Source organism: Hibiscus syriacus, unplaced genomic scaffold (genome assembly GCF_006381635.1).
Source record: "Hibiscus syriacus cultivar Baekdansim isolate YM2019G1 unplaced genomic scaffold, ASM638163v2 tig00005154_pilon, whole genome shotgun sequence".
NCBI classification, from domain to species: domain Eukaryota; kingdom Viridiplantae; phylum Streptophyta; class Magnoliopsida; order Malvales; family Malvaceae; genus Hibiscus; species Hibiscus syriacus.
Window position 1 is genome coordinate 136399 of NW_024062045.1, and position 71665 is coordinate 208063.

The following is a 71665-nucleotide window of genomic DNA, read 5'->3' on the forward strand; positions in this document are numbered from 1 at the left end:
CAGCAGGGGACCAATGTTTGAAATGATAATCCGCCCCCATTGGATTTGAAGGTCGAGTGGCGTTTTATAGCTTTTGTTGATGGAATTGAAAGAGAGAAAAGAGCCGATAATCGTGGAGAGGTGGGTGGTGAGATTATGGATGTTGTGGGAGTAATGGAATAGTGGAGATAGCAGAGGTTTTATCATTTTTGGGTAGTGGGTAGTTTGATGGAAATGGGGGCCTACAAAAATAAAAAATAAAAAATATTAATAATAATTATAAGTAATTAATATAATATTTTTTTAAGTCCGGTCAAAAATTAGTGTCTACAATTTCAAAACATAAACATATCAAAAGTTAAAAAAATATAGTATGAAAATGTAAATTTAAAAGTAATTAAATATATATTGTTTTTTAAAGGTTAGAATCTATCTATATTAGTATAAATGTTCTTTTTATATTTTTAGGTTAGATAAGTAAATATAGATTGTTAAAACTATATATTTATTTATTTTTCTATGAATACTCTTCATCTGAATAATTTTTTATCTCGAAAACTCAACTGTTATCGAAATTTCTGAAGAAAAATAAAATAAAATGCTATTTGTTTCAGATCATTTGAATTTTGGGCTAGTCTTAATCAAAGCTTTCTCAACAACTTCGTAGAAGTAATAGTACGTGAAAAATAAAAATAATGCAATATTTTTTGAGAAACTTGTGTGTATTTTTTGACCTTAATAACTTGTGTACAACCTAGGGGTTTGGCTAAAATATCTTAATTTTTTTAAAAATTAAATTAAAAATTAATTATTTTTATTCACATGTTACATCATTAATGTAATATAAGTTAATGATTCAATGACTAAATTATAATAAATACTAATATAAATGATAAAATATTAATTTTCAAAATTCACTGATCAAATATAAAAGAAAGAGTTTCGTTGTAGTTTGCTCTAGTTAAATCCTCAAAATCCAAAAGAAGGGGTTAATAAAAGAAGCTAGCTGGCGGCGGATCCAGGGTGGGGGTGGACCACAAAACAGCATCACGTGCATAGTTCATCACTTCATGCACAGATCAACGGTTAATATTCAACTAACGCCTCAATCATCCAAAGGGTAATCAAGGCCTACGTTTCATGCTCCTCGTCACTTGGCTCAAATCCTCTGCTTAGAATTAGACCCTAGCCGCCATGCCGTATTCTTTCTTTTCTATTTTTTCTCTTCCCCTGAAAATACTCAGATTCAGCCTTAAAAGAGAAAATTTTATTTCCGAAAAGAAAAAAAATCAGATTCAATTCTAATAAACATTCAGAGCTTTTATTATAAATTTTTAAAGAAAATAAGAAATTGTGATAATAGGAATAATAATATAAGGATGCAGCAGAACAGTGGTTCGGATTCGCAACCTCAAGCGCAACCGTCGCAGGAATACAACCAACGGACTCAACAACCACCGCCGCAACCTCAGCCTCAGTGGGTGGCGATGCAGTATCCCGCTGCTGGTATGGAAATGCAGTATCCAATGATGCAACCGCAGCACTTCGTGGCGCCGTCACCTCCACCTCAGCATTATATGCATTATCAACCTCACCAGTACCAGCACCACCACGGTCACGGGCAGCAGCAGCAAGGATCCAGCGGTAGGGGCGAGAACAAAACCGTCTGGATTGGTGATTTGCATCATTGGATGGACGAGAGCTATCTTCATAGCTGCTTTGCTTCCACTGGCGAGGTTGAACAAATTCTCATAATTACATTTAATTTACAATTTAGATGCTTATTTTTAATTTAATGATTATCTATGAATAAGCTCATGTTTTATTAATTATTATTTGTGATCAGTGACTACAGTCATGTTGTCTATGTCGTGGAATCTGCAGTTATGACACTTTCTGTTACATTTTGTATGGATGATTGATTAGTATGCTTGTGTCTATGTAAAATGCATGTGGGAGTGATATAAGAACATTTATTTAGGACTATTTCTGGAAATTGTTCAAATTAAATGCTTCGCTATTGACTACTATTTATGAAAATAGTAACCTTACAAGTACTGTTAGGGTATTCGGTTGCAAAAGATATGTGTTCGTGTATTAATGTCTGTATTATTGGTCTATGGAAAGTATTTGGATTGTGATTAATATATCTAGTGCCTATTTACTGGCTGGCATGTAGCTCTCATGGTTGTTTACTTAAGTACTAATCAAATGCTATGAATAGGATGGGTGTCAACTAGTAAACTGGGTGAAGTCAATTCTGGATTTCGCTGTTTGAGGCATTTTTTAGAAAATGATGTACAAAGAAAATTTTAATTAACTAGAGCCCGAAACAACTTTGGAATCTAACTTTTCTGGCTGAAGATATAGTTTGAATGTCAAAAAGCTGTTTAGAACTTATTATTCTAATATTATATGAATGTTGAGGTTAAATTACATGTTAAATTTAAAATATCTTGACTTTTGGCTCTTGTTGATCCATACAAGAAATTTGTCGAATTTGACTTTAAGGTAAGGTTCACACATTGTGATAGTGATTGCATAGCTTCAAACCAATTATGATTTATTTGAGAAGGCAGAGGTATACTTGCAATGAAAAATAGCTCAAAGAAACATAGAAATCTGATTTAAGGGTTTTGTTTGCTTGCCTAATTTTAATTTATATTTGAAATTTATTTGAGCAGATTGTGTCCATTAAGGTCATTCGCAATAAGCAAACTGGTTTATCAGAAGGATATGGATTTGTGGAATTTTTTTCGCATGCAACAGCTGAGAAAGTTCTTCAAAATTATAGTGGCATTTTGATGCCTAATATGGAACAACCTTTCCGCCTGAATTGGGCAACTTTTAGCACAGGAGAGAAGCGCTCAGAAAATGGTCCTGATTTTTCTATTTTTGTAGGAGATTTAGCTGCAGATGTTACTGATAGCCTATTATATGAAACTTTTTCCAGTAAATATCCTTCTGTTAAAGCAGCAAAAGTTGTGATTGATGTTAACACTGGTCTATCAAAGGGTTATGGTTTTGTGAGGTTTGGGAATGATACTGAAAGGTCACAAGCCATGACTGAAATGAATGGTGCATATTGTTCAAACAGGCCCATGCGTATTGGTGCTGCAACTCCCAGGAAGTCGTCAGGGTATCAACAACAATATTCTTCACAAGGTATTTGATTATCTAATTTGTTTTTCCTTTATTCATTTGGTTTAAGCTTCAAAACATTGGTACATCTTAAAATTTTATTTAACGATTTACGTTTAATGCTAAAGTGCCTATTTTTACCTCTTTAGTCACTTGTTTTAATTTCTTTTCTTTGAGGATGCTTTGCAGTTTTAGATCTAAAAAGTTAACTTGAACATCGCTCCTCTGAAACATTGCTAAACAAATTTGTTTTTGCTTCTCTTTGACTTAAATTTTCACATTGAGCAGATTAGGGGTTCCTACTGAGACGCTATATAATTGTCTATGCTGCCTCTCTTTTGTTGGTGGACTGCCTTTCTTTTAGTTATTAGATTGCGTTGGAATCAAATAGTAGCTTTGTTAGGCAACAAAATGCTAGATTTCTGTTTTTGTGTTACAAAGTTCTTTCATATCAAGCTTTCCTTTTTCTGTCGGACAATTAGATTTAGCCTCTTTTGATGGAGGGTTATGTCTTTTAATTTTGCTATATTCGAGTACCTTCCTTTTATCATGCAATATAAAAATTAACATCTTAACTGGCCATATATGAATTTAAAGAGGGACAATCCCTGTTTTCTTTTATGAGCAATAAAAGAGCATGGGAATTGTAAAAAGTTGCTGAGCTACACTTGATTTTTTAGATTGAATCCACAATGGAATCATGTTTATTAGAGAAGTTAATTGGGATCTCAATTATATGTGATTGGCAATTTGTATAATTTTTTTTTCATGAATATAACATCCTTTTAGTTTACTTAGCCGAAGACACCCTTTTGAATTTTGTCAAATAATGAATCTTTAACTTCTTACTTATTTTTTTTAATAAAACCTAAATTTGGCTTTTGAGGCAATTTAATGACTGGAATTCTAAATAAATGAATTCAATGCTCAGATTGTTTCCAAGTCTGAATGCTTATTCACCTGGTTTTACAACTGCAACCTTGCAAAGAGTTACCTTTTGCTGATGTTGTTCATTCTTGTTCCATCTATTTTTTTTACCCCTAGAAACAAATTTCATTGATACAGTTTAAAGCCTTCAGATTTTGCTTGATACATTTGTCTTCTTTTGTTTTTGGAAGGAGGCTATGCATCAAATGGTTCTTCAACCCAGTCTGATGGAGACTCTTCAAACACAACAGTAAGTTTTTAGGCTCTTTTTGGCTTTAATTCTTACGAGCATCAATATTTGTGCTCCCTTGTGTAATCAAAGTTTATTATAGATATTTGTTGGAGGACTTGACCCTAATGTCACCGAGGAAGATCTCAGGCAACCTTTCTCTCAGTATGGTGAATTAGTTTCTGTTAAGATACCTGTTGGAAAAGGATGTGGGTTTGTACGATTTGCCAACAGGTAATGTTTTGGCTATATTTTACTTTTTTGGCCTATAAACGACTGTTATACTAGAATTGAAGGTATAATCTAGTTTTTCTGGAGTGACTACTACCTTGATGTAATTTCTGAGTGTCAACAGGGATAATGCCGAAGAGGCATTGCAGAAGTTGAATGAAACTAATATCTGCAAGCAAACAGTGCGCCTTTCTGGGGTCGCAATCCAGCATATAAGAAGGTCTCTATTCTATCTGTATTCCCCTTCACTCTCCTATTCATTGTTCAATGCAGACAGCATTAAGAAAGCTGTTACTATATGCTTTTTAACAGAGAAATGTTGAACTATTTTTATTTAATCTATTTTGGGATGATGCAGTTTAGGGCTGATTATGGTAACCAATGGGGTGGAGCTTACTATGGAGGGCAGGTCTATGACGGTTATGGCTACGCTTTGCCACCACCTAATGGCATGTATGCAGCTGCAGCCACCGCATACGGGGCTTATCATTGGTAATGTAATCAGCAGCAGCAGGTAAGCCGAAATAATAACACAGTAGGAGGGAGGAGTTGTAGCTCTCTACTAAGTAGCTCAAACTAGGGAAAAAGGGGGGGTGAGGGGGGTATAGGGGACTGCCTTGTTAGTTGTTACTTCATAGCACTCCGGGTTCTGTAGAATTCTCACATAAATCTCTCCAAGTGGGGAGTGGAACTGAATTTTCCCCCTTGTTTAAGTAGTTTTCTTAGGGATTGGATTCATTATTTAATTTTATGTGATGGATTAAAGGGAAACTTGTTGATTGGAATATATTACTTGGTTGACATGTGTGGTGCTAGTGTGCTTCGTGAATAACAAGTTACATTTCATTAATTAGAATTTATTCCTTGATTGCTTGCTGCTATTCATTTCACACTAGTTGTTGGAACACCATTTTAATAACATGGATTGCAATTAATCTTTTGTTAGAACGTCTTCCACATTTAAAATGAATCAAGTTATATACCATAGACCTATAATTTTGTTGTATTAATCGTGTATAAGATATATAAAAATTGACATGTTTTTGTTATATAAAATATTAATATGATTTTACATTATTTTTATTAATCTACTGTGATTACAAGATAATTAATAGCTGTTCTAATGATTCTCAATCATTTTACATTCTTATCGATGTGTATGTTTTTAATACTGTGCAATATTATCCTATCAAATTTTTTGTCATGTTGCTTTGAAAATTTATTTATTTTGTCACTTCAATCTTTAATTTTTCGATTTCTCAACATTTTTAATCTGTTTGATCCTTTAATCAAAATATTTGCTAGAAGCAAGGAGATGCAGGGAATTAGAATAAACCTTCTCACCTTAGGGTCCTAGTTGGCATTTTTTGGGAACCAAAGATCTACTGTCATCTTCACCTTCTTTAAAACGCCTCGTAATTCTAATTAAGTAAATTTAATTAATAATAAATCGGAAAATTCAATCAAATAATAATAAAGGTAAATTATATCAAATGTAATTGCAATATGAGTAAATTTTTAATTAAAGTATTGCAATTTTTTACGAATATGGGATAATTATAAGACTATATGTTTAGAGATTACTCTCAATTATTTAACATTGAATGTTCATACCCTTTACATTTATGGTGTTAGAACCCGTGACTTCAAAGAATAATAACAATAATTCCTTTATCACAGAGGTTGTTTAATTCGTATAAATCAAGTTATTGTATTTAAGAAGTCAATGAATCCTTCTATTTATTGATTGTAATAAATTGTTAGGATCGAAGAGACTCAATTGAACAACCGAAAATGTGGGAAGAGGGTTAATTGGCAATAATTTGCTTAGGGAAAATGTGGGAAGGGGGTTAATTGTCAATAATTTGCTTAGGGAGTAAGGAGATAAAAAGATAAGACAATTGACACAAATATTTATAGTGATTCAGCTTCTCAACTAAGTCTACATCCACTACCTTAGCTCATCACTAAGGATTTTCTAACAAATTCACTAATTTGTTCTTTCTTTTTCAAGGATCAAGAGTAACCTTTACACTCTCTAGTTTTTCACTTGGCTAAACTATAACCAAAACCCTTTACAATGAGGTAAAAAGCAGTAAAAAAATAAATCTCTCAAAGGTAGGTGTTTACAAAGAATTAAGCTCACACAAACACAATATTTACGAGAGATGAAAATAAGAATGAAAAACTCTTCTCTTGTGTTTGATTGCTTGGATATGTGTTCTAACCCTTCTTCAAGTGTCTTGAACTTGTATTTATATGTTGGAATGTTGTTGTGACCGTTTCTAGCCGTTGGGAGTGTTTTGGAACCGTTGGAGATCAAATTTCGTGCAAAATAAAACTGCCCAGAATATTGGGTATCAGTACACCTAAAGGGAGTATCGGTACTACCTTTGTTTATATTTAAATCAACTAGCCGTTGGGGCCTGATGTTATCGATACTATGCCTATGGTATCAATACTACTATACAAAGTAGTATTGGTACCCCTTTGGGTATCGATACTATTTTTACATTCTGGAATTTGAGCAATGCTGGTAGTATCGATACTACCTAGTGAGTATCGGTATCATATGAACAATATCGGTATTGTTCATGAGGTATTGATAATGTAAGAACAGTATCGGTACTGGTTGTCCATAAAATTGTTTTTTGATCAATTCCAAGTAAAGTGGACTTTGAATTATTTTTGAAAACTTTGAACAAATTCAATTTAAGTCCAAAAACATTTTGCCTTAATTGTTATATCAAAATATAGTTTAACATAAATGTATAATAAAAATTAATTTTTCAATTGAGCAAGCACATTTGCTTGATTGACCAAGTTGCTTATCTTTGTTCTCTTATAATTTCTTAGGTCATGGGTTCTAGACCCATTAGGAACACTCTCTTTCCCTCTCCTATAGGTAGGATTAGGACTAAATTTAAAATTTATAAAAAAATAATAATTAAGTGAAAATGCAAAGTTCATTGACTTATGTGGTTCACACTCTCATCTCTCTCTCTCTTGATTAATATGGGTAAGTATAAGACATTATTTGTTCAAATATAACTTTTAATCTCTCGATATTAAACACTCACACCCCTGGCATCTATCGTGCTCGAACCTAGGTCCTCAAGGAATAACAACAATTCCTTTTGCCACAAAGGCCACTTGGTTCATGCTCTCATATCTTCTTTTATTTCCCTTTAATTTGGTTTTAAATCCTTTCAGACTGAATGTAGTTTCCCATGTTGATACATAAGTTAAGATGACATCTTCCTTCTCTTTAATTTGGTTTTAAATCCTTTCAGACTGAATGTAGTTTCCCATGTTGATACATAAGTTAAGATGACATCTTCCTCCCCTACCCCCAACCTCTATTTCCTGCCTTTTTAGTGTTAAATTTCTGGGTGATAGAAAGTCTCTAATCAAATGTAATCAAAAGCATTAAAATTGATAGTATATTTGACATGTAATACTATCATAATGTTGTTTAATTATAATTCGGTATCAATTTATCTACATCTGTATCTCTTTCAATTGAAGTTTACTTCAGCTGTAGTATGTGGAACACTTTCAATCAACACACAATAATATTTGGTAGTCCTTCTAAGTTGGAGTCATTCTGAGACTTGTTTATTGGTCGATCATTGGATTGTGTTTAGATGAGTATATATATATATTCTTGGTACATAAAAGTTTATGTTAGGAGAGACTCTTCCAGTCCATGTACAAGGCATACCTAAAATCCAATTTGAATTTACATAGAAATTTATAGATTGTCCACTAAGAGTGACAGTGGTAGGATTTGAATTTGGCCTTACAAACTCAAATTCTTGAATTTCAACCACTTGTACCAATATTTGTTGGTGTTTAGATGAGTATATATAGATTGCAATGAATATTGTAAATTGTTTTTTTAATAGTCTAAAGATTACAAAATAATATTATTTTGTATTTTTCTAGTCTCTTGATAACTTACGCACATCCTACTGAAACAAATGTTCAAACTAAGGTTCTTAATCTAAGGAAAACAACTTTTTTTTTATCAATAAAGCTACTCAATGCACTCAACGAATATTCAAACTAAGATAAGAATTGAGAGGTTTATGTACAAGCATAATTAAAACTTGGATCTGGATGTTTGTTTCTTGATGGAAAACAGCAATCAATTCAAAGATGAGATCCAACTTCACTCTCATTGGAGTAAACAACGAGACGCAAACTGATGCCACCTTTCAACCTCTATTGAATGACAGTGGATTTAATTTTAACTACACTTTTGTGCTTAATTTTTCAATTTCCTTTTTTGCTAGGACTATATGATCAAACTCCAAGACTCAAGAATGGAGATTTGTGAATATCTCTTACGATATTACTGAAGAATAAAGTAATCATACTCTGAGCCCCAACCCCAAAGTGGCTGTTGGTTCATGTCACTTAATAAAAGATGATGCACCTTTTATCACTTAACTGGCAGTGCCATTGCCTATCCATTTTTCTAATTCGGACCTCAGTCTCCTACATAAACCATGGATGGAGCAATCTCTAGGTTCCATAGGTAGTAGGACCACTATCATTGATACCTATGACTTTTTATCCTTGATGTCCTCAACCCATCAACACATTGCAGATTATGATACATTCTCATCACTCTAATTACACATAGGAATGGCAATGGGTCTGATCAAAATTTTGCTCACCCAAAAATTAAAGTCCACTCATATTTGACCCGACCCAGATTTAAGAGAGTTCCACCTAACCCAATATATATGTTTGGGTGAGAGAGAAATAATATTATTGTTTCATCCCTCTAAAATCATTGTACCTCTTTCACTAACGCTGTCGTGCTTCTCATATACACAACACCGAAGCTAAGAAAAGCTTTAGAGCCATATATTATGAGTTGTATACAGGCAGGCGTGTTGGTGGGGTATGGTGGTCCTGAAGCCATTTCCCAAAACAAAACCCCTAGTAATCCAATGCAAAACAGAAAAAGTCACATTGTTGAGTACCCATTAATGATTCCCCTTGTCTCTCGATCCACCTACGTGCTTATCTTTCCCTTTTAGGGGGCTCAATAATTACCTCCCTTCTTACCCTTCCATTTCACGCATCTCTCAAAAGTTGTTCATGCTTTTATTATCAACTATTCATCACCCTACTAGTTGTTTTTTTAAACATTATTCAGAATAACTTGTTATTAATAGATTTAGATTTATAGCACTATTAACTCTTGAATGGATATTTTTATTAATAATTTTACAAGACAAAGTTTGGATGAAGAAAGGGAAAATCCCATAACATAATTAGGCATAAAATAATAGAATTAAGAGTAGTAACTGAAAAAGAGTTGATTACACGACTTGAATGAGCTTATCCATGTAGATGAGAGTTATCTTCTGAGAAAGCAAACGCAATAACACAATTCAGTGACACGGTAAATGGATTGAGATACTAATAGAAATATTAAAATGGGGGGGGGGGGTTTACGTGATAGAGGGACTTGTAATAAACTTTTACCAAAATGTATATGATAGAGAAACGAGATGTGGGAATTTGGTAGGTCCTAATGTCTTTGTTTTATAATGAAAAAAAAGTAATGTTTGGTAAGAAATTCGTCCAATGACGTTGAAGAAGAAGCTGTTTCAACTTTTTCAAGTTTCCACCATTGCCCCACATTGAGGGACTGGGAATCAGTGGTGCTGACACTACAACACTTAAACAATGAAATTCCCTCTCTTTCCTGCCGTTGGATTCGTATCGGATGTCAGTTTCAGAGGTAATTGATTGAATCCACTATGATCAAAGAGATGTTTTATGTGATTGAATTGATAAGGATTAGGGGACATAATCAGAGGAGAAATCTATTGATAATTGTGATTTACTTGAGAGTGTTTAATTGATAATGTAATCTAATAGCCTTGGTTTTGGTGTATTATGATGTAAACTCCTCAGTTTAATCAAACATTAATGGATAGCGTAGTGATTTCAATTTGATTATTTGAGATTGACATTTCATCTAGAGAGGGTTATATCGCATAATAGTAGCAATCAATTGCTTTAAAATTCTCTCAATAACACAAAGCTTGCGTCATAGTAATAGCAGCACCAAGAAACGACAGAAGCCGAATCTGATTCCTTTTATTTGTTAATGGAGATTTGGAAAGTTTAGGATCTTTGAATAATGGAGTGGCAAAATCGACTCTTCTTGAGAAAATAAAACCATTGAAAGAAATTCAACATCAATAAGGTGTTGATCTACGCCGGTTGGAAGGAAAGAGGGTCCAGATCCATTTTAGTGTTTATCTTATCAGAAATGACATTGAAATTGAAATATAACAAAAAAAAATATCAAGTACGAACCATACGACCTTGATTGTTAAAGAATTTTTGTTATTTTTAAAGGTTTCGTATTCGAACATCATGAGTGTATGAATATTTATTATCAAATGATTATATTATTTAAACATATAATATCTTATATTTAATGCGTATCGTTTAAAATACAAAAGCAAAAGATATCAATCATAAAAGAAAAACACCCCCAAAGTTATAAAATTTCTCAAATAAAAATTTTCTAATTTACTTGAGAAAAAAACTCATCAACCAAAGAGCTAAAAGTGTCATCCCTTTCCATCATTGTAGATGATGTCGTTCTCTGTTTCTCATTTGATTTTTTCCTCTTAATGTTGTATTTGAAACCCTAAACTCTTAGCTTATATTACACTTATAGTTGTTCGATAACAGCACGACACTGCTTCAGGTGTATGAAGATGAAACCATCATTGTTATAGAGCTTTCACTCGTTATCGATGATCATGACAATAAACAAGAAAAAAAATATTTTTTTAGCTCAACAAAAAGTTTTGGAAAGAAAAGTATAATATCAAAAAATATCTCAACGTAGGATTAAATAATTACTTTTGTCCTTATTTTTTTGAACATTTTGATCCTAACGTTTCATTTTATAATAAAAAGACTCTTATATGTATGGAAACTATTACCTAACAAACGGTTAATGCTCTAAAATAGTGATATTTTTATCCTAAAATTAAATGTCGATGGTCAAAATATTTTAGAAAAATTGTCAAATGACTATTCAATCAAACATTAGGGCTTTTCTACCCTAATATGAAATGTTAGGAGCCAAAACGCTATAAGAAAAAAAAGAGGGGCCAAAACAGCCATTTTAATAAATGTTAGAGGTTAATATTGACATTATGCCAAATTAAAAATGAAAAATTAACAAAAAATTATATATTTTTATTTTAAGCAAAAAATTACTACATCATAACACTATTAATTATTTTAACGATAAAATGATCAAAACAAAAATAATAATAAAATTAAGTGATGAAATTTATAATTTATTTGTATAATAAAATTATCTTTTAAATAAATAAACAAAACAATAATAATAGAACCTTTAGGAATCCATAACTAAAAAGGTGTTAAAGGATCGGCTGGATTATCAACCGCTAGTAATGATTTGAACGGAATTAAATTAAAATAAATTATTATATTCAAAATTCAAAGAAATACTTTGTTTTTCTCATACCTCATCTTTGTCGCATTCAATCATAATTATTATAATTTTATAAGGGAATAATTCTAATAAGTTATTTTGCATTAATTAAAAAATATAATAAATAACTCTTTTCTATTAAAAAACTGTTTAGTTGGCAAGCATGTGAAATGTGCAGCTTTTCCTTGCCAAAACATAACCATCGCATAATTACTTTCCAACTTATTAACCCCAAAGCCAACATTCCAATAACCCATCATATTATTCATTTCCCAATAGATCCAGAGATTTAAAGAAGAAGAAAACCATGCAGTTTGTGGAATCTTTAAAAAGAAACAAGTTGAGGTTTGTGGTAAAAGCAAAACATTACCCAAGAACGTATTATTCTTTAGTATTTACTATTTAGTAGTTAGCGAAGTGGAAGGTAAAAGGGAAGACCCACGTTGATTCATGATGACTCGAGCAACGGAGTGTTTGTTCGTGGAGTTTATGTACGGCTCTATCTTCTTCCTAAGATGCCCGTGCTTTTGCCTTCTGCAAACATCCTCTCTGTCTTGCTACTTTAAATACATAACATATAACATTATTGTCCAAACCCAGAATATATCCTAATCCTACTTCCTTTCTTCTCCTCAGAATTGTCTTTTACTTGCTTGGGGTCTGAATCTCATCAGTCCTCTGTTTTATTTAGGGTGAAGTTCTTAATTTGCCAGCTTCTTGTTGCTTAACCTTTGAATGATCTTTCTGTTGAAGTTTTTTGAATTTGGTTTTTGTTGTTGCAGATAAGGCAGTGGAGATAGAGTGTTGAGAAGATGGATACCAGAGCCAGGGTGTCTCTGCAGTCCAGGAAAGTTCCATTGAAGCATGAAAAAGTAATAACTAATCATAGTTGTCAAGCATTTTAATCAATGGCTAAATTGGGATCTCTTTAATTACTGCTTATTATTACACTTTGAAGGTTGAAGATTTTTTAAAGTAGGCATCTTTCATTGCAACCCCAGGTGGATTTACCCGGAAAATGTCAACTTTATAGGCTTAATAAGGCTGATTGTGTCTTAACTCTTTTTCTCTTTGAAGGAGAAGGCAGAAATGCAGCCAACAGTCGCCACAAAGGCAGTGAAAAACCGACGAGTCTTGACCAATGAGAGAAAAATGGCTCTCCAACGAGATGTATAGATTTCTTTACCAAGACTGAGTTACAAGTTTCGGATTTCATTTTCTTATCTCTTTTGTTGATTGTAATGAAACTTGAAAGCTTTAATATTTTATCAGGTTGATAAACTGAAGAAGAAGCTTAGACAAGAAGAGAATATCCATAGAGCTTTGGAAAGAGCTTTTAATAGACCTTTGGGAGCTTTACCTCGTCTTCCTCCCTATCTCCCTCCTTCAGTTAGTAATTCACCATTGTTCTTTCCTTCAAAAACTTGAGAAACTTGAAGGAATAAGCTGAGGAAGTGATTAAAATTGCTCATTCTAATGTTGGGTTTTGATTTAGCAGACATTGGAGCTTTTAGCCGAAGTGGCGGTACTCGAAGAGGAGATCGTCCGGCTCGAACAACAAGTTGTACACTTCAGACAAGACTTGTATCAAGAAGCTGTCTATATATCATCTTCAAAAAGAAACACGGAAAATCCAGCTGATTCGAGCGAGGCGTGCCTGGAAAATCCGAAAACTTTGACTCAGAATTCATCGATGGCAAGTCATCTGCAATCATTCTCCGGTGAGTTTTATGTTTTTTCTAATGTCTCATGAGTCATGTCAATGCCATTAAACTTTAGTCTTCGTTTTTGTTTCAGATGATAAAATGGAAAAAGAGAATCAGTCTCGTACTAATTCCACAAAGAGCAATAAAGGACCCTTAGTACATAAAAGCCAATCTGTTGGAACTCCTTTGAAGAGACCTGTGATCGATGCGAAGCCAGCAGAGAAACGCTTAGATCCTCCAAGATCGCAGGCATGAACCAATTTCATTTCATTTGAGTTATAGAAAGACTTTTTCGCAGCTAATTGTATATGGCATGCTTTACATTTTCAGATAGAATGCAGAGTGAGAGACCAAGGCAATGCAGAAGCAAGAAATATTAGCATCCCGGCCGAGAGAATGTTGAGAGTCGATGGACCGAACAAGGTTTCGGAGGAGCTTGTAAAATGTTTGTCCAGCATTTTCTTAAGAATGAGTTCAGTAAAGAGAAATCCTACTGCAGAAACTTTCCCTTCATTATCATTGATTGGGTCGGAAGAAAGCCGTGAAGAAACCGGATTTCGGGATCCTTATGGAATTTGTTCAAATTCTGCAAGGAGAGATATTGGCCCATACAAGCATTTAGTTTCAATTGGTGATGACTCGATCAATCTAAACCGAACTTCGAATTCTTTATTTCTGTTGCACAGATTGAAGTAAATCATCTTTTCTTTGTTCATTTGATGTATTTTCTATTGTTTATCAAAATTCCAAAAAATTGTAATGGATTTTTTGTGCTGCATTTCTCAGACTCCTCCTTGCAAGACTTGCCTCCTTGAACTTGCAGAACCTTAACCATCAAGAGCAGCTTGCATTTTGGATCAATATCTATAATTCCTGCATGATGAATGTAAGTGACGGATCGTGAATATAAAAACCGAAAAGAAAAGAATTAGGCTTGTATTACATATTCGAACTAGTGGCTTAATTTGTATATAAAGATTCATACTAGTTTAAAACATGACTCCCATATCCCACATTGTCTTTATGATGGTACTTTAAATTTCAATGAATTTGGTTTCTTCTATTATACTTGGTTTACTCCAGTGGATTGAATCAGTTTTAACACTTGATATTGGTTCAGACATTCTTAGAACAAGGAGTACCAGAGAGTCCAAAGATGGTTGTGGAAATGATGAGAAAGGTCAGGATGTCCCAGAAACATGATTTTCTTATAACATTGTTGCATATTAGTACAACCACATTGGCCTAACAGCAATTCAATTGCCTATTCCATGTAACAACAGGCAACAATAAATGTTGGGGGACACCAGTTGAATGCAATAACCATAGAACATTTCATTCTCAGATTGCCCTACCACTCAAAATTTGTAAGTGGTACCTCATTTTACTTTGTTTTGCAAACTTATCCGTTCTTTTCTTCTTCAGTTTGATAATGAAGTCTGTCATATATCTTGAATCTTGGTCAGACTTTTTCTAAGGGTGCCAAGAATGATGAAATGACCGCCAGGAGCATGTTTGGATTGGAACTATCTGAATCATTGGTGACATTTGCCCTTGCATGTGGAAGCTAGTCCTCTCCTGCTGTAAGTTTTAACTTTGTATCAGAGTTAGTCATCATCTACTCTCAGTGGTCCATGTATCATTGATTTGCCGCTGTCACCCGTTTTAATGTCATTGCCATTATTTTCTTCTTTCTCCTTTACATTTTATCTCCAAAGCACCTTACTAGTTATCTAATACTGATACTGATAATTGTTTGTCGACCGAAGGTTCGAGTATATACCGCTTCTCAAGTTGAGAACGAATTGGAAGTGGCAAAGAGAGAGTACTTGCAGGTTGCAGTTGGAATCTCATCAACAAAGTTTGCAATCCCAAAGCTGTTGGAATGGTACGTGCTTGACTTTGCCAAGGACTTGAAATCCTTGCTTGATTGGATTTGCCTTCAATTACCTAGTGAGCTAGGAAAAGAAGCACTGAAGTATCTTGAAAGAGCCCAAAGTGAGTCTCTCTTACAGTTTGTTCAAATTATACCGTATGAGTTCAGCTTTAGGTACCTTTTATGTACATAAATAAATCATTTTACCATTCACTTAGAATTTTGCTTACACAGTTCCAAGGGTGTTTGCAGTATTGCTTTTGTACAGTCTAATATCAAATACCAAGTATAGAATAATTGTAAGTAGTTGTGTATTTCTACATGTACTTAATAAAAGTTTGGGGAAGAACAATAACAGAAGCCAGACTTTTTCCGGTTCGTGCCTACTTTTTATGGATCGATGCCTCAAGCTAATATTACAGGATGCTTTGTTGAAGTATATTCATTGAAAAGAGGGGAACCATAGACTACTTGACAATGATAATTAAGAATGTGAAGTTTCATTCAAGAGAAATGTTGTACAAGTTTAGTGTGCATGCCCCCTTTTAAAGGAGAAACTGAAGAGTATTTCCAACTACCATTATGAAGCCTGGCACTCAAGGAAAGCAACAGATACCTGATGCAGATATCCGCAAGCTGGTCCATAAGTAGCAGGAAGTTCTTATTTCTTCCATGTTTAAATCAATGCAAGGCATGCTTTTCTATGCTTGTGATATGTTTGGACCACTATTTTTGACAAAGAATACACTAAAGTTTTAATTCCAGCAATCTAATTTGGTTAGACCTCACACAATAAACACTTCAAAGATTCAAAGTTATTGAAAACTTTTTTTTCAAGAGAACTAATATAAGAGTTAAACTATCCGGGTTTGCAGGGGTCATATTTGTTGCTTGCACAGATATTTTAGCGGGAATGTGACAAAACTAGCCGAGGGCATTAATTATGATAAACCAGTGCCGTCAACTGCTAAGAAACCCTGAAAAGAAGGGCTGATGGGATCGGAACTTTGTCTTGGGCTCAAAACAATTTAATGTCTAAACAAAGTGGTCCTAATTTCTGCCCCTCCCATATGTGGACTACATACATTCTACACATGCATAGCTAATATAAAGCCTATATGAAGCAAAGGACATTATAGCATTTGCAAGGTGGCCATAGTTAAAGCAGTGAAGCCATTAGTTTTCATGGTGGCGTAGTATATTTAATTCTCCTTTCATTTGCCCAGGCTACCCTCTGCTCTGCTGTGATGATAATGAAAATGGACTTAAAGCCATTGCCATGAGGACCATGGCAGTGGCCCTAAAATTGGTCGTTCTGGAAATGAATACATATGTAAAATACCAAATCTTTTTATCTTAGGCATTAAAATAGAGTACGACTTTATGTTGTTAAAAACATCTTATTAGCAAATATAGTTCATAGAACGGTGATGATAATCAGGTTAATATTCAGGTTTACAGAGATGAAAAGGTCTTTTTTACATGCTCTAAGTGCAGGCTTTGGCAATCAAACTTCCTGAAAACTATAAGACTGTTAATGGTACCAGAAATTCATGCGTCAAAGTTATCTATTTTAATTGGCGTAATGGGATCGTCAACATTGAAGCCTCCAATCAACCGTGCAAAAAACACCATCTGTTGTTCTAATGTGAATTTGATGTTCTCAGCCGTTCAAGCAGTGTCGGTGGGATTGATCATATTTCAGTATGACAAAATTTTAAAGACATGCAGGGTGGAATATTGTATACCTTGCGGAAACCATGCTGTTCTCCCTCATACTCCACAAGAGCAACAGGCAAACCCTTTTCCTTCAATGCCTTGTAGATTTTACGAGCTTGATCCGGGGGTACAACCTGTGACATGTAAAGGCTATTCAAGATACTGAAGTCCGCTTTAATTGTGCTATATTAATTGTTGAAGACAAATTTTACCGCAACAAAGGTCATATATTACAAGCAAGATACTCATCTCAGCTATCACTTAGTTTACCACTTAATTTGAACTCAAATTCTAAGGAAATAATAAAGAAACAAATATTATAATACTAACAAAAAACCTCAGTTATGCCACAATCTGCAAGTCTTCAGAAATGTCACTCAAGTCTTATTAACCAAAATAACCCTTTGATCTTCATTATTGTGTCCAAAAAGGAAGTTGAAAATTTTCGTACCTTATCTTCCAGTCCCTGAAAGAGAATGATGGGGCAAGAAAATTTATCAACAAAATTGATTGGTGATCTATCAAAGTAAGCCTTCTCATCTCCTGAAATGGTCAGAGGGATATGATAAGCAACTCAATGGAGAAATTTAAAATCAAACTCAGGCATTGGTTATCCTTTTCTACTTACCAACGAGTTTATCAAGATAACGGGATTCAAATTTATGTGTTTCGGCCCTCAACAAGCTCAGGTCAGCTACCTGTTCACAGAAAATTATATAACATATAAAGCAGATCAAACAAAAGATAACGAAAGATGCCAGAGTTAAATTGAAAATAATGATGATATCAATTACCCCATAGAGGGAAGCTCCAGCCTTGAATGTATCTCTAAAAGCAAGGGCTGCTAAGGTCGTGTACCCACCAGCAGAGCCTCCAGTTATACAGAGTCGTTTTTTATCTACTTTCCCATTCTCCAGCTAGAGAAATAAAATGTTATCATGACTGATCAGTGTTATATATAAGCATATCTCCATCCCTTAGAAATTTGGTAACAATTGAACTAAGTACCAAAAATCGAGCACAGCTGCAGCAGTCATCAACAATTCCCCAGCGCCCCAAAAGTCGTTCACGAAATTCTCTTCCGTAACCTACAAAATTGTGTCATGTAATTCAAGCATGGCACCATATTAAATCAGATATAAACATAATTAATTTGTTCAAAGATGTTAATGATGCCGTCAAGGAGGTTTCTGCATATTTTGCCAAGGCAAGGAGAACATACCAGTGCTTCCACCATAATTAACATCCACAAATGCCCAACCTCGACTAGTCCAGTACTGAATACTGAGATTCAAAATTCCACGAGTTTCAGCAGTAGGCCCTCCTGCCACATATTACATAAGATTACATGTCATAATGCAATCAAATACAGAAAAGAATTTGCTAATCCGCTGGAGACAAAATTCATTAAGTGAAGGGCATTTAACAAGTTTTCATGATAAGAGAATACCATACCATGACTTTTCAACAGCAATGGTGGTTTTTCTTCCTGGATAGTTTGATAAAGGAGATTTGTTGGTGGATAATAGTATGCATAGGAATTTTGACCAGTAACCTCAGTCGGAAATTCAATTAACTCTGGCTGGCTGAAGTAGGACTCGTACTTTAAACAATCTGATGAAGATGACCAAACAATCTTGAAATCAACTACATTTAATTGATGACCATCTAGAGTCACCTTCAAAAACAATAAAAGACTGTTATGATTGTAATCAAAGGACCTCTAAAATATTATTAACATGTAGAGATTAGGACATCCTTACCTTAGCCACTGATGAAGGTTGAACTGCAGAGGCTCCCTCAACATACAGATAATTATTCCATGAAGTCTAAAATAAATCACATACATCTTTAAAAAGACGTCATTATAATTTCCTAAGCACAAATAATTTTTTGGGGATTTTGAAAGTACAATATTGTCTATATCCGTGAAAGGAATATCGAGCTGAGAAAATGGACCCTGAACATCATCCAAAATTCCAAGATATGACCTCCCATTCTGCCTGCATTCAAAAATCCACAAGTTCACTCAACAAAATCGAAAACAGTTTTTATTTTTTTTTCAAAGACCTTATCCATATATTGAAGTGTGTTGGCCAGTAATTTTCTTATAATTACCTGTAGGTGCAAGCAATTAAGGTTTTTCCAGTCTCGCTCTTGATGAACTCGTAAGAATTCATTCCAAAAACCCATAGTGGTCTTGCAAACTCAGCATTCAAGGGATAAAGTGGAAGCACCTCATTCCTAGATTCAACCTGTTTCCAGAGATGATAAGAGGTGATTAATTTGGAGGGGAAAAAGAGAAAATGAAAACAAATAATAAAGTAATTAATGAGACTGGTTCTACAATGCAAGTTAGAAACTAATAGAAACAACCAACGAATTTTGTGGAGATATTAATTTATGGGAAACTGTTGGCCATGTCGGACTAAATACATTGTTATTATTGATTTTTTTTTTAAGAAGATGCATCATGTAACCATGGACAATGGGCTGAGCTTGACACTGCTGGCTATAAAATGCAGTTTTAAATAGACAAAAAGGAACTTACCCACTTATGGAGATTCCAAAATCCATTTTTTCTATCTGTAATGAAATAAAGTTCTCCTGCACATATTTGAATCTATTTTAATATTTCACTGATAAAATTGTCAAACAACCTATACATGAATAATCACTTTCCTATAAGATCAGAAAATATCAAAAGGAAGAGAAAAACATTGAATTAATTGGCCCAAACCAGGCAGAAATGTCACAGTCAGTATTTAGACATTGATATTGCAAGATTAATGTCAAATTTCTGAATTTCATTGATATTATTTCATTAATGCAAACTCTAAAACGTGATTGTTTGCCTAAGTATGATATCATGAAAGCCTAAATTTCATATTTAGAACTGTCCACGAAATAAGAAAATTATTATCGAATACCAATAGGGGACCATTTTGGTTCTGTAGGAGACTCCACAATTTCAGGATCATAACCAGCTACACAAACACGTTTGTACACATCTCTGCATGACATACGAATCCATAGATATCAATATATTTATAGTACCAAAAATGAAGAGAATCAACAATCCAGAACATGTCAACTTTCAATTTGAAAAAGGAACTAAAAGAACTGATAGAAATCGGTTATAGGAAATGAAAAGAATGCCGAAGAAAAGCTATGTGGACAATGAAAGAATTCAACTCACCCATTCTCAGAAATATAGCCAACCCAAAGCTCTGATTTATCCCATGGCATGTTGGGGTGACTCCATTCAATCCAAGCCATTCTTTCACCTTTGGGATCCAATCGAGGGAAAGCATAGAAATCATTGCCACTCACTAATACTTTTGGTTCTGGAAGTTAACAAAAGGACACAAAATTCACTGCTCGTAAACATATGAAACAACAAACAATAATTGATAACATTGAGTTTAACATATAAGGAAAGAAGAACAAAAATCAAACCTGAAAAATCATATTGTAATCAACAACACAATAATTTACAAACAAGATGAATCTATTTCCAGAGATTTTTATACCTTGGATAGTCACGTCATCAAGTGGTACTGCTGTGATTGTTGTGGTTGAATTTATGCAACTTACACGGCGATCTATCAAGGTGATACAATTGAATCAACAAAAAGGGACAATTTGACAACCCCATTAACACTAGATATAAGCAACATATAAAAAAGGTCTAACCTTCCGTTACAGTGATATAACGGTTAAACCTTGAATCAAAAATCCCATCAGCATAACTGACATCGGGTCCTCCATAATTGGGAGTGATTGGTGCTGGACAAGAATCTGCTTCCCCATTCATTGGCATCAGTTAATCAAAGCAAAAAAAAAAAAATTAAAAACTGTTACTTTGAAGAGTAAAAACAAAATGAAAATATGAACCTTTGGAATTGATTGCTTGCTTGTACAATCTCTGATCTTTATAATTGGAGAAAACCACAGTATCCCCAGAAATCCTAAACGCCCCTCCTCCATACTCTTGAGCCAGCGTCCGAACAGCAAACTCCGGTGGAGTAATATCAATCGGTTCATCTCCAGCTTTACATGCTTCTTTAACAAGGACCACCCTCCTATTTTAAATATATAGATAAAATAAAAATCAGAACTTGAAGCTTTGAATATACAAAAACATCAAAATGGGTGTTGGAGGTTTAAGAGTTTCAAATTACCCTGACTCAGATGGGCGTGATTCGAGCCAAAAGAGATGACCTTGAGGGTCAACAGCGGTGCCTCCAAGCCGTTTAGAGGAGCCCGAAACCACATCGGCGGTGATGGGGGATTTCCAGGAGCCGTACGGAGCTGTAATTTTGTTGTCTTGTGAAGAAGCCATTGTTTTGAAAATCTGGGGTTGACTCTTCTTCTTAGTAGCAACGGTAAAGATGATTCTTTTACTGAAATGGCGAAAAATGAGAGCAGAGGAGAGTGGTGAAGTAGCGGAAGTACAGAAGCGAGTGAGGGTGGAAATAGCCATCGGCTGTTTAACTCAAATGGATCACATGTAAGCAGGTGTATTTGGGTGGATAGAGTTCAAGTCATCCATGAGTCATTGTAACCATTGGATCTTTAGAATCTATGAGTAAGATTGATGGTGAGGTGACTCGGGCTTTCAATGTGGGTCCCAACTCGAATTCCAGATTTTTTGCGTCATACACGTATTGATAGGAGTGATATGAGGCGATTTTCTCGATATATTTTCGGTGATCAGTAATATTATCGATCTAATACCGGTCAGATTATGTTTTTCGATCTAACATCTTTAGCAGTAAAGCGCGCCCCTGCACTGCGCTATATTATAATATAATATAGCGCTATTTTTAAATAAATGATCGGTGGTGACTCCAATCCACATTTTTCAAGTCCAATCCCAATTTCGGGGCCCAACCGAAAGACGGTTACGACAGCTTGGCGACTCCGCTGGGGACAGGTAAGTGAGTCAGGCCAGAATTAATTTTCAGTTGTCTTTTTATGCGAAAATAGTAAATTTAAATTTAAATTTATTTATTCGATTCCAATTAGTTACCTTTGATTATTTTTGAAATAAATAGTTGTACTGACATTTTTTCAATGATTTCAGATTTTTAAAGTTTTCCATTTAAGGCTCTATACCCGAGCTCCGAACCCGTTTTAAGTGGGGGTGAAAGCGACGCATTCGTGTGAATTTATTCACCGCATATGCCTAGCAAGTAGCCTTCGGGATTCATATACCTTATGTCTTCGTGTGAATTTATTCACCGTGCGGGCATAAGGGAATGTGTCCTCTCGAGTTTAACTTAGTCCACACAAGCTTGTAATAGGCTTAGGACTAAGGGTCTGGCAAGCCCAAGGGGGAACCAGCAAGGAGAACTCGAGTACCTTTTTAGAACCTAAACCGGGAGAGTACAGAGAATTAGAGCCCACCCCAAAACCTCATTCCAAACCCTAGGCTATTTTGTTTCATGCTTTATTTTCTGTTCAAAGCATGCGAACTAGACAAATATGCGGTTAGGATTTGTTTGAAATTAGCATGTGGGATAGAAATCATGTCCGGGTAGGAATATTAAGCATGTTCGGGTAGATATCATGTGGGGTAGGACTTTTATTTTCATGATTGCTTTTTATTATTTTCACATCACTAACCTTTTTCATTAATTGTTCTCTTTTGTTTTGTTTTCATCATTCGCATCATTTAAACGAGGTGTTGATCCACCAAAAATGTGTTTGTTAAACATAAATAATCTGCATTAATGGACAAAGGAGTTATAATACAAAGATACAAAAAGCTCAGAAGTCCAACCGTGATCAAAGAATACTCGGAGGCAAGGGTTGCAGGGGCAAGACGAGGAAATAGTTACTGACCTGGAGAGTCCTTTCAAAAATTACGAGAACAAGATGGTGAAACCCTAGCTAAGCCGGAGACCATCATTGATGAATTCCAAAAACAAGTCGACAAACTTCGGATGGAGGGTTCCAATGGCACTTTCGTTTGGAACGAGCTCGGCATAGAGTGAAGGCCGGAGATGCAATCATTCGAGACCTTTTTTGGGGCAAGCAACTTATCACCCGCACAAGTTTAGCCAAAGGAACCGGAATGGTTCGACAGGATATTCAACCGGTGAAAAAGCGGAAGACGAATCAACTTTCCAGAGGCTGTGCAGAATCTATACCATCAAAAAAGTTTTTTTGTCTCTTCAGACGTAACATTTTTGTCCCCAATAAGGATTATTCAGAATAATAGACACATTTTTCGGATCAATGCCTCGAACATTTCATGCATCATACATTCAGACATATTGTGCATTTTGTTACTTTTCTTTACATTCGCATTATGATTCCTTTTTTTTCATTGCATTCACCTGTCTCATCAAAAATGAGAATATTCCGACCCTATGACATATAAGGAGCTTTACCAACATTTGTTCGACGCACATGTGGTGTCACCATATCCAGAGAAATCCATGAAGCCCCGTACCCCAGGTAGTATGATGAGAACGCTCATTGCAGCGGAGTCCCGGGGCGCACTATCGAGAATTACTCCACAATCAAGAGAATCATACAGAAAATACGTAACAAGAATCGGATCGACTTCAACAACTTGGGGGCATCCAAGTGAGGAAGACCATTTCATCATTTGAGACATTTTGTTTGAATTTGTTTTTCCATTTTTTTTTTCTCAAAGTTTTTATAAGGACTTTTAAATAAATTTATGTTACTTTAAAAATGTTAAGCAATGAATCACATTTGCAAACTTGCAATTCTTTGAATATCATTTGAATTAAGAAACTCTGTGAATGGTGCAACGTTACGGATCTTTGACAAAGTAACATGTTTTAAGACAAGGACCTTGACCTTACCCAGAATATACACTCAAACACCGTACCATGCTCTTGCAATTAACCAATGTAACCTTTTCCTTTCATAAGGTGCGAACAACATGGGGCATCATTTGCATATGACCATTACTATGCTTTTTATTTAAGACGTTCAATGATGATCACGATCTTCACAGATGGAATAGTCGACTAGGTGAATCTAGTTTAGGCCAGTTGCTTGAAAATTGAACTCTAAAGATGAGATTCCTGGACTTTCAAAAACACCTAGACTATGACAAGTTCTTCTTGACAATCTTAAGAAATTAAATCCGTAAAAACTGAGCTATTCCGCTAAGGCAATTGGTTATAGAGGAAACTTGAAAGCACTGGCCTTATGAGTAGATGTCATTCAAACCATGACATTGCTCGGACACTTGGCAATTCGGTGTTTGCTCCACTGCTTTTGTCAGGCCGAAGACTTTGTGATGAGATGAACCCTTCAGTTAACTTGATAACTGTGATTATAATATTAAGTTGTCCCTCTAAAGCAATTGGTTAAACGCCCCGGCTTTATGGATTCAGCTAGCCAGATAACGGCAAATTAAATCGAATTTATCTAAGCAAGAAATTTTCGGTAAAATGGACTAAGGGAGTTAAGGAACACCTGTTATAGTCAACTACACACGAGCACTCAAGAATTTCATTTTTAGACCGATATTTTTTACACTGCCTTCGTTAGAGGAGCCTACAAAGCTTGAACAAATGGAAGATTTCAGAGGACCGAAATAAAAGGTCTAGTAAGTAATCATGCTAGTTGCGTCATTTTGTCCGCACCCAATTGAAATACCAAAACATGTTGCGATATTTAAAAACATGACATTTTGGGTTACCAAAACCTTAGAAAGGAGGCCAACCTAAGGCTAACTCATCCATTTGAACATTTGTCAAAGAGCTGTGACTCTAAAAGCATTAAAAGAGCTCTTGATTCCTTTGATATTTTTTGAACTCACGTTTACAATTTGAGTCAATTGTCAACAATATTTTTCAACATTTTTCTCCTAAAACAAGAAAAATGAGAAAAACATTTTCAAACAGAGTAGTCTCAGATTTGAAAGATCTGTAAAGCCAAAGCTCGAGAAGATAGTGGGGCACGATCGATTCTAAGGACCTCATTGACAGATAAAGCACGAGACTCCATCCAGGAGATAACACATAATTCATATATATTGCATGTATCTTAGACATACTTAGGTGCATCACATTCATCATGTTAGCATACATGTTTTTGCAGCTTTTAGAGTCAAGTTTTGACTTCAGGATGAAGAATACTCGATTCTCAAGCACCTTCAAAGAAGGATGGTGGTTGCTTAACTCGGCAGTAAGGAGCTACACCTCAACCGACTTGATATCTCAGAACCAATTTCAGATAGGTTCGAGAACCAGTTCAAAACAAATCCAGTTCGACTCAAACTCATCCATGAGCATCATGTTTCCAGTTAAAACTCTCAAGCCAGATTTCAATTCCACGACGGAAGATATCCGACTCAAAATTTGGCGAAAAGGGTCATCATTCATTTAAAGGAAATTTACAGCACAGCTTAAGTCAAGAAAAGTTGGTTGTCAACAAATAACTTCTCAATTTCAGAGCCAATTTCAACTTCACAACGAAGGATATTGGACTCCAGACAACGTAAGTTCAACTTCATGACGAAGGGACCGCTGGTTGTTAATAAACATTTCCCAATTTCAGAGCCAATTTCAACTTCACAACGAAGGGTATTGGACTCCAGACAACGCAAGTTCAACTTCATGACGAAGGGACCGCTGGTTGTCAACAAACATTTTCAATTTCAGAGCCAATTTCAACTTCACAATTGGACTCCAGACAACGCAAGTTCAACTTCACGACGAAGGGACCGCTGGTTGTCAATAAAAATTTCTCAATTTCAGAGCCAATTTCAACTTCACAACGAAGGATATTGGACTCCAGACAACGCAAGTTCAACTTCACGACGAAGGGACCGCTGGTTGTCAACAAACAACTTCTCAAATTCAGAGCCAATTTCAACTTCACAACGAAGGATATTGGACTCCAGACAACGCAAGTTCAACTTCATGACGAAGGGACCGCTGGTTGTCAATAAACATTTCCCAATTTCAGAGCCAATTTCAACTTCACAACGAAGAGTATTGGACTCCAGACAACGCAAGTTCAACTTCACGACGAAGGGACCGCTGGTTGTCAATAAACATTTCTCAATTTCAGAGCCAATTTCAACTTCACAGCAAAGGATATTGGACTCCAGACAACGCAAGTTCAACTTCATGACGAAGGGACCGCTGGTTGTCAACAAACATTTTCAATTTCAGAGCCAATTTCAACTTCACAATTGGACTCCAGACAACGCAAGTTCAACTTCACGACGAAGGGACCGCTGGTTGTCAATAAACATTTCTCAATTTCAGAGCCAATTTCAACTTCACAGCAAAGGATATTGGACTCCAGACAACGCAAGTTCAACTTCACGACGAAGGGACCGCTGGTTGTCAATAAACAATTTCCCAATTTCAGAGTCAATTTCAACTTCATAGCAAAGGATATCGTGTTCATTTGCAGCACAACTTGAATCTAGAAGGGTTGTCTGCCAACCAAAGACCTTGGAGTTCGACTACGCTTAACTCCAAGGCACATCATTTGCAGTATAGCTCAAGGCAAGAAGGGCTATTTGTCAACCAAAGACCTGACGAGTTCGATTCCATTCAGCTTGATAACAGCGATGAATTACCTTCTGGAAGAATTTTCAAGCCGAAATCTTTAAACCGAGGAAAAGACAAAGGCCCAATTCCAGGAAGCTCAATCACATTTTAGAAGACCAGACAAAAACTGGTGGTCTTTTTCGTCTTTGCCCTATTCTTGTTAACACAAGAATGTGCAAAGAGGGGCAGCTGTAGACACCCGTTTTTGACCGGGTTTTATATTTCTATTATTATAATTTATTTATTATTATTTATAATTTCTTTATTTTATTTTTTGTAGGAACCCATGTTCAAACCTACTACTCCACCACTACCCACTACCCAAAAATAAGGGAACCTCTATTGCTATCTCCACCATTCCACTACCCCACTATTATCTCAACTACACACCTACCCACCTACTCCACTACCACATGCATCAGGGAGCAAATGGCATGGATTTGGAGTGTTTGAAATTAGCTTTAAATAAGGGGGGAATCGGAACAAAATCTCGGGGTGGGGGTCTCTTTTTGATGCTACGTGGTTGAAGGCCGGAGAGAAAATTATGAAACCTTGTGGGAAGGGTAGACGCCCAAAAGAAGAACCAAAATAGCGTGAAGCGCCAAACCCAGCCCTGTCTCCATTCCATCCAACGAGTGAAATTTGAAGAATACACGGCGATGCTGCAGCTAAAGGGGACCGGCACAAACGCTGAACACGGGAAAAGAATAACAAAATCTCGGGGAAAGCCAAAGTTTTATCTGTTTCTTGTAAACAAAGGAATAATTTTCGGAAATGGCGTTTACTGTTACTTATTCTTCTTCGGCTGCAATTTCCGGTTCCAGCTTTTCTCGTTCTAGTTCTTTCTCAGTCATCAAAGTTGCGCAATTTAGTTCACTTCGGCTAGAGGATAGCCATGCAACGGTGAATCAATCTAAAAAATGTTGCGCCATGAAGCCCTTGAATGCAGTGCCAAAAAGGAATGATTCCCTGCTTCCTTAGGCTGCAAGCATCTCTGCTCCTGAAGTGTCAGAAAAAGTTGAGGTGGAGGATTTTGAGCAATTGGCCTAAGAACTTGACAACGCATCTCCACTTGAAATCATGGATAAGGCTTTAGAGAAGTTTGGAAGCGACATCGCCATCTCTTTCAGTGTTCCTGTTGTTAATGCTCAGCACCATTTCGTGAACGAAATGGCCAAATTCCAAGAAAGGTTAAACCTATCCTTGAAGGTTTGCCAAGATAAGTTTGAATCGGCTAAATTTCAACAAAATAAGACCGATGCAAACAATGAGCTGGAGTCGTGTGTCAACCCGTCGAAAGTTGTCATCACCAAGTTCAAACTCGACAAGGATCGTAAGTCGTTGCTGGATCGTAGAGCCAAGGGACGCGCCGCTGCCGATAAAGATAATGGCACCACTTTCTCAACTACTGTGGAGAGTTCCGAGATCCGGATTCAAAACAGGGTTGCTGCTACTCTCGTTCCTCACAGGTTTTTTCATTGCCAGCTTTGTTTTAGATCTAACAATAGTGGGCTTAGAGAATACTGAAGCAACAAAGATTATTTGTCATCATTTACAAATAGCTATGGAATTTATTGGTGCCAGTGCAAAAAATTTCAAAGAGTGGGGTTCACGCTATTAATTTATATTTTATTCAAAGTGGTTTACTTTCAAAGAGTGGTTTGCCATTAACTGGTCAGGTTCACCAATTATTATTGTTTTTATTTTATTATTCTTTTTTTTCTTTCATTTATTTAACATTAATTTTTTTTATTGTATGACATTTTTTATTTTTAGGTATACTTTCAATCTATAAAAGGTAACCAATTTGAATTGAATTTTTAATTTGGCACCACGTGAGGTATAGCGTGCCCCTGCACCGTGCTATACGGTGAGCTGACGCCACATGGGTATAGTATGGCCCTTGCAGCGCGCTATACGCCACGTAGGGGTATAGCGTGGATCAGGTACCGCATTATACCTTTACTCCCGACATAATTTTATATAGTGCGGGATAGGTACCGCGACATACCTTTACTCTGACATAATTTTATATAGCGCGGATCAGGTACCGCGTTTTGTATAACTTTCCTCGCTATAAATATCATTCTCCGCCGGTTAATTTCTCACATCTTTCCTCTCAACTTATAAATTAATACAATAATTCCGTCAACGAGTTAATAATTCTGGCAATCTTCTCATATTTTATTTAGGAGTTCGTGCGATTTTTCGTTATAAGGTAATTTTGTTATAATTTTTATTATATTTATTGTTTATTATGATTATTTGAAAAAAATATTATACTAATTATTTTCAATTAATTTTTGTGTTTGTAAAATTGGAAAGCGGAAGCATACGTCGAAATAGTTTTGCGGTGCAGATAATAATATTAAATTATATTATTTAATTTATTTACATTGATGTGTAAAAATTTTATTGTGTTATATGTTTGTTTATATATAATTTATTAAATCAGGTTTGTTTAATTTATTTTTTTTGCAGATTTAATAGTGCCGCACTTTTAAACTCAAATAATGGAGCGACTTTCAGTTATTGTTTATTATGATGGTGAAATTCGAGAATATGAAACCGGCGTTGTTTTCGTATCAAATGAGCGTGTTAAAATATCATTCAAGAGAAACATAATTCTTGAGGAGCTGATAACGAAGATTTCGAGGAAAATTCATGTTGGAAGTAGTAGAAGAGTGTCGTCGTTGCAGTATAGATTTCCAACATCATTGTTGCCATTAACTTATACAGCGTTTGAACTTTTGAACAATGATGATGTTGAAATGATGGTTGAAGCTCAAAGTAATTATTCAGACGCCGCTATTAAGATGTATGCACATTTTGTTCAAGTGCGTGCTGTTCGAGGTCAATCATTAAGCTCCAACTATGGGCTGACTGAACAAGTTGATCAAGTTGACAGCCCGAAGACAGCAATGCGTAATGATTTTAATGCCATAATGGGGAGACATTCATCCGCAACTCCTTACGATATGTACCGAGGTAGGTTCACGAACAATCTGTATGGCAACATCGCGTCCAGTTCAAGGGGAAGGCATTCATCTGCAAATCCCTTTGACATTAATATGGAGATGCCATGGACGCAACCATCTGTGCAGTTTCCATTTGACGCGATGGCTTCAAGCTCTAGGGGGAGGCATTCGACTGCGAGCTTTTCGATCTCAATGTCGATATGCCTTTCAGTTCAAGGGGAAGGCGTGCAAGTAGTAGGTTATTCGACCTAAATGTGGATAGCATGAAGGAACCATCATCTCCACCAGAAGAACCGCTTCGTGAGCCTGGTGCGGATGGTGCTGAGACTGGACTATTCATTGACCCAAAATCACCGCAATTCAACTCCGATGATGATGAAGTTCCAGGAAATGTGGCACAAAATGACCATCTTGCACACATGTATGAAGCTGATTATGGTGCAATGTACGGGCCAGAATTTGCGGATATGCCTCATATCGGTGACTATGGGTATTACTCATCAATAAATAATGGTGAGTTATCTTTAGGCATGGAGTTTTCAAGCAAAGAAGAAGCGATGATGGCTATCAAAAATTACAATATCCGTAATTCTGTTCAGTCCAGAGTAGACCGCTCCACGACCGAAAAATATGTATGTTGAAGGCGGGTGAAGGAGATGGCGACATCTGGTAATGGAAAGGCGATGGTGGCATCATATATGGCGGCGGCATCATATATGGCGGCGGCATCATATATAGCTGCGGTCGCTGCTGGGAAGGTACTGCTTGTGCGCTGAGGATGAACCGGAAGCACCTGCTCTCCGTCCACGAGTCGGGGGACGATGGTGTTGTGTCGGTGAACGTCTCTGTCGACGTCGTGAAAATGTCTGCCCTCGTGCATCCTCGGGAAGTAGAAACGGTTTCCCGTTACTGTTGAACCACTCATAATAATCCTCAGCATACATCAAGAAGTCAGAAAAAAATGGGCTCTCTACGTGGAAGACGCCGATGTCGATCCTCCCACAACACGACCCGCCCATGATGCCTCACCAGCCAATCTGCATCTGTCTTACCGCGTCTATCTAAGCTATGCAACTCGTCCATATTGCGAGGTACTTCTGGAATTGGTTGAAAACAACCAAACTGCCGAAGCACGCGATCAGTGGAGTGCCACTCGACGGTCGCATAACAGATCAGAGGGACCATCGCCATCCAAACATCTAATGGACCCCTCAACTCAGGTGGGATCACCGCCCTCACATCATCAGTAGAATATGGCACCCATTCAAACTAAAACAAATAATATATAATTTTTATCAAAATAATAATCTAATTATATAACTATAATCTAAAATCGATTTTTAAACATTAAAATTCATACATGTGTGCCAGCCTTCTGATCGATTAGCACCCTAATCTTTTCTAAATCATCAGGTAGCTCCTGATGATTTTTCCTATCAGTAGACCACCTATTCAATGAAAAAAATTTTGTTATACGCTGTATAAAATTATTAATATACAAAATCAGCTTTATAATTAACTCAGAAGTAGTGGAAATACGAATGAGTTCTTCACAACGGGACATAAAAAGGGCAATCGATACCATGCCCAAGACTGCAGCAGCAAAAGACATCCGCCGATAGTATTACGCCTGTAGTCAGTGGCTCCACACATCTCCCTGTATAGCAAAGCCAAAACTGCCGAGCCCCAACTGAATGATCCAGCGAGACGAAAGTCGCTATGATGTCGCAACCACATGCAGTGAACTAGGTTACGCGATTTGTCTGGCATCAGCAACCCTCCTATCAGTTGCAATATGCATGCCCGTGCATACATCTTAACCTCATCCTCAGAGGTGTCTGCGCTCAACTCCCGAAAATTGGCATCTAACCAATTTAACGGTATCCTACCTCCGATAAAATTTTCTGGGACACGTCCTAGACTATCCCGACACAAAGCAGTCCAAGAACTGAAAGCTATCCCCGATATCACATCTCCATCCACCGGAAGCCCCAGGTGCATGGAAACATCCTCAAGCGTGATCGTGCACTCTTCGCACGGAAGATGAAATGTGTGGGTCTCCGGTCTCCACCACTCTACTAAGGCAGAAATCAGGTCTGGCTCTATCTTACAGTGACCCTGATATCTACCTATGTAACCGAATCCAGCCTCTACTAAATACGGCAAGACACGGCTGGGTATCACTAACTTAATATTCCTAATAAAAGGATCTAATACACAGTCCTTCTCTTAAAAATAAATAATTACAAAAATTAATTCTTAATCTAATAATCATGCATTAAATGAATCAACTAAATATTACTAATAATTTAAATTAAATTAAAACGTTAAAATGTTACCGTATCAGCAAAGTATAGAGATATATGATTTCCATCCGAGCGAAGTAGACTGCCTTCCATTATATATCTGTAAAAGAATTATATTAGTAAAATATTAAATAAAGTAAAAATATAATAGTAAAAATATTATAAAATATACCTTAAAAAGAGAGTATTTGAGAGAAATTTAGAGAATTTGAGAAAATTTGGTGTGATAAAAGTGATTGAGGATGGGGTATTTATAGGGAGGATAGGGACGTGAATTAGGGGTATAGCGCGCCCCCTGCACCGCGCTATACCCCACGTGTCAGATATACAGGTATAGCGCACTTCAGGGGCCGCGCTATACCCACGTGGCGCCAGCTCACCGTATAGCACGGTGCAGGGGACGCGTTATACCCCACGTGACGCCAAATTATCGTATAGCGCGGTGCAGATGACGCACTTTACTGCTAAGGATGTTAGATCGAGAAATATAGTATGACCGGTGTTAGATCGAAAATATTACCGGTCACCGATAATATATCAAGAAAATCGCCGTGATATGAATCAAAACGAATCAAATAAGTTAAGTAAAAAAATATTGAGTTTTACTGTATTTCATAATTTAAATTTTATTTTTAAAAAATTCAGTCGAATAGAATTGTTCTAATTTTTATATAAATTTATAGTTATTTATAATATTACTGTATGTCATCAGGGAGGTGATACAATTTGTTTTGAACAAAAATTGAAAATATTTTTAAAGGTTGGAATATCGGATGACTTACAACAAATTGGATCCTTATATTTTTTTTTATTAAGATCTTTAATTTGGTATGAACTATATCTTTTATCATTTCCGAACCTGAATCATAATCACATGCTATTATATTTTGTACTCTATCATCTATAATATTTTTTCAAATAATTTTATTTTATTATATCTTTGTATTGTATTTTTTTTTCAAATTAATATAATATGATTTCATTATACAAAGAGTTGAGACTTAATATAAATAATTGTATCTCTAATAATAATCATTCAAATAAAAATATCAAACCATTTAACAATAACCTAACGTAATCATAAACCCCCAAAAAAATAACAAACCATGAATCATATATTATAAATTTCATGTATTTTGTTATATTTTTTATATTTAATAAAAAAATCTTAAATCTATATATGATTATATATTTTTTATATAATCTATAATATTAACATATACATTTTTATATTTTTATCCTAATAAAAAGGTAAATTTAAATCTTTAAATCCGAATATATTAATAACCCCTAAAAAAGCTTAAATAAAAAAATCCTTAAATTATGTCTTTTTTGTTTTAAATCCGCAAATTATTTTTAATCGAAACAAACTCTTAAACTATTATACGTAATCATTTAAGTACTTAACTATTTTCTAATTAAAATAAGTCATTAAATTATGCCTATGGGTGGTGGTCATCTGCTAGACAACCCTTGTTTTCTCTAGCCTACACTTGGGAGCCTTGGATCCTCACCAACTTTACAAAAGCTGAAACCAATTTCCTGGAAGTACCGCTCCGCTTTCTCAAACCGCCAGGCGCCTACTATGTTCATGCGCCTTTCCATCTCCATATTGAACTTAAAAACCATCCCCCGCATCCTTCCACTCCGCCACTTCATTTTCCTCTTATACTAATCTTTGGGCAAGCCATTCAAAGATGGAAGCAATGAATGTGTCTTCATCTTCTACATCAATATCATCTGATACATGCACTCATCTTTCTCTGCAAGGTCTTCCAACAAAGCTGAAAGGATCAATGTCCATGGAGTGCGGAGGAGGATAGGGTTTTGACTCGCCTTGTCCAGAGATATGGAGCTAAGAACTGGCCTTTGATAAGCCGTTACATCAATGGTCGGTCCGGAACCGGAAGTCTTGCAGGCTTAGATGGCGTAGCCAGCTCAGCCCTAATGTGGAGAACCGTCCGTTTTCGGAAGCCGAGGACGAGACTATCTTGGCCGCTCATGGTGTGTACGGTAACAGGTGGGCCACCATTGCTAGGTTGCTTCCGGGGAGGACCGATAATTCCGTGAAGAATCATTGGAACTCGACATGGAAGAGGAGGGCTAGAGAAGGGCAAGTACAATCCAAAGGATGAGGAGGAGGTATTGACGGCGTTGACTCTAGCGCTGCCTGGCAGTGGGAGAGGAGGGGAGATGAGACAGTGCCGGCGGAGTTTTGGGATTGATGAGAGATGTTATTACGAGAGAAGTTAGAACATTATGAACAAATTAACACATCAGGGCTCCGCTTCGTTAAGGAAAAAATGTCTTTTTCTGTTGTTTCCGTATTCTGCTGTTGATGTTGATACGCTGATAGACTTATTGTTGCTCAAAGATGTTTGTACTGAATTACTGATGTCTTTGCTCAAAGTACAAAATCCAACTTCCTTGTATCCTGTCCAAATTGGACATCAAATTAATTTGGGAAGCAGGCTAAAAAAGTGTTAAAATTTACTTAACATGGGGGCCAATTACTTGGTGGTCGGTGGGGTTCTTTTGAGGGAGGGTCGAAAAAGCATCGTTTCACTTTGCAGGAAGCATACATGTTTTTAAAATATTTTAATTCTATATATGCATATAGATTTCATTCAACAAGGAAACAAGAAAGTCAATTCCTTTGTTTGACATAAAACTAAATTCACCACTTATACCTGATAAAAAGGAAAAAAATAAGACGATCAAAATGTATATCAACAATCGACAACTTTATTCCTAATATTCGAACCCTTGGTTTATTATAGAGGCCTCTCCCAAATGATTGGCCAATTTTATTACTGCTGATCACAGCACTGCGTTTCTTCCATTTGTGAGTTGTGTATCAAAGGATTTCAAAAACGTGGCCAAGGGACAACAACCAGCTTCATCTGCCCATCTTTGCAGTCATTGGCTTCACCAGAAGCCAAGTAGAAAACCCTCCATTGGTTTAACACAAATCGGAAGCCATCACCTTCTCCTTGTGTCGTATTGGCCAAAAGCTTCGCTTTACTGAAATCGCATTGTAAGTAACTCCACAAGTTTGGCAGCATGTAAACGCTATGAGCTGTTGTGTTATCATATTTGAACACTGAATTGGTATACAAAAAATCAGTATCGTAGAAAAAAGAACCAAAAAGGAACTCAATATATATGGTTAGGGTTGTAATGAAGCACCTAAGGTGTCCTGGAAGCAGAAGGGCGCTGTGTTGGCCGCCCATTCAGTGTAGTTGTAGCCATACCGCCAGTTCTCGGAACCTCCGACGATGACTGTTGCGGCTTGAGTGAGTGTCAAAAGAGAAGCAGCTATTGCGACAGAGAGGATGATTTGTTGAGCATTGAAACCAGAGGAAGCCATCTCTCAGGTTTCTTTAGTTACTTGGTAATTGAAGTGATGAGATGGTGATGACAATGGGAGAACGAGTTAATAGCTTATATAGGAAAGACATGGCATTGCTCTTCAATGTGATCGTCCTCTAGAATCACATATTCTTTTCTCATTGGCTAAATTACCTTAATATCACAGCTGAAATATGTTGGTCATCGAAGGAAAGGGTGTGAATTGTCATTTAAGAGAGTTGAACAACAACATTTGGTCATAAAATATTGGGTGGAAACCCAATAGGTACAGAAGGGTTTGGATATGATTAGGTAATGGTTATTAAGGTCATTAAAATACAACTTGTGGGTTAGTTAAATGAAATGGTTTTCAATGTTAAACACTCAATGGTCATTTGACGGTATTTCTCCCATCTCTTTTACTTGGGAGTTGGATGTTAACTAAAACCTCTTTTACTTGGGTTAATATACTATTTGGCACTTGAACTTGATTTTGGGTTTCAAATTGGCACTTATACTTTTTTTAGTCCATATTGGTACATGAACTTGGCTTCTGTCGCATGTTTTGGTATCTAAACTTCTTCTGTCACTCATTTTGGCACATTCAACTATGGTGAAGCCAAGTTCAGGTTCCAAAATGTGTGATAGAAGTCAAGTTTTGGTACCAATTTGGACAAAAAAAAGTATTAAGTATCGGTTTGAACCATGAAGCCAAGTTCATGCACCAAAAAATATATTAACCCTTGTAGTAACGACCTTAGAAGCTTCAATATATTACCCATGTTTTATATGGTTTTATTTAGACCTATAAAAAGTTTGATATTCGGTATGCATATGACACCCACAAGCATCTATGGGGAAGGGTAATTCAATTTTGTTGTAGTTGGAAAATTCCTTAGATGAAGAGTTAGAACAGACAGCTTAACTACTGTTAGCCATGATACTTGGGACCTTATCTTTGGGGAAATTCTGACGCCTGTCTTTATGAACAAAGCATATTGACGAGTTTACATATGTTTATAATCATTGTATGTTGGCATTTTGCCACTCATGCATTATTGTCTCTTGCTAACAAATTTGTTGCTCAGACTACTGGACCAACATTTGAGAAGATAAATAGGAATGAGCACATGATGTTGGTTGTGCAGTATGATTACTTGCTTAGCCCAAGTGCAAATGAATGTTTTATTGAACAAGGTCCTCCCCTTCAATCGCCACTCCCTGGCCATGTTTGGCATCCGACACCTGTGGGGGATTTTCCTCTTTCTGGTAGAGATAAATCTATTGATCTTTTACCTATGTATGGGGATTGATTCATGATATTTTACTGTGGAGCAATGAATAAAGATGCTAGCATTTGGCCTTTGAATATGTAAATGATGCAAAACCTTCCTGGTGATTGTTTAATCCGCCTTTTCTCCTCCCAAAATGCAACACCAACGAAAGACTGGTCACCACCATTATAGGGTATTCGATCTTCATGTACCTTTTAATCGACCGGACAAAGGAAAAAAACAAACAGTTACGTGGAGGAAGATGGATGTAAGAAATAGTGTGACTGATATTCCAACAATTTAAGGGTTTCTTTCCATAGCAATGACAACAAAAAGGTTGACAAAAATCTGGCAAAAAACACAAGTTATACAAGTAAAATCACTCAACAGCGGGACAATGCTGTTATATGCAAAGAACCCAGTTTCAATAATCAACATCAAGTGGTGGGGGTTTGAGGGGATTGATATTCTTGCTGTGGTTGGCGTTCAGTTGGTGTTAAAACAGAAGTAGCTGACGAAGCATTAGACCTTGGTGGTGGCTGGTGAGGATATATCCTGCCATCAATGCAAGAACACTTTGTTTCGATCCAACTTTCGATGTCGAACTGACCAACGCTCATGACTTTCAGGCCAGTGCATAGTCGTCCGATCATGCTGGTCACAATGCCTAAGATTGTGATCACCAAAAGTACAGCTATAAGAGGAGCAATAGAAACATGAGCGGTGTGAGAGTTGTAATATGGCTCCTCCGTTACAGCCACCTCCGGTGGTGGCTGTTGCGCTACCGTCATCGACATTTCAGCACTGACCCAGAACCAGAAAAAGGACTAAGAACTTGGTTTTCAACTCAAGTCTTGAAAATGGTTTGGGGTATTAAAGAGAAACAAGAGGTTACACATATGTATTGCGTGTTGCAATGCACAAGGGATAAGAAATTGGGCAGTGAAACAATGTGTGGAACCTCATCTTCATCTGAGAGAGAGAGAGAGAGAGAGAGAGGAGAGAATGAGGAAAAAGAGATTCCCTTTGTAAGTATGAGAACTTACAACAACAGTTGGACCTGGTCACTTAGGAAGCTTAAATATCATGACTTTCTCGATGTTTATTTTTTTAATGAAATATTATATTAATTTTAGATTTATTATTTAATACAAATACTTTGTAGAAAAAAAAGGATATAATAAGTATTATAACCAAAGAACAGCAACAAGCTTATAGAAGAGTACTAGAATATCTCACAAAATATGATTCGAGTGAATGAAGTATCATAGATCAGGTCGTGGCTTCTGAACCGAGTACTGCCTATTGGTGAGTGGTGACGGATGGAAAAAGATGAGTATTTTCAATACCATACGTAAATAAAATTTTCACTTGGAAACGGTGAAAGAGGGCAAAATGCAATCAGAAAAAGGTGGAGGGAATCTAAGTACTATGAATAGGTTAAGGTTAAAGGTTAAAAAGCTTTTTCAGACAAGGCCTTTTGAAAAACGTCGAGGAGGGAGAGGAGGTGTTGCCCTACTTTTCTGATTTACCGGAAGAAACCATGTATGTATGCATGCATGCATGTTCTTAAAGGGTTTTGCAGATTCCAGTGGGGACCTCAATCTCACATGTATATGTGCATGGTAGCTGAGCTCAGTGATAATGGAGTCAAAGATCTTATAAATGACAACTACTCATATTTATAACCTATACCTCTTCAGTTAACATTTCACCAACCCTTGTTCATAGTAATGCCAAGCTCTTCATATTTTGCATAATGAACCCTCATCAAACTTCATACCTATTTGCAGAATTTCTTACCCTTTTTTTTTTGTTCCAGTAAAACATTAAATGGGTCTGGTCATAGGTTGTATCTTAAGTTCCCAAAAATTGCACAACCATTTCCCAAATAAACGACAACTGCCTTCTGCTTATTCAAATCATCAGTGGTACGGTAAGAATCACATGCACATTGAATTATGTGGGTTAATTCAGGTACACGTCCCCAAACTATGGTTAATATTTTGAATTAACCTCCAGAGAAAGCAGAAATTATCAATGTGAACCTCAAATCCCAGGATTTGATTTGTAAGTTCGAAGACAATAGTGTTTTTTTTTCCAATGCCAAATTAACTTTATTATGTTTCTGTCTAATCAAAACATGCCGCTTGCATATAAACATGAAATATGTCCGAATTGTACCTAATATACAAACAATGTTAGAGGAACCTGGAGGGGACATATTCATTTATTCTTAGCGGATAGCTATAGAACTCCTCGGTTCTAGCATCTCCTTTGCTGTGCTGGAACGGTTTCCACCACGGAATTCCTCTATCGTTCACATGCTTTGCTTCTAACGTGTTATCGAGCATGGTCCCGACGATGATGGCCATTGTTGCAGGTGATGAGAAGATCGTGTTCAATATATCGTTAAACTACATGCATTCGAATGTGTCAGACTGATGAAGCAAAGATCAAAATCAGGTAAACTAATGGAAATGGACCAGCATTTTGAACAGTTATCGAAATTAATTGCAGTAAAAGACCTTCAACTAGAAATCTATGGCATCTTAACTAAGCCAGTAAACATTATGCAGGCAGTAATGTATATCTTGTTGAGCCTTATTCCACATATTAGCATTATTGAGAAATAAAGCAATCACATTATGAACTTACCCATCCAGCATTTGTTCTAACTGGCCCATGACCGTCGCCGGTTGTGTTCATTACAAAATATTGAGGAATTGATAGTCCGAGGAACAGGGAGACGCCCAAAACATAGATGTTTCTCATGGAATTACTATTTGCAAACTGTACGAATGTGATCCCAGAAGAGGCTGCATCGAGAAGAAAGAAAGGAGAGTGGAATTACTGATTAAAGAAGCAATAGAATATCAGATGCAAAAACCATCATGACCACTGAGTCACTCACCAACAATGCCCAATAAAATACAGTATATGGCAGCAAATATTGGCAATGGAATAGAGGCAAAAAATGCACCAAATTTCCCTGAAAGAATGTAAGGTGACCCAATCAAGTCCGAACATAACAAATATAGCACAAAATTTTAAATACAACTAATGAAAAAGTATAATAACAAACCAAATATAGAGAAAAATATCATGAAACCGGTAGAAATCTGCACCACCCTTCTGCTTCCTATATGCGTAAGTCCGAGAAGGCCAACATTTTCACTGCATTATCATTTAGATGAAAAGCTGAAATAAATTTCTCAAGTATACTGCTGTCTATCAGTTATGGCATTTTACTGTTAATAACTACTCTAGAAAGAATGGGACTTCTTATTCAAAAAGCCGTTCAGCCTTACACAGATGCGGTAGTACCAACGAGAGAACCAAAAAGCCCTTCAAGCAACATACCAATGCCCTGCATTTACAAGCAAGAAGAGTAAGTAATCTTCACCAATGACAATAATATTACGGGATTCGGGACTACGTATATCGATTTAGCAAAGCATTGACAAAAAAGTTACACAAAAAAAAAATCCATGGTGGTTTAGGAAAGGACCTGTAAGCCAATACTTCTGCTTAGTACATGTGCAGGAGGGGCTGTCGCACCAGAAAGCCGAGCTGCAGCAAAAAAGGTTGCAGTTGACTGCATATAAAATAGAGGAAAGTTCAGTTAACAACTGATTTCTCTAATTCATCAAGAAAATGCATGGAAGAGCAGACTAATGCTTGAAGTTAGATAGAGTAAACCAAAGAATTAAACTTAGAAAGTAAAGTTATTAAATAGAATTGACATTGTCCAAGATAGCAACTACACCTCTGCGGACGACACAAGTGCAGCACCTATCATCCCAAACACATGGCTAGCTCTGAATATAGGCGTACCCCACTGAAACGGGTAAGGAATTTTAATCCTAGAAACAATGACATGGAATAAGGAATCATAAAGAGTAGTTTTGGAAGATCAGTTAGAACACAATTGTACAAGCAGAGCAGGACATTATGACCATACCAAGGCGCAGAAGACATTAGGTACGATCGATCCGTGCGGCAACTCAGTTTAGTGGCAGTCTTAACATTGTTGTAAGCGCCAGAGACAGTGAGGATGGCAGCAAAAGCCCAAATAATTCCAAAGCACAAAAGCAATGCAAATCTCTCAAGTATTAGATGGGCCCTTGAATGGACACGCTTCAGGTACTGCAGCAAACAAGTTCGGTTGTCAAATTAATTAAGAAGAATGTTAGAACAAAATATCAGAGTGGTTTATATACCTGTTGGGAAAAAACCAGTAAAATGAGCATAGGCAGGCCAATTTCCACACAATTACCAAGCTGTATTATCGGTAACACTTGAATAGTTAGCAGAAGTATACTTGAATAACAGTAAAATAAGTAAAATAAGCGTTTGAAGAAGCGTATTAATGGGATTATTTTACTGTATAATCGGATTATTCAGTTATGGCATTATCACTTGAATAGTAAAACGCTTATCTTACTGTATTATCGGTCCTAACCAAGCATTTAAGTATTCAAAGAGAATTACCAATGGGAAGCCTCTTGCAAACAGACCAAGACCAACGAGACAAACCACCGGTACCATGACTATGGGAGTAAAGAATCTAGAGAGGAAGAGGTTAACAAGAAAACTCTTAGAAAAGTTAGCTGTGAAAACATGATAGTTTACTGACCAAACATCTCAAACCATGAATGGCAAGCAGGCAATGAGCTGCATGCAATAAATAAGATGGATGCACGAATTGATACTTGAAATACCTTGTCAGCTCCCCCCATGCCCTGCCATACCCAAGGATGATGTTAACAAAGGAAGAAACAATTAACGATCCCTGAACCGTTCTTATACCACGAATAAACCGCTGCAAGCAAGCAAGAACTCGAATCAACCATTACGCCATAACTTGTACAACATAACAGCAAAATTTATATCACATTACCTACTGAGAGATGAATATTCCCAAAACTTAAATACAATGCAAAGAACTTTATGATTCATAACTTTCCTATTTGCGTCGCTTATATCATACTAAAGTTTACATACATCATGCTCAGTTGCAAAGACCTCATCGGTGTAATCATTAATGATTGACAACAATGGCAACACATATGCAAACGATACACCCATCACCGTTGGAAGCCTTGAGCCAATAAGCGTTTGAAGAAGCGTATTAATGCCTGACATAAACAGTAACACTTGAATAATCCGGGCTTTATCACCCTGTTCATAACAAAGAAAGGGTTGAGATGCTAAAATGCATCAATCCCATGAAAAAAACTGTAGTAATTGAAATTATTTATAAGGTCATATATTATAACATACATGATTCCCACCCATCCTAGGGACCATAGTACTTGCAATTAAGACTGTAGTACCAAGATTCACAATGAAGTGTTGAAAAGCCAGTAAAAGCGCTTGAGCTGTTCAAGAAGTTGATACTGTGAGATTCATCGCAAAAGATAACAATCCTCAGAACGGTTGAATTTATGCCAATATTCAGCTACTAAAAACAAACAACAGATTTCACCCTAGCTTAGTTGAAAAGGAGAATTGAAATGTACAGAAAAAGAAGTGATAAGTTTGAAGTGCCTTTCAAAGAAATGAAAGAAAATAACCCATAAAGAAAAGAAGAAAAAAAAATCAAAAGTGACTTTAAAAAAATTAAATATGAAAAATATTAAAAGAGATTTCATTGATGTCTAACTTCACCATCGAAGTACAAACATGCAAAAGAAAAGAAAAATACTGGATATGCCAACAAAAAAGCAATCAATTTTAACATAAAATCTTCAACTTTTGTCAGCTTTCTTATTAAATTAAAGGGGGGGGGGGGGAAACTGACGCCATGAAGGATTGGAGTGGATGCAGTATTGAAGCTGATTAAGTTGCTCAGCTGGAGTCCAAGTAGGCCCCCTTGAAAGAGCAAAGTTCGGAGGTACAGTCGGTGGTGCGGCCACTTGCGGTGGCGGCAGGTGGTGATGGTGGTGGTGATTCTCTGTTTCACCCATCTTTTTCTTTTCAGCGATGCTTACTGTAATCTTCTTTTTGTTCGTCTTCACTCGAAACAGAAAGCTAATAGGCTTTTCAGATTCCTAACCAAAAAGAAAAAGTAATAAACGGTTTCGAAGTTTTCCCAGAACTGACAATAAATCATCGAAGCCAAAAGAAAGAATGAAGTAAAGAAATAAGAAAGCAGAAATTAATAAAGAAATTACTTTTGTGTGATGGAAAACATTAAACAGCACAAAGTTCAGTCAGCTCATTTATCTTTACTTTGAAATATAGAGATAAGAGAGCATAGTTGGAGGACGAAGGAGAAGCCAAAAGGGCGTTTAGATGACGTTATGCTTATGATTTGTCGTATTTCGTAGAGAATATACTACACAGCTTTATGAACAAATTAATAATAATAATAATAACATTTTCTTGGGTAAACTGCAAGTTTAGTATCCAACTGGGAATGGGGGAAGCGCGTGGGAGTTACTTTCACTTTCCTTACATTCTCATTGTTCGAGAATCTTACAACGTTGTTTTGTGGAATTTAGCTTTCGTTTTCGTTGAAAATAACATTTGTGCCGCGTCATGCTCTTGAATTCGCTTCTGGAAATTTCAGTTATCGTCTCCTAAACATTTTTTATTGTAGGAGAAATGGTTTTTTTATAAACACATAAAATTGATTAATCAATAAAGCAATTTAATGAGAAAAGAAGATAGGATTATAGCTTTAAGTATCTTTAAAGAAAGGACGCGTTTGGATTGCAGTCAAACCTTTGAATATGGTTTCTTTTAGACTTGGATTGAAGACCTTAAAAATATTAATTATTTAAGTATGCAATCTCTCCAAGCATAACAAAACCTTCTTTCTTTGGAAAAATATAAGTACACGTTTGGAAATTTATTTTATAGTTAAATTTGAGTATAAATTTATAACTATATCATATTTAAATTATTATTGTAATTTAGGAGTTATATTAAATTAGGTGTGATTAAAAATCTCCAAAGAAAATGGTGAGAATTTACATAATTATGGGAGTATTTTCATTCTTTAATTTTATAGTTAATATTTTTTTTTAATTTTATAATTATGTAATCATATTTTGTACTATTAAACATAACATGAAAAATTTAAATGTAATTACATTCTCTCAATCTCTTTTAAAAAATATGATCTTGTTTTTATGCTCTCTCTATGATTACTAGTTTAATAGTAGTCGGGACTCGGGATGTAAAAAAAAGCCTTTATCTACAAATAAATAAAGTATTTGCCCGTCCAGCTCAGGTTAGAGTGCAATGCTCTTAATTTTGTGTTCGTAGGATCAAGTCTCACGGTAGGCAATTTATAATTCTGACTGCCGGAGGTCTTCTACGGAAGCTGTTCTCAACCTGGCGTTGGGTGCAGCCTACTATTCTACCTCCCCCTCACCTCATTACATATGAAAATAGGATCAGCTAATTTTTTGATCTTTATCAACCAATAGACTGATACATTTATAGTTTTCCACAATAGCAAATACAACAATCTTAAATCTCAAATAATACTTTAGTATTATTTTAATAAAATATTTATTGTTAAAATATTAAAAATATATTTATTAATAATTTTTTAAGATATAATATTATAATTTTTATGTTATAATGATTCATAATATTTTAGCATATCAACATTTATTTACATTGATGTAAATTAACTTTTTCCCCTTAAATATGAGTGTTAAACATGTAGTTAAGAACATGTGTAACCTTTTTTACTATATTAATATTTATTTTTATTATTATAATTTTTTTAAACTATAACAAACAACATAAAATAATTTATTTACCATTTACTATTTTTTCAAATATAACTTATTTTATAAAATTCATTTTCAATTATACAAAGTAAGCCAATGGTATGATAAATTCGATTTTTATATATAAAAACTGCAAAATTTTCTTTTCTTTTCTTTTTTTAATTTAAAAGAGGAAATATATGAAGCTATAATACATGTTTTCAATTATATATGTGCAATAAACATATAATTATGACTTATAACCATTGACATAAAAACTAATTGTTTAAGATTATATAATGGGATAAAGCTACTGAAAAGATCATTGATAAACTGTAAATTAGAGTCAAACGACTTGAAAAATCTATCTACGAACACAAATCACGTATCTAAATCCAAGCTGAGAATCCAAAGTAGAGAAGATCAACATGATAACAAATAAACGTTATTTTTATTAGTTATGGCGATGTGAAATCCAACCCTAAAAAAGAATATAAATTAAAACAACGATCAAACGACTTAAAATGTATCATAAAAACAGAAAAAAAAATATGACATAAAAGGCAGAGAAAAACATATTATAAATGTAGAATTATTAAAAACTAAAAAAACAAAAGAAAAATTTTTGTTATAAAAATTAAAGGAAAAATAAGAAATACCGGTGGTAACAATCAACACAAAAGTTAGTGGTGTCGCATGTCAACCAAGAATAAAAAAGAAAGAGATAAAATACTTAAAATATTTTTTAGAGATATACAAACCAGTCCTTAGCCCGGACAAGAGCGACACTTGCCGAGACCCAAACATATAATTAAAGAAGATAAATTATTTATTTGGTCATATATCTATTATTTTATTTTTGTTTTGGTTATCCAATTTTTTTTCAAAGTCATAATGTTACGTTTTGTTTATTTTTATATTACCCACCACTAAAAAAAATTAACAACGATGTTAATGTGGATTTTTAAAAAATTTCAATCTCCACTTAATTATTATTTTATTGTTTTTTACAAGATAGAGAAGGTTAAAATATAATATGTCCTCTTAAAAGAGGATCATGCTTGTTTTATGTGAGTAGTTGGGTGTTTAACAAAATTTCTTAATTTTTTTATTTAAAATTTGATATATTTATTAGATAATTTATTAAATATAATAAAAAAACAATTTATAAGTAAATTTATCTAGTTTTCTTTAGTTTTACGATTCCATTTTTTCATACTAGTAATTAGAAACTTAATTTTTATTTTCAGCATAGAACACTAAAATATCATAAACTGGTCAAGAAATACATGGCTAAGTTTTTAATATAAGGTTTTAAGATGAATTAAAGTTAAATTTAATTGATAAAATAATTAAAAATATTTATATTATCTTAATTGTATAAATTCAAATTTTAACATTTACATTAAAAAGGTAATACGCTTTTTATTTAATAAAAAAAAAGCTTTCACAAGGATTTTGTATCGTGTAATGTAATCCCATGGGTGTGAAATAATGTTGTCAAATCAAAGGTTTACTTTTTTAGCCAAAACAGTACTAAGAGACGAAGCACCGAGCCACCTACATATTGAATCATCCGCTACTGTTACCATCCTTTTAACTTTCTCAATAATTGCATCCCATTCCAATATGAACACAAAACCTTCAACATTAATCCATGGGGTCTCGTCACCAACCTTATCAACATTCTTATTTTCAACCCATTCATTCATCACTCGCTGTCCTCTTTCAATAAGTTTAATTAAATTAATTTATTACCCTACATATACTTAACACCCCATTGGATTTTAAATTAATTTATTACCCTACATTAAAATTATGTAATTATATATATTTTTTATTTCATAAATTTATACCATCCAATAAGATAACAAAACATGATATTCAAACAAAAACAAAGTAAATTAAAATAAATCATTTTTACTTGCATGTTACATTATTAAACTAACGTGAGTTATTAATGACTCCATGATTAAAATAATACATATTAAAAACAAAAATGATTACAATTTAAGATTGATGATCACAGTAAAAGAGATGAAACAAAAATGATCATCTACATAGATTATCCAAAATAATAATATAACTTTTGTTTTAAGCTAATGTGAACATGAATATCGGAGATGATTAATTCGTTTCACTGTGAATAGAAACAATCTTTAAAGCAGTTAGTTGACACACTATTTCTTTGGTTATATATTCAATATTCATTATGAGTAAAATTTCTCTTTCACTCTCTTAAAAAAGAGTTAATAAAAAAATCATTTCCCCCCTAATATAATTGATATTTTATATCATAGAGCAGATATAAAAAATGGTTATCAATTCAAATTATGGCGTTTTGAATCTATAGCAATTGAAGACTTGTTCAATCCAAATGATATACATAAAGAATTCAGGTGATACTTCAATAGACTTGAAAGCCAGTTAAGCTATTGAATTATAAGAACGATTTTGTATTTCCTTCCCTTCAACTAAGAATTGAAGTGTATATAAAATATGCAATCCGACTGTTTTAGTCTAAAACTAGCATTAAAAGTTGTACTAATAATTAACAAAACTAATAATCACTTGATTTTGTATTATTATTACGTTGCACTGAAGCACTAGAAATCAGAAATTCCACAATTAACTGAGAATTTCATTGGAAAATGTAAAGCATGAACAACCACATTGAAATTTAAATTCAGATTCAGAGATCTTAAGCATGGTTGTGGAATACCAACAGCTTTCTCTTTCCACATTTAACACCACATTTGCTGATAATAAGAGTTCATAATCTAGTCAATGTTGCCTTCCAACTTATCTTTCTCGACAGCACAGGATACCTTTCTTCATGTTACACAATCTTGCATTTTTGCTACCAACCTTAAGACCTCCAGTTCTTCACTTTAAATAATTTTCAAAAGGGCAGCCCACTTTCAAGCATGAAATAAGAATGATAATGTAAGCAACGGAATGGGGATAACAACGCTTCAGGTAACAGAGATTCATCAAATTTTCTTTTCTTGATTCTGCCAATTCTATCCATCCTAAATCACATCAGTGAAATGGGTGGTCGTCGAAGATGCTTAATATGAGCCAACTAAATAAATGTGAGCCTTAAAGCTATCCCAGATCTCAAGAAACTGTTACGGCATCCTTCCCCACATGTGCATCATGTATGATATCTGAAACTTTGGACGGAGGCCAGTAGCGAAATACGGACCTCCCAATAATGTTATCAATGGGAAGCGGACCCCTGTGGAAGAAACATGCAAACAAGATGTCAGAAACAAGAAATTATAATCCTAAACAAATTATAGATTCTTTCATGAGATACAAAAAAACATGTAGCATATTTTGTTCCTCAACTCGTAGAATTCATTCCCAAACTAAATGATTATTAGTGGTAATGGGATTTTAGAATTACCAGTTATGGGAATCAAAACTGTTATTACGATTATCCCCCAACACAAAAACATAACCTTCGGGCACAACCTGCAGAAGCCACTCAAAAGAAATCACAAACTCTGTTTTATCAATGCCATCATAAACTCAAAGACCATGTAACAAGCATGATGAAGAACCAGAGAAACACACAAATATGAAATGTGGAAAATACAAAACAAAACAAAACAAAAAAACAAGGATAGTCGCAAGTGATAAACTAACCAATGGTTCCATTTCATAAGCCAATGGTTCTAGAACAAAATCTTCATCTTGTGCAACACCATTTATCAACAGTTTCCCAGCAAGAACCTACCAGAAATTATATACGATTTTTACAGACAAGGACCCAAGGGAAAAATCACAAATGGGAAAAGTGAAAAAAGCAATGATGATGGACATGGACAAAGACCTTGTATGTTTAACGATAATGAATTTCAAAATTTTAAGGGCTTACTTCAACACAGTCTCCAGCCTTTGCAACTATCCTCTTTATAAACACATCGCCCGAACTATACCCATTTTCCTACATATTGAAATAAAACAATCAGCGATAAAAATTACGAGGCAATGGAATTTGAGCTTAAAAGAGCAGATTTTAAGAACTACCTGCAAGATAGGAGGTGTCCTGAATATTACAATATCTGAAACTTCAGGTTCTCTGAAAAAATATGAAACCTGTTCGTAGTAAAGAAGAGAAACAAATTAATCATACAATCTTGATTTCACAGTCAAATAAGGTGAATTTACCTTCTCGGCCAAAATACGATCACCAATATCCAGGGTAGGGAACATAGAAGTTGATGGAATTGACCTTGGCTCAGCTAAGAACGACCGGAAAAGTATACTAACAGTTACAGCAGTAAACACGGCCTTAGCATCTTCAGAGCAATTGTTTAAAATCCTTGAAATCCAACTGCTTTTAACAAAAGTTTTGGTATCCAACTCCAAGCTTCGATCGTGGCTTGTTCCTCCTGTATCCACCTCAGTACTCTCCGCTTCGACGGGAGGAGCAGGTTCATTACGCGGCAGCCACTTCGAACCCTGCCAGAAAGGGATAATCGAGGCGGTTTTAAAAGGCAAAATTCTCATAGGGGTAATCGAGGAACAAGAACCGTAACCCGTTGACTTCATCAGCGAGATCAAACCAACAATAACCGGATTGTTGCAACCATCATTGAGAATCTCAGCAGCAAGGGTAGAGCATGAGCTCGGCCGCGGGCGGCGGAGATCGGCTGCGGCAGAAGCGTGGTAGGCACGGGGATGGGAAGGGTCAACGTCGGATTTCTGTTTGGGGGAAATGAAGCGGGAGCGGAGCCAGCACTCGTGGAGTGGTCGGGAGGAGCAAGATCCGAGACGAGAGCCAGCGGTGGAGGCCAGGTTCTGGGCGACGTAGCCGGAGAAACTGACGGTGACGCGGATAGCCATGTTGATGAATTGTATCAGATAGAAAAAGAAATGGTACAGATTGGGTTCGGAAACTAAGTGGGTTGATCTTATAAACCCTAAAAGCAAATGAAAGCCATTTTCGAGGACGAGATCAGTGACGCTGGGACGAGAACGGGGAATTGAAGAGTTGCGCTAGGCCAAGGAGAGATAAAAGGAAGCCCTCTTGAAATTGCCTAGCCAAGTTGGACGCGCTATCGGGCGAGCGGGTCGAGAGTCCGGAGCTTTTTCGGCTCAGGATCGACGTGGACGGCGGGGCTGCAAGATTTAGAATATCCGAGAGAGAGGAAGAAAATTCAAGAGCGTCGTAAATTAGAGATGTTAGGGGTTTATATGAGACGGCGACTATTTTTTACACTCCAATAGTGGACTTGGTTTTTCCCAATATTTACGCAATTGCCCTATTGTTCACCTTTGCTGCAATTTTTTTTTTCTTTAACAAATTTGAAAGTTGAAACTCGTTTGGCTTGTTATATAACTAATTCTATAAATTTCTGAAATTGACTCAAAAACACTTAAAAATTTTCATACTCCTATCCAAAACCTTTAAAAATAATAATCATTTCATTAACTACTTGAAGTCTTGTGTCTCAAATGAGAAAATAAAAAGTAGAAATAGGGAATTACATGGCTGAGGTTGATTGTGTAAAATTATTGGTAGATGGAGGGTATTTTGATTCTTTCATTCACTTTGTTGACTTTGACTACCACATATTTTTATTCTCTCTCTCTTTATACCAATGAGAAAGGCGTTGCTTCTTGCCACTTTCCTTCCTCAACCCATCTTATTTAAAAATATATAACAAATCAAAACATGATTCAATGTAAAAAAAGTTTAGGACGTTTGATAAATTATTAACTTTTTCATTAAATATTACCAATAAATGATTTTACTAATATCATAAATAATTAAATTAAAATCTTTATAATTAAGTGATCACAAGTATAATTAACATTTTCTTCAATGATGTTTTTTTTTTTTTTTTTATTATTAATTTATCAATGATCATGTCATTCTCCAACACCTATGTCAAAAGACAACAACAGCCCAAGACAATGGATAAACAACCCATTGAAAAATTAATTGAGGGCATTTCAATTTCGAAAAGAAGAAGAAGAAGAAGAAGAAGAATTCAGTCTTTCAAATTAACCACATTAAGTTTCATATGTTCACTTGAATCCAACCAGGCTCAAAGCTTAACTAGTTATCTAATCCCTGAATTATACCAATTTTTGTTACATTATTAATAAAAATTAAATTCTCAATTAAATGTCACTTTGGCAAGATATTTTCACACTTTTGACTAAATTTTATGACAACAAGCGTAAAAAAATTACATAGAATGAAGTAAAAATTTAATCAATAAATTTTTTTTGTTATTTTTTTAAAGGCTACCATTAAAAACTACAATGAGGGTGCGTTTGGTTCACGGAATGTAAGATTACCAGTGGGAATAAAAGATTACCAGGGAATAGGATTACTGAGAATGTTACATTACTGTGTTTGGTTGGTTTGGCAGTAATGTAAGATTACAGTGTTTGGTTGGAGGAATAAAAGATTACTGAAATGTATATTTTACCAAATTGTCCTTGTTATATATTTTTAACAAGTAAATTCTAAATATTTAAATAAAAAATATTTATATAAAAATTCTATTTGTTGATAATATATTATTTTAGTATTTAAATATATCATGTATTTAATTTAATAATTAATATTAAATTTACATAATTTATGTAAAAAATATATTAAAATTTTACATCAACATTTAACTAAATACATTGTGAAAATTCCTCATAGATATTCATAATAATAAAAAGATGTAAATTATTTTGTATCTAAGATATAATATTATTATCTTCTATATACAATAATTTATTTATTTATTTATCATTTATATTTATACTTAATTCTGCATACTTTATCATTATTATTTATCTCATGAATTTATATTACAAAAACATAATTCAAATAAGTAATAAAATATAACACTAAAAATTATATTGTCTATAATTTTATATTTCACCATCATTCATCATTATCTTTGTTAATATTTTAATAAAATTATTAATACTCAGTTCTAATATGATTTGTACTTAACTCTTTATTACGAAAAGCAAACAACCCAATAATTCATGTTTCCTAACCAGTAATTTCTCTCTGAACATACAAAAATCGACAGAGGCCAAACTTTGAACATACTAGACCGTTAATTTCTTTCAGATCATACACAAAGGACAAGTGAAATAACTTACATGTATCTAAAGAGAATTCTAAAACAATTTTAAGTGGCTGCTAATTCGGCCATGTCCGATTTATTCTAAGATATCGGTCATGAGATTGCTAATTCGGCTATGTCCGAATTATTGTAAGCATGTCTAAAATTTGACTTATTTCCGAATTATTTGGACTATTTGTAGGGTAAAAATGATGCCCTATTTAACAATAGAAGTTGTATCGAAAACCAAATTTTTGAACTGATACGGTTGAGGATTAGTTTTTGGAGTAAAAATCTAGATTTGTAAGCGTAAATAGTAAAAACGAAGATGATGTATAAAAAATTTGATACATAATTATTGGGGTAAATAAATTAAGTTTGAATGAATAGGATTTTATTTGTATTTGTTTATTATTTTTATAAGTTTATGTTTAATTTGTATTCATTTAATTTATAGTGTTGTATTTGTGATCGTTTATTTGAAGGTATTTATGTTCACTTATTTATTTTTTTAAGGTGTTAGTGTTCGTTCGTATAGTGCTTACGAATATATTCATTTAATGTTCGTTTATATGTTCACGAACGTATTCATTTGGTAAAATTATGTTACTACTAAGAACTTTTCAAGCTTCATATTTTAACCTCTAAATTTCATCATGTGTTCAATTTAATTAACTCTAACCTGGATTCTAAGGTTGAGCCCTACGCCCCATTGTTATTAGGAAGTATAAAACAAACACACATTCTATTACAGTTGCTGCTGAACTCTCAACAATCCACAATCATACTAAACAAGCTTATATCGATAGCATCGGTATGAAAATTCATTGAAAAGAACTAGCGATAAGATCACTGAAAACATGAATCCTAGTATCTACATCCGAGCTTTGCCAAGAGTTGGAGAAAGTTGGTATGTCTACTTCATCCCTGAACTTGCAGCAAGCCTATAGTTGGAAGGTCTATAACAGCACATCACATATCTTCCAACAATGTTTTCCACAGGCAGAGGGCCCCTGGTTATCGATCAACATCGATGACATGATTTCATTTACATCATGATTTCACATTTCAAATGATGTACAAAAAGAGGAACAAAGAATATCATAGCCAAATCAAAACGTTCAAGAAGATGCTCTCACGGATCGTTAAGCTCTGCAGGAGTCTTTCAGGGATAAAGTATGTTCTAAACTATATCCATGTACCAAGAATTATAAAGAACAAAAGAAAATAGAGCTGGACACAGAAGAAACTATAAAACAAAAGGAGGATCTAGCTTTAGAAGAGTGGAAATTCTATGTAAAAGATATTAATTATCCAGTGACACTTAATTTGAAGGTAAAAGATCATTTTTTGTTGCGTAATTACAAAACTTGACAAGATTTTTACATGGTTTTGGTGTAATCACAAAAATTGAACACTGCAAATTTCATGCCTTCTCGATGTTTTAGCCAAATTGACCTTTTTACAGTTTCCAGAAACTGTCTAGTTCGAGTGTGAAGGAAATTACTAGGAGCCATGTTAGAACCAAACATGAGCAACACCTTGCCTCAATGCTTTAAACAATGTTATTTAACATTGTCACAAATATTTTCTATGAACATTGTAACCAAATAAACTTTCATTTTAGTATCATGAGATAAACTTACATAACAAAATAAGTATAACATTAACCATCAAAAGTTTGTACAATGTTCAGACTTACAAAAGATAATAGCCATGACATTATAAACTTAATCATATATGTTGGCTATATTATATACACAAAAATTATCCAAGTCAAAAGCTTGACATATACCTGGATAAGCTACACAAAAAAGTTGGGACCATATTCTAAAGTCATAATCAAAAAGAGATTGACATAATTGTAGAAGGACCACGGTCAAAATGATGGTCTAAAATGATGGCATTCAACTAATTGCTTAATCACATAATCTTTTTTGAATTCTTTTGGCAAAAAAAAGAAGAAATCTACCTTGTGCGCATCTTTGCTAATATACTCTCCTACAATAAGCATTTCATCATTGGATAGGCCTTCAATTTTCATGATTTCTGTGAAAATCGACATTCTTCGATCATTTCCTTCTGCCTCCTTTTCAATAAAGCAGTAATATCCTTAATTTCTTGACAGTTCTCGGTATGCAGCACCAAACTTACTATATCTTGTACAAGCTTGGTTAACCCATCATCACTTCAAGACCTTTTCTTGCTACTTTTTCATTGCAAGGGGTAGAGGCAGTGGCATCAGATGTTTGGCAAGTTGAAGTACCAACATCCTCTCTTGATTCAGAATCTCTTACTCCCTCGTCTTCAAGTAATGCATCTATAAATGCATTGTCTTCAACATCAAAATGTTCCACTGTATCAGCTGTTGTTCCTGTTGCTCTTTCTTTTCCAAATATTTGAACAAAGTCGTCAAAGAATGGAAATGGCTTGTTTCTCAATCCAGCAGCAGTTGGATGACTCTACAATATAATAAAATCGCATATTTAATAAATCTTACAATTACCTATGTAGATAACAAAGAGTACGAAAGAAGATAAATTCAAGTAATATACTTACTCTAACCCAATCATCAAACACATCCTTTGGTGCAGTTAAACATTTTTCTTCTTCATTCCAACCGAATCTACTTCCAATATTCAACATTTCTGATAAAGCATTATATTGTCTTTTGAGTATCGTCACTTTAGATTTAATATGTGGATGTGCCTAATTTGTGATGTCGGAAGCTTGATTTCTAACATCTTTTCAAGATGAGATAGATAACCTGATCTAAATGTTCCATTATCAGCTTTCCAATGTGGGTCTTCTGCCAAAATGTGTAAGCACTCAACAAGTGCAACATCCTCCTGTTTACTCCACGTCCTTTTAGAAACTATAGACTTAACCTTTCCAGATGTCTGTTTCCCCCCTTTGAGATTCCATATTTGATGTTGACTTATTGCTCTTCGAAATAATCATTGTCCATATAAAATTCGAATTTTTTAGAAGAGAAATACATAAAATTTAATAAAGTTTATGCCATAAAATATAAAGATGTCAAATACATAAAAATAATGACCACAAACATTAGATAAAATACAAGGTGAAAGTCCATACATAACATAAAATAACATCTATCCTAAAGTACGTGACGACAACCAACTAGTAAACATATCTTCTGCTAATTTGTCTCTCCACTCAGTCTAAGCACTGCTTGGCTCACAATGTCTGATCATTTCTACCTCATTAATCTCTTCAACATGCCTACTATATTCAATATAGTCAGATTAAATAGGATCAATTGGCATCTCAGTTCTTATGAAATTATGGAGAAGACAACAAGCGGAAATGAATCTACATTATGTTTTCATTGGATAAAATGATTTTTCCTTTAAAATTGCCCATCTCGCTTTCAATATGCCAATCTCTCAATGCAATTCCTAGCTTGAGAATGTTTCATATTGAAATATTCTTGAGGGGTGGTAGGTTGGTGTCCTTCTCTCCAATCATTCAAGTGGTATCTTTGACCTCTATATGGTGTAAGAAATCCCTCTCCATTCGTGTATCCAGCATATAAGTAGTAACACCTATATTATTTTAATTTAAAAAGTGAATTAATATACAAAACTTGTAAGAAGTTTACATTCTTTTATATATATATGTATGTATATATTAATGACCTAATAATTTACCTTGTGGAACATTTAAACCATTTCTTCTACTAATGGCATCTCTGAGTATTCTACCATCAGCTGCAGAACCTTCCCACCCAGGTAAAACATAAATGAATTGCATGTTTGGTGTGCAAAAGCCAAGTACATTTGTCACAATTTCATTTTTTTTGTTTTGAACCTAGGTTTATTGATTGAAGATACATTGACCTTAATATACGTTCCATCTAAGCACCCAAGCATCCCTATATTCATCAAATAAAGTTAAATTACATTATTAGTATCCATTTATATATAAAGTATTAGTAATTAACTTAAAAGAAATTTCATAATTATGATACAATACCATAAACTATTTCCATCTATCGTCTGTTGAATTATCTTGTATCGATTCTGGTTTTCTAAAAAGAATCAGATGCAGTTTCAAGATTGAAGCTAACACTGTATGGAGAACTCTACTAATTGTTTCACCAGATCTTACTGTTTGACGTTTTACAACTCTATTCTTAATATGGTGGGATATAATATGAAGGAAAGTAATAACTATTTCTTCTATAGATATAGATCGACTCTCTTTTAACCCACCGTGACTTTGTAATAGGTGACACAATTTGATAAATGCTCTCTATCCATTCGACAATTATCAACACTTTGTCTCACTTTCAAATACAATTTTATGTAAATTAAGTGATCTAATATTATGTCTATGAAGTCTTTCATGTGCATAAACTTATTTTAGGTCTATTTTTATATTTTCTAAGAATAACTGAAATAACCATAAGCATATGACACACAATCTCCATCATTTACAGTTGTAAAATATGAATTGTGGCGATATGAATCTTCTTTTGCATTGGTAAACGAGCCATAACTGTTATTATGAGCAAACATTTTAATATTAGAACATAATAATATTGAACAAGAACAATTGTGTTTCATTACAATAAAAATAAATGAAAACTAATTTAACGGTTCTAAAGCAATTAAAAACATAAATCAAGAGTTTAATATTTTTTTTGTTAAATATTTATATTTCAAATATTACCTTACTTTATATCGTATCACCAGAAAACCAAAAAGTGTACTTTCACGGCAGACTGAAATTGCATCAGATCCTCAAAGGGAACATTCATTTTGAAAAGAATGAGGGAAAGCTACTGAAGCAATCTTTTAGCCAAGATGAGAAGATGCAAAATCAAAACTCAAGACATCGCGATCACAACTTCCGAATTTGTATAACTGGCACGAAACTGAAGAAAGAGAGGAGGGACTGACCGGCTATGTAACTCTTAACGAACCTCCTAGTTCTACTGGTACTAGAGGGATAAGAGAATGCAAGACATCAGTTATGAGTGGCCTATAACTAGGTTCGAGTTGTATGCAAAGCACGATAACAGCATCAACCTGATATAGGTGCTTTAAATCCATTGTTTCAATCGGAAGTTTCAAATCAAGAGTTTAACATAAGCTGAAAATTATAGAAAATCAATGACCAAATGTACATTACTTGGGAGCTACTAGGTGGTAAAGTCATTTGGGCTCCAAATATATGTTGTTATATATGCTTATTGTATCGTACTGATAAAATAAGAAGCCTATTATAATTGATAAGAGTTTATACTATGATCGTTTAGTTGATATCTGCTACCCACTTTATGTCAAGTCCTCATACGTAAGATAGCATATACAGACCCTGCTTTATATTACTAAATCCTTAGTTATAAATTTGAACTGATTTTTAATTTTATCTTTTTATGATTAATTTAGAACTGAATGTTTTCTATCTGGATTAACACATGTTATCATCCTAACTTAATGCAGTCGGCAAAGGAAAAGATGCTCCAACTGAAACATGTAATAGCTGAGGGGTTGAATGACAATATATACTAAACTGGCAGAGTACAAAAGGCTGACATTTAATTCATCCCAGGAACTAAGAAGTCGACTTTGTAAATTTTGCATGCCCTAAAATTTTCCTATTACCTTATTCTACTTAGCCCTTGATCATTCATCTCTTAATTGTTCAATAGAACCTCATCTGGAATAGTGGACATTGCCAATTATTTGAGCGGCCTATAGTCTGTAACTTGCGTTCTTGATGCACATGATGCTTGAGTAGAGCGGTTAATGTTCATCTCTAGATATGAAAATGTATAGAATATAACACCACATAACTATTAACATGATAGCGTTGCAGAAAGCTCTTTGGAGTAACTATTATCATAAATCAAGAGTTTAACATAAACTGAACTATTAACATGATAGCATTGCAGAAAGCTCTTTGGAGTAACTATTATCATAAATCAAGAGTTTAACATAAACTTAAAGGGCTTAGGTTTATTAATAAGGGATTACTTAGACATGTAGATCAAGGTTGGGCAATGATCAGAGTCCTCCGGGGCTTGAAACTCCACAAAGGTGCTCGGGAACGCACTAATCCGAATGAAGTTTATAAGGGCTCTATTCAGTTTCTGAGCCAAAAAAAAGTCTCATGGTGAATACTAGACCAAGTATGGAGAGGACGAAAATAAGAGTGATCAACAAGAACCTAACTTTTTTCTTATAAAAGAGTATCTCAGCCTCCTCTAAAGCACATAACTCATTCTAAGCCTTAATCTCATCATCAATATTACCACCAGCCCTACTAGAAGTCAAATTAGCAATCTGAAACCTCTCCAATTCCTCTCTTTTCTTTTTAACTTAGAAATATTATACTCGGTGAACAAGAGTTTTAAGACTACTCTTCAACCACTTTAATTTTTTAGAAGTCAAATTAGCAATCTGAAACCTCTCAAACCTCCACAGGAGACCCGGGAAAGGTGAAATAAAAAGGGAGAAATGGGATTCAAAGTGTTAACGATTCCAAATTTCAACCAGTAAAGTAAGCAATGCATATAGTACTTGAAACTATATCTGATTTGCAATTAGTTCAGACTTGAAAAAAACAAAACTCTGAGAATCGAAATCTCATCAGCTTAAACTATAGTTTTTAATTTTAGAAGAGAGAAATCTCAGTCCAAAATCGTTCCTTTCCAGGAACAGAGAAAAAATTCAGTTTTTAGATCCAAAATCATTCCTTTATAAACGAACAGAGGGAAAAAATAGTTTTGGGAGAGACGAACCTGGCAAGAGTAGCAGATACAACAACACAGAAAATGAAGTTCGTTGGAGAAAGAGACAGCTCCTCGCACAACTCTCGCCAAATCGAGGAAGAAGAATATTTTCAGCCAAAGCAAGCTAACAGGAAGGGGTATTTTAGCCAACAAAGAACAGGAATCAACAAATACCAAAGGGATATGGGGGATTAATATTCCCAATAAAATAGGGAAAAAAAGACACTGTTGGTATTCAATGTTTACCATCGCTCGGGAATAATAACCATCCAAACGTGGGTATCTTAACCCGGATTGTTTAAATCCATGAACCAAACGGGGAATGAGGATATTGTACTTATTTTAACATTGAGTTTATAGAAAAATCTCGCTTTCAAATAAATATTTTATTTTCTTAAAATGATTATCGATATATTTCTTTGAAGATTAATTACAAAACCGTGTGCTACAATTTAAATGTTTTCGTTACAAGTTTAAGAAGGAAATTGATTGAAATTCCAAAGCAAGAAAAAGTAAGGGACTGTTTAGATATATTATCCAAAAATAATTGTTTAAAAAAAAGAGAAGGGGTTCTGGTTTGATGACATAAGCGCAGACATCATCTACAAATGTCAACCAAATAAAAAATCATTTTGATATCGTCTTAATTAAGTATGATTAGTCTTAGTCTGAATTTTGTTTCAACAATAATTATTACAGTAAACTATTTATTTAGTTACCAATTTATTCTTATAATTGTATTTTATTCATAATTATATATATTTTTTTAAAGAAAAATTCTACAATGTTTGTCTAACATAAATGAGTACGGTTAACAAATTAAGAGTAAAGTATAGTAATAGTCACTGAATTTTTCTAAAACTTTCATTTATGTTTCTCAATTTTTAAAACTTGTAATACAATCTTCCAATATTTAGTTTATTTGCAATATGATCTCCTAACATTTAGTCATTTTACAATATGATCCCCGACGTAACTATTAACCTTATTCTGGAAACGGTGTGTGTTAACCTTATTCTCTGAATTTCAAAATCACTCTCCCGAGGCTCGTGGTTCCTCCGAGTTTGGAAAATACACATGTAAAAGTCGTTTCGTGTGGAGCTCGTCACAGTGCCGTAATCACAGGTATGTCAGCCATGCATTTTTTAAAATTCTTCAACTGTTTCATTTTTTGCCAGTTTGATGACTCTGCTTTGGTTGCTTGAAGAGGATAGCAAAGTATTCTGCTGAGGATGGAACAAGTATGGCCAGATATCATGCTCACACTGTTCATTGATGAAACTAGCGGGCAGCTCCGACTTTATAACATCGGAATATCCGTGATCCCACTCTTCGATATCAAATTGATTTTCTTTTATATCCATATTCCGATGGATAATCCTAGTAGTTTACATACACGTTTATGTATTTTCTTACAAAACTAAAACTAACACCCTAAGTTCTTGGTGTATGAAACAGCTCGGCCTCGGTGATGTGATCGACCGCAACATTCCTTCACAAGTTACCATCGAGGGTTGCATCCCCAAAAACATCGCATGCGGATGGTGGCATACCTTGCTTCTAGCCGAATCACCCACCTGAGTACCTTGACTACAGGCCTCGGAACAGTTTTGTTAGGTAAGCAGTTCTTTCGAGTCGATGCATCATCTAAGTTATTGTATATGTACATACTGTAGTTCATATATATCATACGTGTTTGCATGTTCCGATTCTTTCATGGCTGAGGTTCACCATGATTACCATTACTTTACAATCGAGATGTAAAATATAAGTAGGTCCACTGTGTATACTTGTAGCTTAGATATATATATATTCAAACCATTGCTATATCATCATTAATTCTTTTATGTATTGTTATTCCCTCATATATCAAAAGTTTCTCCAGGACTATATCTCATTTTACTACCAAAAACCACCCACCAATGTTGAAGGAAATTCAGTAGACAATTTGTCGGATGCCAGTTCAGACTGCGATGGATGATTCGGCACCATCTCACTTTCTAGGAAACCAAACAGGGTTTCCAGTCAGACAAGTAGGAATAAATTAAAACGCATAACATAAATGACTGGTTTATTTATAGCTGTAGATTTATTTACTCTTCTTCTTCTGGGATCATTCTGATGTTTTGGAAAGGTAAGTCTAGACTAGAATTAGGAAATTTTATATATTAGTAAGGGTAGTTTGGTAAAAAGCACTTCAAGGTTTGCCTTTAAAATTATGGAACTGATATTTTTGGGAAATAATGGGAAATAGTGTTGATCTTTAAGAATTTAATGGTTTTATAAATCCAAAACTATGATATAGAGAATTAAACTATCAATCAACTAATTTTCGATTCATTTGAATTGATCGATTGAATCGATCATTCCGATCGAGTCAATTGAACCATTTATTGGAGGTATAATGACGGCCAGCACCCCCACTAAAGATGGCAACGGGGGTTTTGACTTTTGTTTGTCTCGAACGGAATCAGAGACTTCATTTTATTTTAGATTACACGGTCAACGGCCCGTGGCACAAAGACTTCATTTCGTGGAACCTGAATCTATTTCAACGCTGCCCCTTGTTTCAAAAAGCAGGGCGGCTAATAAAATAAAATTATGGGTAAAGTATAATAATGGTCACTTAACTTTTCTAAAGCTTTCATTTAGGTCTCTTAACTTTTAAAATTTGCAATACAGTCCCCCAACACTTAATCCATTTGCAATATGGTCCCCAACATTTAGTTCGTTTGCAATATGCTCCTCAACGTAACTGTTGGAGACCATATTGCAAATGGACTAAATGTTGGGGACTGTATTGCAAGTTTTAAAAGTTGAGGGACCTAAATGAAAGATTTAGGAAAGTTCAGTGACCATTACTATACTTTACCCTTAAATTAATTTATAAAATGTTAGATTATAAAGGACCAAGCATATAATTATAAATTAGTTAAAAATCTAAATATAATTTAATTAAAATACAATATTTATAAAACATTAGTTTTTAGGGTAAATTATACTATTGATCACCTAATTATTTACTCTTTTTATTTTAACCACCAATTTTTAATGTTATCAATCGGATCACCTAACTATTTAAATACTGTCAATCAAGCCATCTGTTGTTAAATATTAACGGAGTAGATGGTGTGACAATTAATAAAATTTGTATAGTTACACATTCAGTCCTCATTACTTACAAATTCTATTAATTTAGTCATAACTTTTAATTAATTCAATAAATTTAATCATCAATATGATGGTGACATGTGTCACTTTGTGATTGGATTTTTTCTTAATATTTTTATTTAATATAATAAAATTTTTATCCAATCAAATTGTGCCACGTGCCACAATTTGAATGAATAGAAAATAAATTAAATCAATAACTACTACTGGTGGGGTTTAAACCCAAGACATGAGAGGAAGCAAACACCCAACCACTAAGCTGCACCATTCAAATAAAAAATCTATCACAACATAATATATATAGTTAGCGGAAATAAAAAAAGAAAAAAATAACCTAATAAGAACTCCAACATGGAATAATTGAATAATACGATAATATATATATATACACACACATAATTATTATAACTATGTAAATGTATTTTATTTATATCTTAAATCATTTTAATGAAAAATAAAAATAAAAATAATTTTAATATATTATAATTGAAATATAATGAAGAACTTTGTTGACCTAGAATTTTCCAGATAGTCGATGGCTTATCCTAGTAAGCATTTTAACTTATGCATTGACTTGTTTATATCCCAATTAGAGTAAGAATTTTATATTTTATTATTTATTCATTATATATTTGAAGAAAATTTTAAAGAAAACTTGATTTTATTGAATTAGTCTATTTTAATATAGAGTTGTTAAATAAGATTATATTCCGATCGATGTTATAATATTTTAAAATATAAGATATGATACATTTCAGATCAATAAAATTAGAATAATGAAGATAATTTATTAATTTAAAATATGTAAAATGATACATTTCAATTATAACATAGTAAATTCACTTTTATTAATCAATTATAATATTTGTTTATATATATTTTACACATTTTCTTACTATTCAATTATTTCATGTTTGAGTTCTTATAAGGTCATTTATTACCATTAACTATAATATAAATCATATCGATTATGTTATGTATAATTGACAAATTTAGTGGTCTAGCTTATTGGTTAGGATGCTTAGATTTTTTTGCTTGTGTCCCAGGTTCAAACCCCACCGGTTGTAGTTACTGATTTAATTTATTTTTCATTCATTCAATTGGTGACACGTGGCACCATTTGATTGTATGAAAATTTTATTAAATACAAATATTAAAGAAAACATCCAATCACACAGTGACATATGTCACCATCAAATTTATGATTAAATTTATTGAATTAAATAAAAGTTATGACCAAATTAATAGAATGTGTAAGGAATGAGAACTAAATGTGTAATTATATAAATTTTATTAACTGCCACATCATCTCTTCCGTTAATATTTAACGGCAAGTGGCTTGATTGACAATATTTAAATAGTTAGGTGACCCAATTGACAAAATTAAAAAATCAGGAGTTAGAGTAAAAGGGGTAAATAGTTAGGTGGTTAATTGTATAGTTTACCATAAAAACTAATGTTTTATAAATATTATATTTTAATTAAATTACATTTAGATTTAGATTTTAACTAATTTATAATTATAAGTTTAGTACTTTATAATTTAACGTTCATTAACTGTGCTCGTCGAGCGTAACAACATCATTCTTTTTTTAAAATCGCATTGCGATTATGTATTATCGCGTTGCGAAAGTCAGTATCGCGTTGCGAAAGTAAGTATCTCGTTGCGATTTTTTATTATCGCATTGCGATAGTCAGTATCGCATTGCGATTTTCCCAATTCGCGTTGCGATTTACTTATTCGCATTGCGATTTTCCCAATTCGCGTTGCGATTTACTTATTCGCATTGCGAATTGGGAAAATCGCAACGATACTGTAGACCATCGCAACGCGATTTTCAACTATCGCATTGCGAAAATGCAACGCGAATTTGCGATAATGGAGATCGCGTTGCGAATTAGCGATCGCATTGCGATTTTGTTGGTCATTTTGGCAAATCCGGAAAAAGTTGGTTAAAATCGTATATTATATGGGATTTTTGGTCACTGAGGTTATTTTCTCTTAAAAAAAATAATGATAATATGCACCATCCACTCACCTTTCTTCAACTAAGCAAATTGTTCATCCTCCTTTCTTTCTAATTGTGGTACCGTAGTTATCGCCATCTGGCCTTGTTTGCCCTACATAAAAGAAAAGCCAAAGTGTTCAAATAATTTTTAGATCACCCTAATGAATTTGGAGTGAGCACACCCTAATTTTTACTTGTTGCTCTAGCTGACAGTGGGCACATCAATTTCAAACCCCTTTGACGCCTCCACATAAAACTTAGAATACCTAAAGGAATATTCCGGACAAAGTTAGATAAAATCACTCCCAATCTCTCTTGGTGTCCTCGTCTCAGTCACTCATACAATATGTTCTTGAGAGAATTTAAAACTCAAACTCGAAGTTCTTCCACGATAAATCACAATTCGGTGATAAATTCTTAATCTTGTTGCGGGTAGATTTGCACGTAAAGGAACCTGGAGAGACGTCTGTTTCCTCCAACTTCTTCACCACTTTAGCAATGCTCTTCTTCATCATTGTGACAAAACCTTTCAAAGGAGAAAATAAGAAAATTAATTGAGAGAATGTCGCGGATTGAAAATTGAATGCAAAAGAAAGGGAAAGTAGGGATTCCTCCCTAAAATCCAACAGCTTTCGCATTGTTTTCAAAGTGACCACCACACAAACATCGATGGCAGTTGTCGTAACCGTCTTTCGAGTGGGCTCAGAATTAGGCTTCGATTTAAATAAAACATGTAAGAGTCACCACCGATCATTTAAATTTTTTAAAAATAATTAGGTTGATCGGACACCTCAATTTATCATCTTACCTGATTTGCGTTTTACCATAAATATGTCGGGTTCGGGAGTCGATTACAGTCAAGGAAGGATTAGCACCCTTATACTACCCTTTTGGTACTAATTTGATTTCTCGGTTGTCTTAATTGTGAAAATTACAAGGTAAATTAAAATTTAAAGATTCGATTCGAATCACTTACCTTTGATCAAATTTAATTTTGTCCTATAAAACAAAGTCAGATGAAAGTTAAATAATAAAATTAAATGAAATAATAAAAAGGATATTAAAAAAAGATTAGAGCCTGAATAAAAATAAAATAAATTTAAGAGGCTAAATTGGAAAATACGAGAAACTGGAGGTCAAATTAAAGTTAATTGGGGGCTGCAATGAAAGAAATAGAAGTTAGGTGTCCAATTTGCAAAAATATAATAATATAAACGAGGATTAAATTGAAGAAATTAAAAACTAGAAGGCAAAATTGCACCTAGTGACCAAACTGAATTATGCATCAAAATATCAGGGACTGTTGAAATGATTTAACTATTTCATAATTACACAATGACCCCTATAAATACCCAAAACACAAAAAAATTAACATTCTCTTATTTTTCTCATTTCCTCCCCAACCGAGCTCTCTCATTCTCTAAATTCTCCCCCTTTTTCTCAATCGGTCTATGGCCGACCACCGCTCCGGCGAAATCTCGCCGCGCCGACCACCGCTCCGGCAAAATCCTGCCGCGCCGACCACCGCTCGATGGCCGGAAAAAACAAATCGCCCTCTTTCGAATCCTTCTAACCCTCCGAGGTCAAAACGACCCCAAACCCCCATAATAAGCCTTACTCGACGTAGATCTAACGAACAAGTTTTCCGGCGAAATCTCGCCGCGCCGACCACCGCTCCGGCAAAATCCTGCCGCGCCGACCACCGCTCGATGGCCGGAAAAAACAAATCGCCCTCTTTCGAATCCTTCTAACCCTCCGAGGTCAAAACCGACCCCCAAACCCCCATAATAAGCCTTACTCGACGTAGATCTAACGAACAAGTTTCGGGTTTTTTACCTTTTTGAGGAAAACATTTCGTTTTCTGGTGCTTTCCCTCCGATTTCGCTCCTTCACGATCCTTGTTCCTTTTGATGAGAAAAGGCCTAGGCTTTTTCTATTTTTTATGGTATTTGGATAAGTTGTTTGATTCGATTACTTTGCTATTTTGCGTGTTGTTTTGTTTTTTGGTTTCGGGTAGCTCTTGCTCTGTGATGTTGGTTGTTTTTGGTTCGGTGATGGTTGTTTTTCTTGTGATTCTGGTTGCTTGGCTGTCTCTTGATCGATTGCTCACTGTGTCCTTTGCTTGGCCTCGCCGGAGGCTTTTTATAGCCCCGTGTTTGGCCGTTTTGAGTCCCGAAAGAGATGAGATTCGTGGGTTGTTTTCGATTTTGTCTCGTGCATGCCGTTTGGATGAGCTTTTAGGGATGGAACAGTCCCGATCTTGGCCGGTTTTGGCCTTTGATCTCGTGCGTGGCTTCCACGCGCCGCATGTGCGGTGCCATTGCTAGACCTAAAAAACCTTAATCGGGTTAGGATTGGGTTAGACCCTTTACCCGATTGGGCTCTACTGGACCCAGTTTTGGACTCTTTTGGGCCTGAAATAAAATAAAAATAAAACAAAATAAATATAATGTAACTATAATGATAAACTATATAATATAAAATTATATGTTTCAAAATTGTTTTAAAAAATTATATTATATGTTTTCAAAAGTATATTTTTTTAAAATCTATATATAATATAGGTTTTCAAAAATATTTTCAAAATTATATATTATATGTTTTCAAAAATGTTTTAAAAACTATATATTATATATATTTCAAAAAATTGTTTTCAAAACTATATATTATATACGTTTTCAAAAAATATTTTCTAAAACTATATATTATATATATTTTCTAAATATTTTCTAAAATTATATATTATATACGTTTTCAAAAAAAAAGTTTTTCAAAACTATATATTATATATTTTTTAAAAAATATTTTCTAAAACTATATATATTGAAAAATACGAACGAAAATGAGTGATTACAACAATAATCAACTAATTGCGTTTGGATTTTCCACGCGCTCTTCAACAGCCAAAATCATATCTGAAAGCTTCATCTTAATTCTAGCTGTTTCTGTTTAGTTTGAATGACATTTTTAATGTTTTCATACTATTCAATTCTAATATGGGATGGATTCAAATTCCATTTTTTTAGTCGGAATAAATTCTAACTTGAACTTCAGTATTTGAATTGGACGGCTCCTTCACTGTTGTGTTGGACGGTGTTGATTTAAAGATATGTGAACTTTAATAGTCAGCTCTCTTTTCCTTTCTCGGCCATTTTCATTTTCCACGTACTTCAACCCTGACAACAAGCCACTACTCAATAGGAACAAATATAAAGGTTACGAACAACTCTCCTCCATCTTCTCGTAATCGGTTCATTTTTTAACATCACGTGTTTCGACGCCGGAGATACAGACACCGTCAGGGCAGAGGTCTGACTTTTCTTCCAAGAGGCCTTCTTGCACTGACTTTTCTTCTTGTGGCATTCGACTGTCTGAGCAGTTTCCAAATATATTCGATGCCTGTTTTCGATAGCTTTGAAGCCAGATATACAAGTCGTACAAACCGCCCTTGCTTGATCTGTTTTCGATAGCTTTTCTTCATAGGGGTGGCACTGCCATTCCTTTCAAGTGTTCCTGGACTGTTAGGAGGACTCACTCTTCCGGTTACATTTGCTTATCCATGTTTCATGTGGGTTCCAATGAAAAGCCCAACCAAATACAGCTTCAATTGGGTCCTTGGTTGGCTTGGAATTGCCTTCAGCTTGGCCTTCTCCGTTGGTGGCGTTTGGAGTATAGCGAACAATGGTCTTAAGTTGAAATTCTTAGAACCAAATTAAGCAGATAACAAACACAATCATGAAATTGATACTATATATATAAATATTGTAAGATTAAAAATTTTAAAATCAATAGCAAATTGATATAATATGTAAACTTTGAGGACCATAAATGAAAAATAATAAAAACAAAATCAATAAATTAAAATTTTTAATAATTTTTTATTATCAAATGATAAAAGAACACTGATAATTAAAATACTGATATTTAAGTGATCATTTATGTACTTAATTCAAAATATAAATTAATTATGATTAATATGAGTTTTCAGTCCACATCATAGCCAATATACTTGTAATAATTTAAACTTCGGAACATTAAAAAAAAATCATTGGGGAATAATAATGGATTCGGCATCTGAAGCTGTTACATATGGATTTAATCTGCTTAATGGGTTATATCACAAAGGAAAAGCCTCTCTCGGCCGGTCTGATATTTTAAAGTGCCTCATTGGCAGTCGGCACCAGATCCTTCCTTACTCTTTATAGAAAATCGATGACCGTTCAAAATCAACACTCTTTATTTAGTCATAGTCTTTGGTGTCATTTTCAGGTGATAATTTTACTATGACAAATGTGTTTTTTTAATAGTCTTAATCAGGATTTTTTTTAATTATTTTTTAATTATTGATAATGTATTGTTCAAATTTAAGATCTCAAGATAATATAATACTCTCTTTAATCATTAAAACTATTTAATAACTTTAGGTAAATGAGATTTTAAATAACATAGAATTTTATGTAATCATTTTAATATAAGTAGCTTGTAGTTTTGTTTTTGTTTTCTATAATGGAAAGTTCAAAGCTTTGGAAAAAAAACACCTAATAATTATCCATATGAAATGGGTAATGGAAAAAGAGGTCAAGAATAACTCCAATCTAGTTTTAACTCGAAAATGATATGAAATTTACATTATATTGATAAGATATGTATAAAAGATAAGATTACGATTTTTCAAAAGTTTCATAAATTTGAAAAAACTATATCTCTCTAAAATAAAATTTTTCATTATATTTTTAAAGGTTAAGACATTCATATTTATAGAGCTAAATACTTAGTTACTAAGAAACATGATTCTTAAAAACTTTTTGTCTTAAATAAGTATTTACTTATTAAATAATTTTGATTATTGTTGATGATAAAATATGGTTTCAACAATTAAAGATGATTCGTCTCTTTTGATTTGGGCAGAAAGTCGTAACCGATGGTGATGGTCTTGAGTCGAAGAAGATTATGCATAGTGGAGTCGAGGGAGAAAGGTTTTAGGTACCTATATCAATTGTGTATGGAAACTTATATATCGACCCTTAGTATGTGTAGGTTTCAGACCTAAAGTTATAATAGCTACCCATAGACTGACAAAATAAGCAAATACAATCTTTTGTTAATATATTTGGCCTTGACATATCTCTTAGATCTTTTAGCGATCTTGTCAAGTAGTTATGGATGAATTGTTATAATAGCTTCATCATGTGGAAGAGTTTCTCTTGAGATTTTGATAAACGGATGAATTGTTGCTCACGAAAAAGTATATCCACGTGTTTAACAATTATCAAATAATCTTTGACCACTAAAATTATAATAAAATCAAATTTAATTATTAATTAAAATTAACATCTAACCCTTGTGATTTCACGGGTACAATATAAGAATTATAGCCTTGTTACACATGCAGAAATAATCATGTCCCAAACCTAATTTACAAATTTCACATTTCAATTTATACCACCTTTTTGTTTGATGTCTAGTTCATTGCTTGGGTTCCACTTTTCGTTTACATATCGGTTCATGAACTAATACGGTTCCTAGTCCTACCACGATCTCCTTTCTTACTCTCCTCGGGTCAATCCACAAATTTCATGATAGATAGAGGGGATAGTTTATAGTTATCACGGATCAATCGGTTAACACTTAACCCAATACGACTGAGATTGAGACACCAACGCTGTTCTAATTTCATCTTTCCATTAAGCTTAACTCAATTGATGTTGGGATGTTTGAGGGAATCTACTGATTAGGTGGTAAACATAAATGTGATAAAATTTTGTTTTAATTTGTCAGCATGTGGTTTGGTCAATACTGTATTTCGCTTTCCTTTATGTTATTCATAAACACTCACGCTGCTGACTCTATCAAGTTTGACAAACTAAATTAGTGAGGTCTCCAGGATAGTAACGCCAACGTGTATAAAAATACGTAGAATATATAAATAAATATATAGTATAAGATTTCAAGCCACAACTCTCGATGTCTAAAATCTTTTTCATTTTTTTAATTATTTTCTATACAACTTTTTAAATTTATTTTGAGCTCAACAACTAAAATACTACTGTTAGGGTTGCGTAGGGTTTGACTTAATCCGGCTTAGCAAATAGAAGGGGTTATTATGAAAAGAAAATAAATAATTAATGACGTGATTAATGTTTCCAAAGATATTTTTTTCACTTTACCTAGGAACTCTATCTTTGAACCTAATTTACGAGCTATAAGTTACCTACGAGACCATCTCATATTCATCTCTTTTAATAATTATTAATTGATATTTTTAAATGCTAGTTTTGACCAACTTGTGTCCCTAGCTATTTACACATTGTTGAATGGCTGTGATTAACATTTTAATTACAGTTACAGTCCTCTTACTTCCTTTTCTTTTTTCTCTTCCCTAAAGTTGTGTTGCAAATAGAATCGGAAGAAAATTGTAGCGCAACCAAGGGAAACGACGTGGGATAGGGAGGCACGGTGATCCAGGTCCAGCCAGCCAGCCAGCCAGGGTTTTATTTATTCTCCCTTTTGTTTATAGTATAGTGATCATGTGATGTAATGTCGCGGAGCACGTCAGCCCAAACGGCGTTGATTTCGGTGATTCCTTCCTTTCTCTTTTGTCTACTTCGCTCTGCAAAATCTCTCTGCCTAAAGAGTGTGAGAGAAGGTGGTGATATTTATATATAATTACATATATGCAAATTTCGAAGCAAACACATGCCCTATAAACCTAATCTCACGAATCACCATGCAGAACCTAATATTCTTCCTCTTGGAATATACACATATTCGTTTTAACCTTCAAGACAAAGTAAATATTAAGTTGATGCAGTATTAGTGGTAAGAAAATGAGAGATCCATGAACGTGAATTTGGTAGCTGAAGACAGGCATTTACCATGCATCACAAAGCTTTGGTAATTAGCAATACCAATTATTAACATGTTTGTTCATGCTTGATCTGCATTGAGCCCTTATTGTTTCCTCTTATTTAAGGTCACCAATTCAGCATTAGAGAACACAGCTATCAACTGGGGAAGGTGCTGAGTCATATATAAAAAAGATGTAGGAATTGTTGTTATAAGACAAACACATGGAATATGGAATAAAACCCAAACATGTGAGGCATAGAGAGACATGTTGACCGGATATTAATTGCCCCACTGCAAATGATTTAATAATCCCACACCAAAGACAAATAATAAAAAGGAATAAACTAAGAGCAAAGTTTTTTCATTTCCCGGAGAATCTAGAGCGCATCAGCCGCTGACCCTGCATGGCTTCCAAAACTATATATATATTAACGAAGGATTTCAAACAAATCTGCTTGTAAATTCAAATGGGATTAAACAAAAAGGCATTGGAGTTGGGGGAATTGATAATAAATTAAAGGGGGAGATCAGCAAATAAAACGGGCAACTGAAGAACAAGACAAGAGAACCATGTTGACGCCGAGGAATAAGGGGTGTGTGTGTGTTATTTATTAGGCGGGGAAATATGATTACGGGTTTCCACGCGCGGGTGGGGCTCGACAGCAACTACAACAGGAATATTTGGACACGGAGAAGGAATATAGGGCGTCAGCAAAGATTACGCATTAGACAAATACTACCCGTTTCACTCAATTTTAAGCTTTCTTTTACGTGCTCCCAACGCCCCCTCTCACATTTCAATTTTAATTTCCCCCCATCCATTGTCTTATTCTTTGTAGGATGTATAAATATATCAATTGAATGATGGTCTTAAGTTTCATTGAATAATCTTAGTGGTTAAGAGAAGTATGATTTTCTTTAGAGATTTTAGATTCGAGTAATTGTGTTTGTAGGGCATTGACAGATGTATGTGTTTTTCACTAATTTTTTTATGTTAATTGTTCATTTTATTGATAGTGTCCATAAAATTGTATTTGTGTCCGCATATACAAAAAAGATACATTATTAATATGTGTGTCAACTCTATAATGTATTTCTGAATCCACCACTGCTACGAATACTTGCTATAATAATTAAAAAAATTATAAATACATATTACCTTAAAATTACCACATACTATTTAAAAACAAGTTTTCTATGTAATACTTGTGTTGTTGTAAATAAATTTGTACTATTAATACATTTTGAAGAGAATG

General features: G+C 34.5%; 6 protein-coding genes and 2 pseudogenes across 10 annotated transcripts; 3 read left to right on the plus strand and 5 right to left on the minus strand.

The window, feature by feature from the left end:
* Positions 1–1171: 1171 nt before the first annotated feature.
* LOC120198950 lies at positions 1172–5045 on the plus strand (annotated as a pseudogene).
* A 7672-nt stretch (positions 5046–12717) lies between these two features.
* On the plus strand, positions 12718–15986 carry LOC120198951. Of its 4 annotated transcripts, none has more exons than XM_039200180.1 (11): positions 12718–12889; positions 13095–13187; positions 13290–13406; positions 13516–13738; positions 13815–13972; positions 14054–14415; positions 14510–14609; positions 14844–14903; positions 15007–15090; positions 15190–15306; positions 15493–15986. In XM_039200180.1, exons 1-10 carry the CDS (start codon positions 12830–12832, stop codon positions 15292–15294), a joined length of 1362 nt encoding a protein of 453 aa, XP_039056111.1. In that variant the 5' UTR covers positions 12718–12829; the 3' UTR covers positions 15295–15306; positions 15493–15986. The 4 variants fall into 4 exon arrangements, with proteins under 4 accessions (XP_039056111.1, XP_039056112.1, XP_039056113.1 ...); XM_039200181.1 differs by having other exon boundaries at positions 15498–15986; XM_039200182.1 differs by lacking the exons at positions 15007–15090; positions 15493–15986 and having other exon boundaries at positions 15149–15305.
* A 1028-nt stretch (positions 15987–17014) lies between these two features.
* On the minus strand, positions 17015–21833 carry LOC120198953. Its single transcript, XM_039200184.1, has 18 exons — positions 21503–21833; positions 21216–21403; positions 21015–21119; positions 20852–20923; positions 20518–20665; positions 20249–20331; positions 19870–19925; positions 19437–19573; positions 19231–19321; positions 19082–19147; positions 18774–18996; positions 18541–18642; positions 18327–18406; positions 18113–18235; positions 17947–18016; positions 17770–17861; positions 17349–17452; positions 17015–17268 (listed from the first exon to the last, which is right to left on the minus strand). Exons 1-18 carry the CDS (start codon positions 21802–21804, stop codon positions 17151–17153), a joined length of 2160 nt encoding a protein of 719 aa, XP_039056115.1. The 5' UTR covers positions 21805–21833; the 3' UTR covers positions 17015–17150.
* A 12026-nt stretch (positions 21834–33859) lies between these two features.
* LOC120198936 lies at positions 33860–34297 on the plus strand (annotated as a pseudogene).
* A 691-nt stretch (positions 34298–34988) lies between these two features.
* LOC120198932 lies at positions 34989–35567 on the minus strand. Its single transcript, XM_039200164.1, has 2 exons — positions 35352–35567; positions 34989–35265 (listed from the first exon to the last, which is right to left on the minus strand). Exons 1-2 carry the CDS (start codon positions 35530–35532, stop codon positions 35030–35032), a joined length of 417 nt encoding a protein of 138 aa, XP_039056095.1. The 5' UTR covers positions 35533–35567; the 3' UTR covers positions 34989–35029.
* Positions 35568–37224: 1657 nt separating this feature from the next.
* Positions 37225–37584, minus strand: LOC120198937. Its single transcript, XM_039200170.1, has one exon. It carries the CDS (start codon positions 37582–37584, stop codon positions 37225–37227), a length of 360 nt encoding a protein of 119 aa, XP_039056101.1.
* A 1322-nt stretch (positions 37585–38906) lies between these two features.
* On the minus strand, positions 38907–43069 carry LOC120198954 (nucleobase-ascorbate transporter 3-like). Its single transcript, XM_039200186.1, has 15 exons — positions 42967–43069; positions 42594–42843; positions 42074–42171; positions 41795–41971; positions 41512–41612; positions 41282–41357; positions 41011–41070; positions 40752–40936; positions 40557–40653; positions 40299–40385; positions 40099–40157; positions 39873–39964; positions 39702–39779; positions 39446–39606; positions 38907–39204 (listed from the first exon to the last, which is right to left on the minus strand). Exons 2-15 carry the CDS (start codon positions 42757–42759, stop codon positions 38989–38991), a joined length of 1653 nt encoding a protein of 550 aa, XP_039056117.1. The 5' UTR covers positions 42760–42843; positions 42967–43069; the 3' UTR covers positions 38907–38988.
* A 4244-nt stretch (positions 43070–47313) lies between these two features.
* On the minus strand, positions 47314–49693 carry LOC120198955 (probable thylakoidal processing peptidase 2, chloroplastic). Of its 2 annotated transcripts, XM_039200187.1 has the most exons (6): positions 48700–49692; positions 48559–48627; positions 48407–48475; positions 48175–48261; positions 47933–48000; positions 47314–47761 (listed from the first exon to the last, which is right to left on the minus strand). In XM_039200187.1, exons 1-6 carry the CDS (start codon positions 49375–49377, stop codon positions 47641–47643), a joined length of 1092 nt encoding a protein of 363 aa, XP_039056118.1. In that variant the 5' UTR covers positions 49378–49692; the 3' UTR covers positions 47314–47640. The 2 variants fall into 2 exon arrangements, with proteins under 2 accessions (XP_039056118.1, XP_039056119.1); XM_039200188.1 differs by lacking the exon at positions 47933–48000 and having other exon boundaries at positions 47645–47761; positions 48700–49693.
* Between the last annotated feature and the right edge of the window lie 21972 nt (positions 49694–71665).

Bases quoted from the DNA above. Each gene is read 5' to 3' on its own strand.
- LOC120198953 (XM_039200184.1), bottom strand. From the start codon at position 21,804: ATGGCTATTTCCACCCTCACTCGCTTCTGTACTTCCGCTACTTCACCA. The intron at 19,322-19,436 runs GTAATTATAAGA...TTTTGAATGCAG, and splicing joins TTAATTGCTTGCACCTACAG to GCAGAATGGGAGGTCATATC. The intron at 18,407-18,540 runs GTATGTTCTCCT...ACAATTTTGTAG, and splicing joins TAATTATGGTGGAAGCACTG to GTTACGGAAGAGAATTTCGT.
- LOC120198937 (XM_039200170.1), bottom strand. From the start codon at position 37,584: ATGTCGATGACGGTAGCGCAACAGCCACCACCGGAGGTGGCTGTAACG.
- LOC120198932 (XM_039200164.1), bottom strand. From the start codon at position 35,532: ATGGCTTCCTCTGGTTTCAATGCTCAACAAATCATCCTCTCTGTCGCA. The intron at 35,266-35,351 runs GTGCTTCATTAC...ATACCAATTCAG, and splicing joins CTGCTTCCAGGACACCTTAG to TGTTCAAATATGATAACACA.
- LOC120198954 (XM_039200186.1), bottom strand. From the start codon at position 42,759: ATGGGTGAAACAGAGAATCACCACCACCATCACCACCTGCCGCCACCG. The intron at 41,613-41,794 runs GTATGTAAACTT...GCTTGCTTGCAG, and splicing joins TCTTTGCAACTGAGCATGAT to CGGTTTATTCGTGGTATAAG. The intron at 40,158-40,298 runs GTCCTTTCCTAA...TTGTAAATGCAG, and splicing joins GCAGAAGTATTGGCTTACAG to GGCATTGGTATGTTGCTTGA.
- LOC120198951 (XM_039200180.1), top strand. From the start codon at position 12,830: ATGGATACCAGAGCCAGGGTGTCTCTGCAGTCCAGGAAAGTTCCATTG. The intron at 13,188-13,289 runs GTATAGATTTCT...ATATTTTATCAG, and splicing joins AAATGGCTCTCCAACGAGAT to GTTGATAAACTGAAGAAGAA. The intron at 15,091-15,189 runs GTAAGTGGTACC...AATCTTGGTCAG, and splicing joins TGCCCTACCACTCAAAATTT to ACTTTTTCTAAGGGTGCCAA.
- LOC120198955 (XM_039200187.1), bottom strand. From the start codon at position 49,377: ATGGCTATCCGCGTCACCGTCAGTTTCTCCGGCTACGTCGCCCAGAAC. The intron at 48,001-48,174 runs GTTAGTTTATCA...TGGCTTCTGCAG, and splicing joins CTTATGAAATGGAACCATTG to GTTGTGCCCGAAGGTTATGT. The intron at 47,762-47,932 runs GTAATTCTAAAA...TTTCTTCCACAG, and splicing joins AGTTTTGATTCCCATAACTG to GGGTCCGCTTCCCATTGATA.